Source organism: Trachemys scripta, chromosome 7 (assembly GCF_013100865.1).
Source record: "Trachemys scripta elegans isolate TJP31775 chromosome 7, CAS_Tse_1.0, whole genome shotgun sequence".
Taxonomy (NCBI): Eukaryota; Metazoa; Chordata; order Testudines; family Emydidae; genus Trachemys; species Trachemys scripta.
The window spans coordinates 68,162,146-68,234,234 of record NC_048304.1 but is presented as its reverse complement, the minus strand read 5'-3'; the positions used below and the strand labels follow the sequence as shown (position 1 = coordinate 68,234,234).

The 72,089-nt window shown below is 42.8% G+C and overlaps 3 protein-coding genes across 6 annotated transcripts in view; 1 reads left to right on the top strand and 2 right to left on the bottom strand.

The window, feature by feature from the left end:
* BMS1 (BMS1 ribosome biogenesis factor) overlaps window positions 1-3,999 on the bottom strand; it is a 41,157-nt gene extending 37,158 nt beyond the window's left edge. Inside the window, exons 1-3 of the mRNA XM_034776434.1 lie at window positions 3,932-3,999; window positions 1,859-2,102; window positions 1,243-1,433 (exon numbers count right to left, since the gene is read on the bottom strand). Coding sequence (XP_034632325.1) covers window positions 1,243-1,433; window positions 1,859-2,034 — 367 coding nt within the window. The 5' untranslated portion in view covers window positions 2,035-2,102; window positions 3,932-3,999. The remainder of the gene's footprint in view (window positions 1-1,242; window positions 1,434-1,858; window positions 2,103-3,931) is intronic.
* A 27,885-nt stretch (window positions 4,000-31,884) lies between these two features.
* Window positions 31,885-44,833, top strand: TMEM254 (transmembrane protein 254). Its single transcript, XM_034775622.1, has 4 exons — window positions 31,885-32,361; window positions 33,798-33,901; window positions 38,051-38,110; window positions 43,269-44,833. The coding sequence occupies exons 1-4, from the start codon at window positions 32,269-32,271 to the stop codon at window positions 43,387-43,389; spliced, it is 378 nt and encodes a 125-aa protein (XP_034631513.1). The 5' UTR covers window positions 31,885-32,268; the 3' UTR covers window positions 43,390-44,833.
* Window positions 44,834-57,944: 13,111 nt separating this feature from the next.
* Window positions 57,945-72,089, bottom strand: part of LOC117879994 (L-threonine dehydratase catabolic TdcB-like) — an 89,970-nt gene continuing 75,825 nt past the window's right edge. For all 4 annotated transcript variants that reach the window (XM_034775618.1, XM_034775615.1, XM_034775616.1 and 1 more), the window contains 3 exons: window positions 69,930-70,097; window positions 68,799-68,856; window positions 57,945-61,023 (listed from right to left, as the gene is read on the bottom strand). In XM_034775618.1, coding sequence (XP_034631509.1) covers window positions 60,925-61,023; window positions 68,799-68,856; window positions 69,930-70,097 — 325 coding nt within the window. In that variant the 3' untranslated portion in view covers window positions 57,945-60,924. The remainder of the gene's footprint in view (window positions 61,024-68,798; window positions 68,857-69,929; window positions 70,098-72,089) is intronic.

Here is a 72,089-nt window from a genome sequence, read left to right as displayed (position 1 = left end):
CACAGGACCCTCTGTTGCTTTTTACAGATTCAGACTAACACGGCTACCCCTCTGATACTTAAACCAAACTATTCACAAGTAGTCATTAATTGTGTGTTCCTCACTTTAGGGGACCTGACTGGAGACCAGGGGTTCTGCACTTGCAAAAGTGTGGAGAACTCAGCTGCAACTGAAGACAATGGGTTTAGGATTTTATATATTCAAACCACAATGTACTTCAAAAAATTAGATCAGCCAAACTTCAAATTGGGTACCCAAAATCAATAGACACTTTTGACCTTAATCTGTGCCGTAGACAATACCACCTTGTTCCCGTCACCTCACAGGGGTGTTGTGAAAATAAACTCAATAATATTGTGAAGGCCTCAGATACTATAGTTATGAGTGCCACAGAAATGTCCATGAAGAAATTAAAGGTTCTGTCTTCAGAGCAGAGTTTGAATAGCATGTGGTAAATAAGGCCTGGTACCACACATTGAATGAGAAAACAAAATACTGATTAGCTGATTATTAACTGAGCACCATCTGTGTGCTGAATGAAATGGGGTCCTGTGGAAAAATTAGTATATGATCATATAATTAAAGACTGTATCATAATTTATATGCACAAAGTTGGACAACTTTAATTATGCCATTTCCTAACTTTTGGATGCTTGATTTTGCAACTTTAATTATATCGTAACAGTTTTTGTATGTGTAATGTATAGATGAAATTTGTTAAAAATTTATAACAAGGAAAGTATCTTATTTTCTTAAGGTACAAAAAAGCCAGGTATCTGTTAGAAAATATTTACCTGCTGTTGTTACAAACATTTAAAATTACTGCAATTGAAAAACAAGAGAAAAATATTTGCTTACGTCGTGTATATATCACATCACTTTGTGAATAGTTTGTCAATTTCTCACATTTGCTTGTGTTTTTCCACACAACACCAGAGAGAGAGAAATGTTTTAAAAAGAAATCGGATTATAAAACTACAAAAATGAGTACGGGGAGTGGTACCTTAAATGACTTAACTCATTTTTTTTAAAAGATATTTTCAAATTGAGTTTCCTTAGATTATTGTATCAATATATACTGCCTGTTTGCAATACTTTAAATATGTGAGCTCACAACAAAATGTATTGTGTGTGTGTGAGAACATGCACATGTGCTAAGATCAAGTCACCCTTCTATTTATGACTATTTATCCAAATCCTACATGTTGTGTATCAAACAAAAGTTTTTTTTTTTCTCCTCACCTGATACAATCGTTACAGGACCTCGTATTTCAATCAGTTTTTGCCTCGTGAAGTTCCTAATTAGACATTTTATTAAAGTGCTCTTCCCAACTTTTGGAGGGCCAACTACAACCACCACCACAGGAGGAGGCTCTAAGGGAGTTCGGTCAACTACTGGAATGTGATGTTTTTTCGTCTTCAAATCCTGAGTCCTATTTATGAAGAAATTCATAAAAAAGTTTAATGTGAAGTTATAAAAAAGCAAGAACACTTGTTTTAAGATGCTAAGTGTTTCAGAGACTCATTCACGTAGGTGTAATCATTAAGGATTCAGCTATTCCCATAGAGATGCACAACTCCCATCGACTAAGGAGCTAAACAGATTTCCCCATAATGCAGACAAACACAGTAGTGCAGCATGAGAGACCCAGTTAGGCCCACACTATTGCCTCATTTATAACAGAGAATAAATATATTGCTGTGTGGATGTGGTAAACCATGTTAGCTGATTGAGCATGTCAGAGCCTAATTCACAAAACACAGTTCTATCAGCACCTAAAAATGAGTTTACTGGGGAAAACAAAACAAAACAAAACATCTATCAAGCCCATCCATCAAGCTCTAAAAGACTCCATACCTGTGGAAGGTTCTGGCCATCCGCACAGCAGACTGGACCGCAAAGGCCTTTGGGTTTCTCTTCCGAGCATCCTCATCATCTCCAAGTCCTAGATCATTCAGATGACGTTTCCTTTTTTTGTCAGCCTTTGGCCCACTGTGCTTCTTATGGTGCTTCTTCCTGTCCTTTTCCTCCATCTCTTTTCTCAGGGATCACCTGTCACCAGTGTCAAATGGATTGCTTTTGCCAATGATACAGAGCATAGCTGGCATATGGAAAAAAAACACTTATTACGCAACATACACAGAAAAGAGAAGCAGCATTATTTATAAACCTGTTTTTTACCTAAGACATAAGAGGCTGAATTTTCCTCTAGGAAGGTCATGCCTATCTAAGAGAAAGGAAACTCAAGTGAGTTCTGACAGATGAAGTTGCCACTTGAATATTTCTTTGATGATTGTGGAAGAGGGCCTTGTTCATGGAAGGCTCATCATCTCCACAGAGATCTATGGGTGAGGATGGTATAAATTGATTTTGGGAGAAGTGGGGTTGCCCAGCATTAATTTATCATTGGATGGACTACAATAGCAGTTTTATTTAGGAGTGACTCAAGATTCATTAACTTATATGGAGCAACATTATTCAAGTAAGTATGTGGTGCGGGGAAGGGGTGTAGGGTCCTACACTAATTGAGGGTAGAATTCAATAAGTGGGAGACCAGGCAGGAAGCGGTGAGACTCAAGGCCTGGGGCACTGACAGGCACAGTTAAGTCTGGGAAGTAGGCTTAGTTCTTGGACTAAGTGATGTTGGATAAATGTTTCAGATCCTCCAGATGTGGTTCAAGGGACAAAGTATTTTCAGTAGGAAGACTTCAGCTGTGGAACTCTTTTCATTAAACTGACACTAACCTTAACAGTGTTCAGGTCTAAATGCAAGCCCTACATCCCCTGAGAAACAGCATCCTACTAAGACAACTGAGGAACGGAAAGGAAATGATCAAAACACACACACAAAGCAAGAAGAATTGTCTATTAAGGCCAGTGCTTAGCTACTATGAAAATACATGCCTTTGAAAACAAATCCACAGATTTCATTAGATAACCAGACTCCTAGTCCTGTATTTTAACCTCAAGATCATCAGTGCCCTATAATCAGCATGAATTGTGAAGTGTATCAGGAATAAAGATTTCTTTATGCAGCTTCAACTCCCTGGTTAACATAAAAAGTTGCAATCACTAGGCTCCATTAAAACAGTTAACTAAACGCAGGGCTTTGGAGCTGTGCTCCGGCTCTACTCCAGCTCCAGGCAAAAACCTGCAGCTCCACGGCTCCGCACTCCGCTCCACAGCCTTGCTAAACAGCAGTGGTAACACTCTCTCATTCCAGACATATAGCAAATGTTTAACTTTATTTCTATTAGTCCATATGTTGCAAAATACTGCTGCCAATCTTACAGTTAGTATTGCAATAATCACTGATAAAATGCACGTTTAACAGTTAGGCCCCAATCCTATAACAGGATCTGCAGAGACCCGAGTCTGCTGGGGTGGCCTCCGATACAAGCCCTCTGCCAGTGGGGAGTCCCAACACAGACAACAAGGCCCCACGTGGGCACAAAGTTTCACTGAGCTCATTGCAGGAGCGGGGCTGTCTGGGAGACCAGACCACCCACGCAGAATCAGTGCGGTGGCTGTAAGAAACCCCCGCAGCAGCTCCCGCACGGGCAGAGGAGCTTGGCAAAGGATGGGGGCTGACTGGCCAGGGCTGACAGCGGAGGAGCTGGCGCCTGAGGGTCCCGACAGGGACCCCGCTCTCAGCGCCCTGGGCGCTATTGCCACGCGACCAACAGCTCCCCCTAGTTTGAGGCAGGTTTCTTTACACATAGGAAAAAGAGAGCGGGGGGGGGTGTTGGGGTCAGCCCCAAATCCCCGCCCCCACAGGCGGGAGATTAGCCACTGATTTCCCTCGGAGCAGGATCCGGCCCCGGACACAACGGGGCTGCCCGCCCCAGGCACCCACCAGCCGGAGAAGGGAGACTCGCACCCGGCCCACCCCCCGCGCGGAGGGGCTCAGCGAGTGGCGGTCCCACCTACCCCCGCCGCTCCGCTGCCTCCAGCAACTCCGCATGGGCGCCGCGGCCGGAAGTGCGTCCTACCCAACTCCTCCCGCCCGGAAACAGCCGCTGGCCGGCTCGGCCCGGCGGGGGGCGGGTATTGCGGTGACACCAGGCAGGGAGCAGAGGGAGGCGCCCCTTGACTGAGCTAGGCGAGGAGCTGACCCCGCCCCCTCCTTACCGGAGGGTGTTGCCATTGACTGCGCTGGGAGCAGCTGCAGCCCCCACCCAAACCCGCATGGGACCCGGGACAGCGCCCCCGAACGGCAGCGCCCCGGTGCTGGTGTTTCCCCACCGGCTCCCTGGCTCCGCCTCTGGCAGCTGGGCCGCAGGCTGCTCACGTCCGGACCCGCCTGGGGGTCCGTCAGTGCCAGCCACAGCCAGGGCGTTTGGGATGCGGCCCCGGAGCTCCCCCCGCCCCAGTGACTGCAGGTTTGCATTGTCCTGCCGACAATCTGCCCGCTCGTGGCTGTGTGCACGGCTCCAAGAAACCAGAGATGCACCCGCCTAGGCAGGGGAGCTGAGCGCCCAAAGTTAACACAGCGGCAAAATATAGAATTGTTTGAGGGGTTGTTTTCCAGTTTCTTTCCTTTTTAGCACGTCTGCTATTGTAACCGGACTAACGTAACAACACAGTAGCTGGACATTTTCAGACAAAACGTGACTTGTAAGTTGACTCGTAAAAAGGGCACGTGGCAAATCTCGTTCATGTTACGCTCTGAGATTCAACAGTTAAGGCCCTCGTGCTGCAAATAAATATGCACCTGCTTAACTTTATGCAATGTGAATAGTCCCACTGAGGTAATCACAGCTATTCACGGGGCGGGAAGAGGGAAGGGTAAACAGGTGTTTAAGTCTTCAGGAATGGGACTTAAATTAAGGGACCTGTAAACAAAATGGATTCCCATTTAAATATGGGCTGAAGATTCCCAGAGGGAATGTTTATTACTTTCACAGTAGCTGTTAAAAGTGAGACACAGCAGTCAGAAAAGTGATTCTGTAAAAATGGTATGATTTTCCATATTTATTCTCTTAGTAAATCTATATCAGAGTTCCTTGGCCAAAAGTCAAAAGATTTTTTTTTTCTAGCTAAAAGTCCTGCAAACTCCACTTCGGATTTGGTGATAAAGCTGTAAATGTGGTGTCAGGTGTGAAGATTGTGCAATCAGTTAAGTTGACAATTTTGTTAATGACACTTGAAGCACCATTGAACCCAGCTTTCTTCTGTATTGAATCTGCAGGACTAGCAGGGAAGACTCAGAAAAAGTATGGTGTAGGATAGTCGTGTTTCTCTGTAGTCTGATTATAGCACCATTTTAATCACATTGTGAAGTGCCACATTTTCTATTATAGTAGAACAAGGAAAAGTTTAAAGCCCCATTTCTCTCCAGCTACATACTAGTTATCTGATATGCCCACTACTTCCCTTCCCACCTTTTGTCTGTCCTGTCTATTTAGGCCCCAATCCTGCAGACATTTGCCTGCATGCTTAATTTTTACAATTCTGAGTAGTCCTATTGAAATCAATAGGAATAAAGTTAAGTACATGCTTGTTTGTGGAATCAAGGCCTTATTTGTAAGCTCTTCAGATACAGAACCCAGCACAATGGGTTCCTGATCTTAGTTGGGGCCACTAGATATTAGTGAAATACAAATACATGAAATAATAATTGGAAACTGCCAATTTATATCTAGATCCTGCAGACTTTTGTGTTTGAATGTGTCAATCCCTGAGGAATCTTTTCTGGGTTTCTGCAAATAAATATGAAATCTGCCCAATGCCCCCCTCCCTTATTTTCAAATAATCCTTGCCACAAACATAACTATATATTGTTTGTTTCCAAGGAGTATGGAAAATCTTTATTAATGAAAACCAGCAGGGTTTTTTTTAAAACTATGCACAAATAATTGTGTGTCATATAGGGACAAAATCCAACATATCTTAAATACATGAGAGTAAGATGTGGCATCTGATTTCAAATATCTTGGGAGTAGTAAGAAATAGTTGTTTATCAGAGATCTGAACATTTAGGCTGGGGCCCTGATTTATTAAATGAAGACAGCTGTTCTTTGAAGTAATTTGCAACAAGAAAATGCAGGAATGGCCTTATGCCAAACACTACAGGAAGGAGAGCTGCTAAAAAGGTATGCAGGCCATTAATTTATTTTCCCTGTGATGCTGCTACCAGAAGGAGTGAGCAAGAGGTTGGTTGTGTCCCTCTAGTCCTGCTGCTGAAGCTTAGGGTACATCTACACTACAGGGGGGAGTCGATTTAAGATACGCAAATTCAGCTACGTGAATAGTGTAGCTGAATTCGACGTATCACAGCCGACTTACCCCGCTGTGAGGACAGTGGCAAAATCGACTTCTGCGGCTTTCTGTCGGCGGCGCTTACTCCCACCTCCGCTGGTGGAGTAAGAGCGCCAATTTGGGGATCGATTGTCGCGTCCCAATGGGACGCGATAAATCGATCCCCGAGAGGTCGATTTCTACCTGCCGATTCAGGCGGGTAGTGTAGACCTAGCCTTAGAGTGGGTGGCTCGTATTAGAGATTGCATGGGATAAGGGTCCTCAAGCTTCCAGTTGGTTTCATTGTGCTCAATGACATTTCTGAGAAAACAAGAATGTATGTTAAATGTGGAAAATGACAGACTAATGGCTCAGAAATTTGACAGCAGGTTACAGAATCTTTACCTTTAATTTACCAATTTTAATCCATTCCAAGTTAGTGACTAAAGCTTTTGTTACCATTTAATTCTTTCTCAGTGACCTATGTGAACTGGAGAAGAGCTCTCTGTGGTTCAAAAGCCTGTCTCTCTCACCAACGGAAGTTGGTCCAATAAAAGATATTACCCATCTCTCTATGTGAAATGAGTCAGTCTCAGTCAAGCTTCCAGTAGACAAGACATTCACTACACCAAAATCACTACCAAAATTGGCATTAACTGGCATCTTTCTTGGCAGTCTCAGAATCTACCCACTCTTATTTTGAGCTAGTCCCTGAAGAGCAGAGCTCTGGCACTTTGGGCATACAAACCTGGGGGAAGCTTGTAATGTCAGTACCTGTACTGCACCTGCTCTGTAAATAACAACCATAAGACTTAGTCTCCAAAGCTCTTGAGTTCTGCAAGCAATAAATGTAATTCAATAAAAATCTTCTAAAAAGAGATTGTGGAAAGTCTTTAAAATGGCATAAGAAAGGAGAGAGTTGGTATTAAACAAGTCTGGGCAGATTTCCTTATTGTGAAATTCATGCTAGACATGACAGTTTAAGATAAATGCAATTTGCAACAAAGGGAGAGGACAAATAATTCACACTAGATTATCAGCTCATTTGGATAGAGCACTGAAGTGTGCCACGGATATTTGCTACTAAATGTTCTGTGTGTGGAAAAACATGTATTCTATTTGTCCTTGAGATAATGCATGCCTGTGAGAAGTAACCATAATAGACTCTGCTTTCATATTTAAACTACAGGACTGATCAATGAGAAGAAAGCAATTCCCTGTATAAACTATATACACAGAACACAAGCCCTGCAGCCCCATATTACTGTGCCAGTCACAAAGGGATACTAAATGGGAGCAGTGTGTGTTTCTCCAAGAGAAAAAAAGCTAGTGTAGCTACCTCACATTGGCCATGGAGCAGTTCTGCAGGCTCTACATCTGAGGGGTAGAGGCAGCTGGAAGATCAAAGTAAATAACCAGCTCTGACAAGAGACCAGGGTGCTCTGTGTACTGTCACACACACTCAGTATTAGCCTATGTGTTCTTTTGTAGCACAGGAGAAAATATCATGTGCAGTACTTCTCTTCCTTCCCCCAACTATACCTTCTCCTTATAGAGCAGGGCTACTGCACATTGAGAGTATCAGAGGGGTAGCCCTGTTAGTGTGAATCTGTAAAAAGCAACAGATGATCCTGTGGCACCTTTGAGACTAACAGAAGTATTGGGAGCATAAGCTTTCGTGGGTAAGAACCTCACTTCTTGCATCTGAAGAAGTGAGGTTCTTACCCACGAAAGCTTATGCTCCCAATACTTCTGTTAGTCTCAAAGGTGCCACAGGACCCTCTGTTGCTTTGCACATTGAGAGGTGCACAATGCTGCTTAGGCTTCTATCCACCAACCTCCTACTCAGTGGCCATTTTCACCTATTTCTTTTTGTGCTTTTCATGCCCTCAGTGCATGCAAGGAGAGGGGATGATTTCATCAACCTCTGCCGCTTGAAGAAAAAGAGAAAAAAAAAAAGTCCTTTTTAGAATCTCATCCTAATAATTTGTCTCCCGAAATAGATTCTCTTCAGACGTGGTGGTGTAGCTTTCAGGTAAAGTCTCTCAGAAGTANTCCTGTGGCACCTTTGAGACTAACAGAAGTATTGGGAGCATAAGCTTTCGTGGGTAAGAACCTCACTTCTTCAGATGCAAGAAGTGAGGTTCTTACCCACGAAAGCTTATGCTCCCAATACTTCTGTTAGTCTCAAAGGTGCCACAGGACCCTCTGTTGCTTTGCACATTGAGAGGTGCACAATGCTGCTTAGGCTTCTATCCACCAACCTCCTACTCAGTGGCCATTTTCACCTATTTCTTTTTGTGCTTTTCATGCCCTCAGTGCATGCAAGGAGAGGGGATGATTTCATCAACCTCTGCCGCTTGAAGAAAAAGAGAAAAAAAAAAAGTCCTTTTTAGAATCTCATCCTAATAATTTGTCTCCCGAAATAGATTCTCTTCAGACGTGGTGGTGTAGCTTTCAGGTAAAGTCTCTCAGAAGTAGAGATGCCATTAGTCTTTGAAGGCTGATGCAAAGACTATCAATGGAAAGACTTCTGGAACCAGTGTGCGATAGTCCCAGCATGTCACTTTATGCATGGACGGAAAGATTCAGCCCTTCAAGCTACAGAACCTTTTGCAGGCACAACTCCAACTTTGAAGGCCTGAGGCTGTAGTAGCCCACACTATTGGTGCAATTCCTTTCGCTGCAGACAGTGGCTTTTGCCTAGTTAAGTGTAGACCTACACTAGCTAAGGGTATATTCAAAATGCTACAGCAACGTAAATTCACCACAGCCATACTTCACTGTAGATAACATACACCAACAGGAAGGGCATCTCCTGTGGGCATAGGTAATCCACCTCCCTGAGAGGCAGTAGTTAAGGGAAGAATGCCTCTGTCAATTTACTGCTGCCTACACCAGCGGTTAGGCTGGCTTAACTTCGCTGCTCAAGCATGTGGAGTTTTCACACCCCAGAGCAATGTAGTTAAGCTGACTTAGGCCTAATTTACCCTAGAAAATTAAGTCTTTTCTACTGCTATCCATTCCCCCAAAATCTGTGCTTGCTGGGACACAGCAAGTACTTAGTGCATGTGGAGTTCAGAGTTTCTGCAGGATTCCCCAGTCTTGCTCCCCTTTTCCACAATAGCCCCTCCTTGGCCACAGCAGAGAAGAGTAGTCAGACTAAGGTTCCACTCTTGAAGTCCTTACTAAGCAAAAAACTATCAAAACTAATGGGAGCTCAGCCACAGGAGCCCTTGCCAAACAGCTGTAATGAACCTGATGAGTTTTGGAAACACCACACACAACAACCTGTGCTACTTCTCTCAAATTAAAAAATTCAGAATGTAGTGGTGGATGCTGTTGTGTTTTCTTTAATCATTTTTGTTTTTGAAAATAATTTGTAAGGTCTAGAAAAAATGACCTCTGAAGGCAGATTGAAAAAAAATTGGGTTTGTTTAGTCTGCAAAAGAGAAGACAGAGGGGACATGATTATGTATTTAAACTGTTACTGGGGGGGGGGGAGAGAAGAGGAGGGGAATGTTGTTCTTAACCTCTGAGATAAGACAAGCAGCAAGGGAGGTTTAGGTTGGACATTAGGAAAAAAAACTTCCTAAGTTGTCAGGATGGTTAAGCACTGGAATAAGATTGCTTAGGGAGCTTGTGGAATCTCCATCATTGGAGATTTAAGAGCAGGTTAGACAGACACCCGTCAGGGATGGTCTAGATAGTACTTAGTCCCACCAAGAGGGAAGGGGACTGGACTAGACTAGACGACCTCTCGAGGTCACTTTCACTCCTATGATTCTATTAGCTAAGGTGGCTGTAAGGGGATGCAGCTTCAGTCTCTCCAACCCGCATGGAGCAGGTCCCAAGAGCCCGTTAGTAGCCATTCAGAAGGTGTTACAAAATTATTGGGGACATAGGGTCAGATTCAGTAATAGTTGCCCCACTTAACCCCCATAATAAATACAAATGGAAGGGGCACGGCTCCTGACACAATTACTCTTATCTGCAGTATTGTAGCCCTGTTGGGAGAGGCACAAGACATAAGCTAGTCTAATAAAATATTACCTCATCCATCTTCTCTAAATTTACTCTTATAATTATGTTCCAATGGAACCGTTAGCTCTCTCTTTAAAAAAAAAGCAAAATGATACTTTTGAAGAACAGAAGTACAATTTCCCCTTGACATTTGTTTCATTGAACAAAACTGAAAACTTTGAGAAAATTCCTGCATCTGAAGTTTTAAATCTTGTAATTCACACTGTTGCATAGAAGTGTCTTTAAGACAACACAATTCCCCCCCGAGCCACTTTGAAGACAGGCCCAATTTTCAGAAAGGCCAAGTGCCCCACAGCTGCTCTGACTTCAACTGGAGTTCTGGGTGCTCACTCTGAAAGTCATGGCAAAGATCTTTCGACTGGTTTTTATGAGCACAGACTGCCCACTGCTCTAGAATCAGCGGGGGGATGATTCCAGGTGTTGTGGAACCACTGAAGCTCTGCAGTACAGGGATAGAGTAGAGGCCGGTTCGGGGAATCCAAACAGAAAGCACAAGTGTGATATCCTGGTCCTGTTCAAGTCAATGGCAAAAAAACTCCCATTGACTTCAAAGGAGCCATGATTTCCAGAGCTCAGCTCGAGTGCTATGTGAATTCATTAACTGCAGCCTCAGGACTACTATAAAAGTGGCTCTGAATCTGTTCAGCAGACAAATTTGAGAGGATTCTGTTCCACTTCTAGCCTGACAGAATCCACCTTGTGCCACACTAGGCTACTTAAATAATTAGGGGAATAAAATTTTAGCCTTTAGACCCAATTAACCTTTCATCACATATTTAAGCGTGAGTAATCTATTGCAACCAGTAGGACTGAAAGTGGTTTTAACACATTAGCATCAGAACTCGTGTCCCAAGCCAGCAAAGTTTTTAGAAGATGCTTGAGAGAGGTTTCCCCCCCCCCAGAAGATCAAGAGATTAGAGTGACAAACAAATAACCATTACTGAATACATTTTAGAAACCAAGTTTACTGAGGCAATTCAATCACAAAAATCAGTACATATCATTTGATAATAAATACAATACTTAGCACTCACATGGTGCCTTTTGTGTGCAAAACGCTTATAGATATTAGCCTATTGTTCTTTGTAAGACCCCTATGAGGTAGTTAAGTATTCTTTCCATTTTAAATATAAATATAGGGATGATGAAGGCAGAGAGGCTAAGTGATTTGTCCAAGGCCACAGATGGAATCATTGTAAAAGCCAGGACTACAACTCTGGACTTGTTAATTCTCAATCCATATGCAAGCCACTGGACTACCTCTCTGTAGCTACATCAATGTAAAAAAGAAACACTTAGCTTATATTTGTCTTATTTTATAAAATGAACAATGAAATTGATTTAAAAAAAAATCTTAGTTTGAAGCCAACATTTAAAAAAGAATCCACAGCCATTTTTTTGAGCATTATACAAATATTTATGAAAGACATATTAAGACATCCTGGCCACACTCCTGCAACTGCATGAGCTTGGGCAGAACCCCACTGAGTTCATGGACTTCAGTCAAACTGCATGCAAAAAACAGGGGGATGCCCATTCAGTAGCCTCTAGGCACTTTGAGCTCTAGGCACAGTTTCTTAAAGGTCTTTTGGTGTCTAACACTCATTGATGTCCAAGATCAATGGGAATTAAGCACCTAAATACCTTTGAGGAGCTGGGTCCCAGTCTCTTCAGGATCAAGCCCTACAGTATAGTATTCAGAGTGCAGCTCAAAAGGATGCTTTCCTTCAAGTCCTGTTACAGCCCACTTAATCAGGATATTGTTAATTCATCTTTTTCTTAGAGGATGAGGACTATGAGAAAGAAATGGTAAAGAATGCAAGATATTGAAAAACCCTTTCTTATGGCAGAATTCATGCAATTCAATTAGAATACCACCAATTTTTACAAAACATTGCCTTTTAAGGACTACACATTTTGTTCACTAAAAAAAAAAAAAAAAAAAAATATTACATCAAGTACTTTTGAAAGAGGGGATGCTAGCGACTAACTAAAGGCACATATTAAGTAGGAAAAATACCACCCCACCTCCCTGCAATTTCCACTTAAGTTTTCATTTTAAAAAAAGCTATTTGCTTTTTTTGTGTTTGTGCCTCTTGTGTAAGCTTTCAGTGGAAGAAACAGAGTATACTGAATAGAAAGTGAATTCTAAACATGAGTATGCACACCAGATCTGTAGTACATTCTTCCCATGAAGAAACAGACAATCCCCTAAAACTTTTCCCATAACCCCATACCTCCAGTCAAAGCTAACCAACACAGTATGACTACCAGAGACTAAATAAATAAATACTCAGTGAGCTGTCCGTGACCAGTAAAGTTATCTGGTAGCTAATTATAGACTAATACAAGATCACTGCAAGCAATTTGTTGACAATGCTCAAACAGAAAACACTCAGTGATGAAGTTATTCACTCATTTCTAGCAGCCACCTTCCAACTTCTACATGCTTGCCTCCCCCCCCCCCCCCCGCTTCCCCCTTACTGACTCTCACACAGCTCTCATAACAAACCCTAAACACACTGGCCAGCAACACTCCTCAGCCTCTTCCCTCTTTCACCCTGACAATCATGCAAATTTATAAGGTGTGAACATATCCACCAAGCTCTTTTTCAGGTATGACCTAAGTGGCAGCTTGAACTCTGGTCACCAGAGGTGAAGGGGTAACTTCTACTACCACCACTTTGCTCTACATTTTGTTCACTTTCAAATAGCGAATCTAGACCAGTACCTAAGACTTCATTTCTCATGTATGACCAACGAGGATCAAATTCATCTATCATTTCTCTCAGTTGTTGCCCAAACAAAGGAACCAGAGGAGTCAACATCCTCTGAGATGTTACCTGACAGTTTGCAAATGTTGAAGGGGGAAGAGTAATGCTAGAAGAAACAGGTGAATAAATGTTCCACTCAGCCTGAGCAGGCTCCATTTTTACTTGTGGGTCTCCTCCATCATGACCTAAAACTGGACTCTTACTAAGATGAGAAGTGCTTGCCTTGACATATGAACACTCCTCATTGATCACTCCTTGGCTAGAGTTTAAGTAGTTCACAGTGACAGGCATCCTGTGTATGTTTTCTTTGGCTGCTTGATATTGAGGACCTTGACCACACTGCTGGCCCCCCAGTTTTAAGGGGGAAGTGGCCTGGAATAAATTTGTATCGGAGTAGTAGTTTTCAGGGAAAGATATCTGATAGTACGGATGTTGCTGTAGTGGCTGCACAGGGTGCTGAATCTGGGAAGGACTCCCCGTGGCTCCTAAACTGAACTGGTTTTCTCTTGACACGTAAGCAGAGCTTAAATGAGTTGATGGGGTCTGGATTTGGGTCCCTGTTCTAAAAGTGCTGTCCAAGCCCTTGAAATGACCATCTAACCTAGGAAGTTGTTGCTCTGAATACTGCATGGGCTGACTAGGAACATTTTGATTCCCTCCTGGCAGACATGGCTGTAGATTGAGTTGACTCTGACCAGATGCAAGACTCTGTGTGATTCTTGGCCTGTTTGGAAGATTGACACTGAAGTGGGTCAGCTTCTTGTTGCCATAATCAGGTTTGGGAAAGGTGGGGGCTTCGGTCTTCTTTTGGTTCAGCTGCCTGGCTCTTCTGTTTTGAAACCAAACCTGGGAGGAAATTAACAGAAAATAAGAAGCCATGAGAGGAGTCTTTGCTGGTGAATTTATTGATACAAGCCCACGCACACACAAATCTACAAGGTCAAAGTCTCCTCAGTTACACCAGTGTAAGTCTGGAGTCAATGCACTACTTCAGTGGAGTTCACAGTGTGCAAGAGTGCGGAATTTGGCCCCAGTTTGCCCTGCTCCCCCTTTCCAGTTAAGAGTTGGTTTCTTTAACTATTTGAATTGCCAGGTATTTATGTCCCTCTCACTCTGAAATATTTTGCTAAGGAAAACTAACACCCTTTAGAGGGCAGAAGCCCCATTCAGTTACCATAAGAGTCAATGGAAAGGCTCCCATTCATTTTAGTGGGAGTTTGATCAGATTCTTGCCAGCTGTTTGAGGAATTTGCAATTAAGTCACTACTGGAGCTGGTTGAAGTGAGCGAATCGTGGGGAAGGATTCAATTGTAACTTACCTTGTCAAAGTTTCAAGAGTTAAAAATAACTCTTGTTGACTACAAGCTTTAGTCAACAACAAAATTCAAAGCTTACTTTGTTTCCCTTTTCCACCCAGTTGGAAAATAGGGGTTTGGCCCTGTTACTTGGCAAATAATGGGCTCCACCCATGATCCAATTGAACCCCTCTGCCCTCAATGGGAGTAGCAGAGATCAATCAGGCCTCAATGTTTCTATTTCCCCTGTCTTTGTAAGGAGCTAAGCTCAGAGGGGTTTTTGTTTTAAATTTATTTACAATACAGATTCAAGTTATAGCTCCCTAGTAAGGGCCAGATTGTGCTCTCCCTTATGTTGGCGAGGGCTTGCTCTCCCCAGTAGTCTAACTCAGTAGTCCTCAACCTTTCCAGACTATTGTACCCCTTTCAGGAGTCTGATTTGTCTTGTGTACCCCAAGTTTCACCTCACTTAAAAACTACTTGCTTACAAAAACAGTGTCACAGCATACTAGTACTGTAAAATTGCTTACTTTCTCTTAACATACAATTATAAAATAAACTCAAATATAAATATTGTACTTGCATTTCAATGTATAGTTTATAGAGAAGTATAAAGTAATTGTATGAAATTTTAGTTTGTACTGACTTGGCTGGTGCTTTTTAACATAGTGTGTTGTAAAACTAGGCAAATATCTAGCTGAATTGGATGTACCCCCATAGAAGATATTTGTGTACCCCGGTTGAGAACTACTGGTCTAACTGACATCTGTGGAATTATTTGCCTGAGTGAGGGCTCAGTTTGAATAGTGACTCCACAACTGGACTCTAAATCAAAAGAGTTATTAATTTTGCTGCATCTCTGATGGCCCCACAGCTATGGGAATAAGGTTTGCAAGCAAAAGGCTGCTTGGGGTTGTGTACAACAGTGCGTTTTGGAGGCACCACAGTAGTTTTTTAAACAAGCAAACATTTCCAGTGAGTGGTGGCAGGTATTTCCCACCCCCGAAATAAATACTGGAATCTGGAGATCAGTACTCGGCAGATTGTAACAATTTCAGGGAAGGCCACGCTGGAGCCCCGTGCCCTCTCTCGGGTCCCAACTCCCATGGAGATCAGTGCAGATTCGGGCCACAACGGGACCTTCCTGACAGCGGTTACAATCGCGGGAAGGGAACAGATCTCCGAATTCCGCCAACATCTAGTTGCAGGATCGGGCCCCAAGAGTGCACCAAAGCCATTAACTCAGGAGAGGAGCCAAAATGAAACGGGACATGAGAAGGGGAGCGCTCTCCAGACCGCTCGAGCCTGAGCTATTCTGGGAGGATAGCAGCACGTTGCTCTTGCTGGAAACACTTCTCGATCCAGATCCTCCAGTATCCCTTTACATGGCACAACCGAACGCGTGTTGTTGCCACCGGCCAGCTGAAGAGCTCCAGTCCCTGACCAGTCACCAAAGAGAGGGAAAGCAAGGAGAGGGCAGAGCACCTCCTTTCACGGGGCGCCTCTCTAAACGCTGAGCCAGCAAAGAGGAAAACATATTCCAGGTATTCCCCTTGGGAAAACGTGCCTCCGTCTTTAACCACCACCACCCACCCTCGCACAGCCTCCAATACCAGTTTCCTTGGAGCCGGTATAGCGGGATTCGGATCCCGACGTTACAAGAGCCATATCATGTCACTATTGCAGTGCCAGTCACAACAAGCCAGCACTCCGGGAGCCGTACATCCCGTGGCAGAAGAACCCTACTATGGACCGACGGGATGGCCTTAGTCGTTCGAGGCCAGGGTTTTTGCTCTGAGCTCCGCCACATATCGGGGCCTTGCTTGTTGGGAACGTCCCCGGAAAAGAGCGCCAGGGCCCGTTCTTGGGGCAGAGGCAATCAAGGGGCACCTAAGAGTTAGCTGTGGGGTGGTTTGTTTACAGAGTGGCACGACATCGGTGATCCGAAAAGCCTCGTTAACCAGAAAACAGGGTGTTGAACAGACGTTGTAACAAATGACCAAAGCGCTTACCTGAATCCTAGACTCAGGTATCTCCGTCAGGCTGGATAGCCTCTCCCGCACTGTGATGCCAGGGTAGGGATCCCTTTCAAACGTCTTAACCAAGAGGTCCAGCTGGGTTTTGCTAAATGTGGTCCGTTTCCTCCTGCTTCCTTCTTTCGGCGTATTGGAAATAACGGGGCATTGCGTGACTTGTTCTGTATTTAAAAAAAAATAGGTAAGATAAGAACAGGAGGTATGGAAATAAAGTATTAAAACCTTTAACAAAGCACAATAGCGGCTATAAAGAACCATTGAACTTTTTCCGCTAGTAAAACAAGAAGAGAAAATTCTAATGGCATTGGCCCCAATGTGCCACACGTTTCTCGATTTGAGCCAGCCCTTGAAGTAGCAAAAAAACAACTGATTTTACAGTCTTGACTCAGCCAAAACTAATTTAAGGTAAGATTTGTGGGAAGGGCTTAAGAAGGAGATCTGGATGATCTTCAATTATAAACTTACTTCGTTATAGAAATAAAGCGTTTGAAGTTAACAATAGATAGGATCCACACAGTTGCAAACCAATAACATCCACACTTGAGCCACCATTTAATTTTAATCTAATTTTGGGTACATTTCTGAATATCATAATTACCTGTAACACTGTTTTTCACTTTGGCAGCTTCCATCTTTGGGCTAGGAGCTTGCTAATTTGCAAAAATTGTCAGCTTTGTTTTTAAATCTTCACTCCGGGAGACTGATAAGGCCCCACCCGTTTTAACTTAGCAGCAGGATCCTCGTTTGAGTAACACTGGCTCCTTTAGTTTTATAGTCCCCTTCACCCCAGCAGTTAGCAACCCTCCCCCTGCCTCTGCTGCATCCAATGGGGACAAAGTGCTTTATCATATCCTATTTTGTTACCGATTTAAAAAGAAAACTGAGCTGTAGGTTTGTGTTGGGCTGCCCCCTTTTTTTTTAAGTTAAAGTCTGACTCAGAAAGGTGTCCCACACCTCTATTGTAATCAAATCACCAAAATACACACAATTAGCTCTTGTCCCCTGAGAAGTAGCCAAAGTGTCTCTGACTGGGGCCTTTATAAAGCCAGTGCTGGCAACTGGGAAAAGTTTTTTCAAACATTCAAGGGTACAATTTTCCCCTCTTATATAACATTTTATGGGGGCAGGGGAGAAGGGCACAGAAAAGAAGGCCTTGGAGCTTCTCCAAACAAAATTCCCCTTGCTTCCAGATTCAAGGTGAGCAGAGCAGGTCTCCTGCTCCAACCGAACCAGCATTGTTTGTTTCTGCAAATCCAGATCTCCGTTAAACATTAGTAGAGCTCTAATTATGATGATGGGCTTCCTGCTGTGGATTTATTCCTTTAGAACAAAAACAAATCCCGATTTTACTGTTTTTATAATATAAATACTTGCTTTTCCTGCTTCTCTTTAAAAAAAATTTTTTTTAACTATTTAGAACTATTAGTTCAGTTCTATTTCCATCTGGGGAGTTTTACCATTGACATGAAGAAAATCAGTTAGGTAAAATGCCAGTGGTTCTATCAAACATGTATTAAAATCAAAAACATACAGTGGAACATGAATACTTCAGTCACATTAACGGCCACAGCCTATAGTCCTTACTGTAGCAAAACTCACACAGTGTTGTCTTCTGATTAAGCACTGCCCTACTGAGCCCAAAAAATGGGGTATTGTTATGGCCAAATCCTGCTCATACTCCTCGTTCAACCAAGTAACCTGTGGAACCTGGGGCCTGAGTCTGAAGCACACATGAGTAGTTTAAAGAAAGTCAAGGGACGGTTCCTATTAGTAAGGATTACAGAACTGGGCCTAAGGTGGGATATAAAATCATGACTGAAGTATTAACTCAAAAGAGAAATCAGAATTATTTAAAGTGGTTAATTATAATATATATATGAACTAACAAGGAGCACTAATATGAAATTCAACATTGGGTTATAGAGTAGGAAATAATTATTACTACAGTAGTGGGTCAATTAGTTTGTGTAATAATTTGTCAATAGAGGCCACTGAAGGCTGTCATGGGGGAGGTTTCAAGAGTAACAACATAATTATTGTATATGGCTTTTGTTCCAAACTGTCCCCAAACATTTTGCAAAATCTGGGGTCTGTTTCTGCTTACATTGAAGCCAACGGGTACAGATTTGAAGTCCTTAAGCTGTATACACAGCGCTCACATCACCTACCACTGAAGTGCAACCACCTCTGGGTCACAACTCAACTTAAATACACAGCAATACCATAGTAGTTTAGAAAAGAAGGCAAATGCACTATCCAATAGAATCTGCATATATGATAGTGTAGAAAAAACATTTGTGGATTTTGTGTAGACAACAATTCTGCACTAATGGAATGGACCAATCCCTCCATGATCCACTCCTTACCCCCGTCCCTGTCCTGTGTGATTTTTGTTTTGTTATGTTTGTTTTCTTTTACCCTATCACTTCCATAACTTGGGCGGTTATGGCACACATCAATTCCATGCAATCTTCTTCATGCATGCCATCTTCAATCACCAACTCTCTGGACTGTCTGGAAGACTTTCCTTTCCATTCAAATGATAAATAAATACATTTTAGGTAGGGCTCAGATTGTGGGGGAAGGGGGAAACACAGCAATAATCTCCCAAACTTTGCCCACAAGTCACACTCTCCCCATGTGAGACTGTACTCATGAAATCTTGTGCAGATGTTTAAAATATGATCATCTGTGTTCTTGCTTTGGCTCCCCCTTACTGGGGTGTAGATATGCCCAGGGGCAGGTCTGGATTAAGGCATAGGCACAATAAGCATGTGCATAGAGCTTCAGCTCCCAGTGATGTGAGGATGTCTGAATAGAAACTTTCATTTTTAAGTTATGTTTCTAGCCCTCATAGCTGCCAAGAAATGCTTGACAATGTGATCTCAGCATAGCTGGCCTGATCTATACGGGGACTTAGTTTGGCTTAACTGAGTGACGTAGTCATGTTAACCTAATTTATTAGTACAGACCAGGCCTACATATCTGCTGCTTTGGAAGAGGGGAGAGAAGGGGAAGGGGATTCCTTGTCTACAGTTGGGCCTAGCAACAAAACTGGTGCAGTGACTAGCCATTAACTGAGGATGACTCAGAGCAAGAGAAGGCCTTGGTTAGCACACCATCCAGATGAATAGGGCGGTTCACACTTCCTAGAGCTATTGTTTCAGACACATTGTCAAGCGGACTCTTTACACTTCCATGTTTCCAAGGGTTTCTTTGCAATGCTAATAGCTAGAGATTTAAGTTTTATTTAAAAAACAAAGTGAGATCCCAGAAAGCAAGATGGTAGTTTCAAAGGTCCCTCTCCTCCCTCTCCCACCCCTGCAAAAACACCACAACAGGTCACCACTGATCCAATGTGACTTGGCCTAAAATGAGCCGTGATTTCAGGTATCTGGGACTAAATCAGGGTCTCGCTGAAAACTATTGTAGTTTTGCCATTGATTTCAGGGAGGCCAGTCTGCTGGTATAAAGGAGCCTAAGAGAGGGCAGAAACAGACAGGAAATACCCAGAAAATATTTACAGCACAGGGGCAGCATAGGCTTAGCAACATGCTGGGTGGCAGTAACAGCTAACAAGGAACAGATTAAAAATGTTTATTAAAGCTAATGTTAAAAAAATTATATAATACATAGGTTGAGAAAAGACTGTCTGTACATCTGGATATAGTGCTTAGGTTATCCACAAATACAAACTTTGCTTTTTAAAGTCATAAGATACATATAGTGCATAATCAGCAATAACCCAAATTTAGGTGAATGAATTTAAGAATACAGTTTAGATATTTAGCATCCATTGGGTACATTACTCACGAAAAAAGTTATACAGAATGTTGGTGGCGGAAAGTAAAATATATCATAGTACTGTACAGAGCACCCCATTGGCAGCTGTGGGGAAACAGGGGAGAAGGCTCTGCATCTGCTCTAATTTATGCCATGGGCTGCATCAGCCACCAGAAGAGCTCAGATTCTGGGAGGTGCAAAGGGGAGTCCTGAGTTGTAGAGCACAGAATGTATCTGAGCACCACATTCTGTATACATAACAATATGTAAAAAATCTACTAAAACAAGACATTCCACTGCCCACACTTCTCTCCCTGGGGGGAGGACAAGCGAACCAGTAACAACCAACATGTGTCAGATGTTAGTAAGCAGAATGTTCCATTGCATCCAGTAGGGAGTTGTGTTCAAAAATCAGTGGTACAACTTTGCCCTCAGACATTTACACATCATAAAAGAGTGGCTCATCTCATGCCTGCTTATCTGAAACACCTCGTTATCTTGTTGGTGTAAAATTTTGCAGCCCATTATTTACTAATCAACACCACTTTGATTCTGGGCTTGACACCAATGCAGACAGCAATAGAAGGGAGAGCTTATGCCACTGAAATAAAAATGTCAAAGGACGTCTGAAGTGTTCTAAAAGATTTCACATTCAAGTGTATTGTAATAATGTAGTCTAATATAATGTGCTTGTAATGGGTCCATTCTATTCTATATAGGTTCTTATGCCACACTCATTACCATAGTATCTCAGTGCCTTCAAGAAGTACATTAAGCAGCTTTACTAACATCTGACATGTTGTTTGTTTGCTTGTCCTCCCTCCAGGGAGAAAAGTGTGGGCAGGGGAATGTCTTATTTTAATAGTTTCCCCCCCTTTTTTTGTTATGTACATATGTCAGAGAAGGCCATGACATGTTGGAGAAGTGCACCTTGCTCTTGGAGTGAAAGGTAGTGAGGTTTGTTATGATCCTTAGTTTCTGGGTGAGTACATTCCAGAGTCTTGGACCAACCCTTGCGGAAGATCAGCCTCTTGCACATACGAGTTTTACCTTTAGTGTAGTAGAGAGTGCCATTGTGTCCAAGGAGCGTTCTGTTCCTGCTTCTGAAGTGAATTTTCCAACATCAGATAATTGACAGGCAGCCCAGACTTCCCCCGCATCCATGTCAATAAGAGCAGGATCACATAAAAAAATGTACAGCCCTAAAATTTCAGATGTATTCAATGTTGGACTAATTCTGCTTCCCCTGAGGGAGTTATACAATTGATTTCAATGCACACAGAATTCAGGCAAAATCTCACCCTTAACTGTTATATTTACTGAACCCTTAAAATCCCTCTTTCTATTGCTTGTAAATCCCTGAAACCTGGCTCTGGTCAGCCCTGAAATTAGTTATCTAAAAGAGTGCTGTTTGAAAAACAGCTGGCCTTTTTCTCTTCCCTGCCTGCTGCCGAGTACCTAGGTTCCCAAAGTCATGTGCTGATGTCCAAAGCACAGTTTTCTTAAAAATCTAGCTTTCCTGGTGAAAGAAAGAAAAAAAGAAAGAAAGAAAGGGCAGGAAAACATGACCTGTGTGGAACTGATGCAGTGCCTGAGTCTGCAGACAGCCTGAAACAATAGTTCTGAGAGGTGTAGGCTAGACCATTCATCTCTATGGGTCAGTAACTCTGAAACTCTCTGCTTTGATGAGAAAGGATGCTGACACCATCTCAACAGAGGACTGGCTGCCACTGGACAATTATGACTCTCCTGGGGCAGTGCTAGCAGGCGTCCCAATACACATCCCTCTTTTGGGACAGATCCCACATGAAGACAAGGAGCAATGACCTGGGGATTGGAGATGCTCAGCCTTCCCAACGATGAGGGAGGGTGGCCACCCACCAGTCCAGCAGATGGCTCAAGGTGGAGTAGGGCCCCAGTACAAGAGAGCACCTCAGTGCAGGGGTGGGGCAGGGCCATGAAAGGGGCTCCAACTCGGGTGTACCTGCAGTTCAGGAATGTCAAATCCAGCACTGCCTTCATGTATCAGGGGGTAGCCGTGTTAGTCTGTATCTACAAAAACAACAAGGAGTCTGGTGGCACCTTAAAGACTAACAGATTTATTTGGGCATAAGCTTTCGTGAGTAAAAACCTCGGTTTTTACTCACGAAAGCTTATGCCCAAATAAATCTGTTAGTCTTTAAGGTGCCACCAGACTCCTTGTTGTCACTGCCTTCATGTTGTCTTCCATACAACACCTTTTACCTGAAAGTGAAACCCTCTCTTGGGCACCAACCAACCTCCCTTCCCAAGAAACACTTTGTCTATCAAGCTTTCCCCCGAAATATCCTCCCCACGTGCAGATGGGTCCTTCCCCTATATATATCTGATTCATATTGCATGCGTTTCATTGGCAGCTCAGTTCTACAAGCCCTACACACACACAAGCAGTTCCACTGAAGCCAGTGGGTCTGGTACAGCTGTATTGTATCTGGCCACTAACTTCTGAAATCCCCAGTATGGGCAAGCCTTAATTTGCATTGCTTTATTGTAATCTTTCCCCCCCATCTCCCCTCTCCTTATCACAGATTTTTTGTTGCCATAGATCTTACAACATGATCAATCAACACTTTCAACTCAGACTTACTTCAATGGCACATGAGGGCCCTCAGCAGCACCTTACAATAGCAGGCTGCAAGTGTTGTAGGACTTTCTTTGATTTCTGTAAAATACCACACCCTTACATAATGCTATGGAAATACTAAGGAAGACAACAGCATAGTCTGCCAAACCTGATTACAAACCTTTAGGCCCCTGAAGAGAAGTAAACTTGGCCTCAAGGCTTTTTCCACAGGAATTGGAGACAAATCGTCTGGAGTCTCCTCTCCTCTCTGTCCCCACAGCAGAAGCCCTACCTTTATTTTCACTGTTGTTTTTGCCCTTCTTAAAAGCAATATGCTCTACCACTGCTGGAACATGCTACCCATCCATCTTACTCCACCAATGGCCTCTGTTGCTAGGCCCATGTTGTTGTTTTTCCTCACCTCACTCTGCCTTCTCTCTATGATTCATGTAACACCCACTGGGAAAATGCATTATATTAGAAAAACGTGTTAGTGAACATGATTTTGCCCTTCATGGGCAGTCATGCTTAAAATGTGCCAGCTGGTTGCAGTTAACTCTAGCATACATCTTTCAGTGATCAGAAACCTTTCCTCTTTCACAACACTATACTCTCCAGTGTCCAGCACCATGCTTTTAAAATCTGGACAGTCTCCAACGCGTTAAACATCTTGCCTTAAGGGTTAAAGGCCAGCAAAAAGGAGGGGTGCAAGGTAGCAAGCCAGCATTTAGAAAATGAAAGAAGTGATATCAGGACCAGGAAGTCATTTATTGGGGATACCAATGGTACAGGTAATCAGACTAGTGATTAGAGCAAGAAACTGGCAGTCAGGAAGCTCACCAGTAGTTTTATCACCCACTCATTCCTTTACCTTTTGATTGTTTCATGACTCACTGATTGCACAACGCTGGGCAAGCAACTTCATCTTGATTTGCCATATATCTGGGTGTAATTTATCTTTGTAAAGATCTTGGAGATTGTCAGATGAAAGTTGTTTTATATGTGTGTATATAAAACTGCTTGTTACTATTTTGCTTTTTAAAAAACAAACAAACAAAACCTATGCAATGCATTAAAAAACAATAACAGGATAGACTCAGGGTATGTGTACACTTCAAGCTGGCAGTGAAATTTCCAGCTCAGGTAGATGTGGGTGAGCTAGGTTGGATTAAGCTTGTGCACTACAAATAGAAGTGTAATGCTGTAGGGGCTACCCTGCTATTTTTAGCTTGCTAGCTCAATCAAAGCTAGGGTGTATATGTCTACCCAGGATGGAAATTACAGCTCCAGCTTGAAGTGTAATCAAACCCGGAGTCTATTCTTAGAGACAGAAACACAAAATGTATTCACTAGAAGTGAATCGGCAGCACTAATCAGGTTTCCATCATACACCAGCAAATCCCAATTACAAACCATTTTTAAAATCTTGTCTACACTGCAAACTGGAACCACGTTGTAGCCAGTTCTCCTAAGTCATTCTACTGTAAGCAAGGGCTTAATAATTAATAGAACATGCAAATGTCAGAGGCAATGAATTGTGACTGGGATTCTTTATGTTTATCTTTCTTTTCCTTTCCCTTTTCCTTTTCAAATAAAAAGCCCATGATGATAATTGCATGTCTAGTCAGTGAGATGGTATACAGCATATGTTAAGCATATGGGACTTCGGCACAAATTAAAAGCCAAATGCTGCTCTCCTATGTACATACTCAATTTCTTTTGAAATCAATGGGGTTTCTACATTTATATGCTTAAGGGAAGAATTTAATCCTAAATGTTTGTAAAGATGACATATGACTGAGGCTGATATAGCTAATGAGATCCAAGCCATGAATTGTGCCCCTACAATCATTGTTCAAAATGTGATCCCAAACAACTACAATAGTTTAATTTTCCAGCACATTTTAATACATTAATAATTTATGTATGGCAAATATATAGCTATCATTCTCTTTGTACAAAGAACTTCCATACACTGCAAAAAAAGATGTGTTCTTAACTTGGATTAGCTATTTTGGGTTAAAATGGAAGTAAACACATGGCAATTACCCATTGAACTCAGTCAGGTTAGATAGCTGGAGTTCAACCCTCAAGGTCTCCTGTAGACTTTAGCTTGACTTGCTACAGGGGCACCCGGGAGGGGGCAAGTGGGGCAATTTGCCCCGGGCCCCACAGGGGCCCCCACGAGAGTTTTTCGGCAGCACTAAACTCTCATGGGGCCCGGGCCCCCAGAGCTTCTTCCGCTCCAGGTCTTCGGCAGCAATTCCGCAGTGGGGGGGTCCTTCCACTCCGGGACGCACCGCCAAAGTGCCCTGAAGACCTGCGGTGGAGGGTCCTTCTGCCCGGGACCCGCTGCCGAAGTGCCGGGTCTTTGGCAGCAATTCGGCAGCGGGGGGCCCCCTGAATCCTCTGGGCGGCCCTGACTTGCTAACCAGAGTTCAAAGCTGAATTGCCATATAGTCGTTGCTATTTTAATCCAAGTTTGCTAACTCAAGTTAGTTAGCTAACCTGAGTTAAGAACACACCTTCTTTGCAGTGTAGACATACCCACAAATTGAAGGGAGAAAACACCCTTTAGTTTTTCTATTTATTTCTGTCTAATGTATTTCTCAATACATTTGAAAATTTGACCACATGTTTAATTGCTTAAATATAGATTTAGGAAGGTAACATTGGGCTTCTATTGTTGAAAATCTTGGCCATTATATATAGTATTGTAAATCTTTGTGAAGTTATAAGACAGAAAATTAAAAAGGATAGTGTTTTTGCTTAGTTTGGGTCTCATCTTAGAACTTAAAAGCAATAGTGATAATTTTAAACCAACCATTAATTAAAAGAAAAAAATATTTTTGTAAGAGGAATGAGATTGTGAGGGAGGTTATTTTTAAAAAAATGCATAGTAAATTAGTTTAATAGTACAGAAATGCTTGCAACACTCTCATTACAGCCTTGTTTATTTAACTCTGAGTAGTGGAAATCTTTTGTTAAGTCCATCTCCTTACAGAACTTACATGGAATAAATACATATTCGGTCTCATCTACACTAGCCTTTCAACTCAGTTCAAAATTGGCTGCAGCTAAATAATTTCCTAACATGGGGCCCAATCCTGAAACCCCGGATTAGCCCAAACCATGTTTCAAAATTCTTTAGATGGAATCAAACTCCTAAAACCTAACCTTTCCCCCCCACCTTTTCCTCCCCCCCCCCCCCCCCCAAAAAAAAAAGACACAAAAGAAGAAACCCTGCCTCTTGCTATCTAGTCTCTGGCATCTATCAAGAGCACAAAATACAAGTGACAGACTGCCTGACAAATAGCTTTTGTTCCCAGATAGTCCTAAACCCATGTCTCTAACTTGGAGGGAGAACAAGTTTTCCACTGTACTAGAAACAACACACATGGCTTTAGCATTTAAAATCTGAAAGACTAATTTAATGTTGTAAACAATGTGTGAAATGAGCAGCAGAAATGTAGAAGCAGCATTGCTCCATCTACTGTACTTTAACTGTCTTTCAGCAGGACAAACCCATCAATCAGCTTTTAAACTTGGGCCTGGTCTAAACTTAAAATTTAGGTTGACCAAGCTATGTTGCTCGGGGTATGAAAAATCCATATCACCGAGCAACATAGTTATGTCAGCCTAACCCCAGTGTAGATGCACGTAGGTGTATGGAAGAATGCTTTGGTCTGGGTCCACCTCGCTACCTTCACTAGGGGAAGTGGTGTTCCAGTGACAGAAAAAAATCCTTCTGCTGGTGTAAACTTGTCTACAGTATGGGGTTATGCTGACATAGCTACAGTACCCTAGTTATGCCAGTATAGTCACCATAGTGTAGATATGACCTCAGTCGCTGTGAAAACTGGCACCTGTGAGCCCTGCAATCCCAGAGGCCTCTCAATGGAAGTGGGTTTTAGAGTGGGTGTTCTGTCTTTGCAGTCTTGTTCAGGGTGAGATATACTCTGTGTTGATCTTACCAAATGATCCATTCTAGCCTTAAATTTTATCTACTTCCATAAATATGAACTGCAGATTAAATGTTATTGAAGAACGAAAGATAAAACAGTTACTGTGCATTATATAGCAATGGAGACACATTTCCCCCCCTCTCCAGTCTCTAAAGATTGCTTTCTCCTTTAATTTTCTAAGGCCAACACACATTCAGACTATGTCTTCCCTGCCAAAAAAGGTGATTTTGTTAACGAGATGACTAACACACGTTAGCTATCTTGCTGTAAAAACCTAGTGGAGACAAGGCACATGTAGTTTTTGTGGTAGTTCAGTTCAGTTTTATATCCAGGCAAGGTCATCACTATACCCATAATTGACATCACATAGCTGCATTGCTGTAAGAACTACTGAGGCTGGTCTCTGCTAGAATTCACAGTGGGATAACTAACTCACTTTAATTATCCCGCTGTAAAAACACATCTTTTTGGCCAGCAAAGATAGCCTTAGAACAATCTTTTGGGGAGAATCCAAGGATCTTACACCTCCTAACTATAGAATCATAGAATAGAATATCAGGGTTGGAAGGGACCTCAGGAGATCATCTAGTCTAACCTCTTGCTCAAAGCAGGACCAATCCCCAGACAGATTTTTGCCTCAGATCCCTAAATAGCCTCCTTAAGGATTGAATTCACAACCCTGGGTTTAGCAGGCCAATGCTCAAACCACTGAGCTATAGAAGAGAACTTCAACAAAGGGTAGCCTGTCACAGGGCACACTCCATTCCCTAGTTGATATTTGGAAGTGGAAGGGCTCAAGGGCTGGGCTCAAGGGCTGGCCTCTGCTCCCTAGCTGGAGAAGAGATTTCCCATTTTTGTCAGCTATCATTCCTACAGCTGATTTTCTTCCATGGACTGACACAGATACCAGCAACAGCTAATACAAGCTGTTTTCCTACATGTACCACTGTGTCAGTTTGCAGCAACAGCACACAGTATTTCACACACTTCATCTAGTATTAAGCCAATTCAGTGGTGGGGGGAAATAAATCAAATGGTTATTCAGTAAACTGATCAAATACCTATAGAGATAGATATAAATCCTCTGAATTTCAAAGTCACTTCTAAAGAGATCTGAATGCAGTTCCAGGTTTCTTCCAGACAGCCACCAGCAGAAAGATTTAGATAAACTGGATGAAATAAAGAGAAGGGAAGCAAAAATAATTAAAGGACTGGGTGAATTGATTTGTGAGGCAATTAAAGGAGCTAATGATGACCCCAGTTTTGCAAAGGTCTTTAAGGACTATTTTAGAATATTTGAAAACCCAGAGCTTCAGGTAAACCACTGCCATCTCTGTATTGTTTTTAAAATTTGGATTAGAAAGGAGTAGCTAAATGGCTGCTCATAAGATTGTGGTTAGCTGTATTGCTAGACTAAGGGATGGCTAAAGTGGTAATCCTATACCGGGTATTTGAAGGGTATAAATCTCAAGAATGGGCCCATCTCATTCCCTTTTGTGGAAAAACCTGTAGTAGGAGGCTATGTGGGGAAAAACCTCAATGAGGATTCCCTCACATCTGCTGGTGCTGTGGATTTGCATCTCTCCTCCATCATAGAATGGGCTTTGGGACTCACCCCTTCAAACCTGGTAATCCCCAGGAGGCCTGGCTAAACCCCAGCAGTCCCACCCCACTTCTCTGGTAAAACAGCCCCTTTAGAGTCACACTACCAGGGACTTCCCCAGCTGTGGCTGCCCTACAGAAAAGATATAGCTTGCTGCATTAGCTTGTTTTCAGAATTTCTGCAGTGCCGGGGCTGGGGTGGAATGATGTGTTTGCCTATGTCTGCTTACTCCTCTTGCATGGACCCAAGACCAGTGAAGCATCCGGGGGGAACCCGGGGGTGCGAGCGTGTCCATGATGGGGGTGACTAAGGAGACGATCCCTCTGAGAGTGGATCAGAGGGTGGAGAGGAGGCCATGGAGAGGAACTGCATAGGATTGTACAAAGGGCATAACTAAGAATAATGGGGTAAAATTAAGAAAGGGGAAAATACTGAATAATGGGGAAAGCTCCGGGTAGTGAGATCTATTAGGCTGTAGAATAATCTAATACTAGATTTCTCCCATCTCTAATCCCATGATATAATCAAATGCAAATTCTCTCTGTAAGGAAAGGTAGTACTATGAAGTCAACGGAAACTATAGTCTCTACACCTGTTGCAAAGACAACATGGAGCCTGAATTCCTACCTCAAACTCCTGGACCTGTACACATACAGATTTGAGGTCAGAATCTGGGACATGGTCCTATTAGGAGATTATTAATTGTAATGTCCTCACTAATCATTATTATTTACATGTTCAGAGAACTGTACCAAGTTTAACTAATTAACACAAAGCACTCCTTTGATTGTCCCCATTTCACAAAGGGGGAAATTGAGGTGTGGAAATTAAGTCCCAGATCCAGAAAGGTATTTAGGTTTCTAACTTTCACGGAAATCAATGGAAGTTAGGAGCCTAAGTACATTTATGGATCTGGGCCTAGGTGACTTGCCCAGAGTGAAAGCCAGGCTATCTGCTTACAACTACTTGCTCATTACCCTGGGCTACAATGCCTACTTCAAATCAGATTCACTCTACAATTAGTGACAGGTTTCAGAGTAGCAGCCATGTTAGTCTGTATCCGCAAAAAGAACAGGAGTACTTGTGGCACCTTAGAGACTAACAAATTTATTTGAGCATAAGCTTTTGTGGGCTACAGCCCACTTCATCAGATGCATAGACATGGATTTCCACTCCATATGGCTAAATTCATGCCTTGCATAGTCTATGCATCTGATGAAGTGGGCTGTAGCGCACAAAAGCTTTTGCTCAAATAAATTTATTAGTCTCTAAGGTGCCACAAGTACTCCTGTTCTTTTCACTTTACAATTAATTATCCCAAAAGTGGATTTGTGTTTCTATTCAAAAAATCACCTGCAAAATCCAGCCTAGTGGTCTAACAGCAGCACTAGTTCTTGAATTCCCAAGCAAGCAGGAAGACATGTGGCTCTAACCCCAGAAGCCAGGATGACAGCACGCTGCATCTGCTCAAAGCTCAAGCTGACACAAGTCTTCCCTAGGGAGCTACATGGAATCCATGTCAGAGGGGAGAGAGAACAGCAACAAGAAGCTGTTGATAGAGGGGAGGAGCACAATGTGGGATTCACAGGGAATACCCCTCCCCATTAAAAACCACCTGCCTGAGCAAGTCTGAGTATGCAAGTAGACAGGCCCTTTGCAGAAAACCTGCCTTTGTTAGCAAAGATTTAAGATACCCCCACCCTTGCCCCGACCTGGGGCACCATTTCAGATTTGGGGAGGGGTGGAACTTTAAGCATGATTCTAGTGGCCAAATAAGGACCTGAAAACTCTAGTTTTTTGGCAGATAATTTAATAATTAGCTGACAGGAGCACTGTATCTAATTCCTATATAAAAGAAAGAAAAAATAGACCCACTCAGCTCTAATATTAACATGTTCTGACATCTTGTGGCAAGTCACTTAAGGGACACTGGTTAGGTTTACAATTTTAATGTATATTCTTACTCTGTTACTAACTCTGAGAGAGAGAGAGATCCCAACTGGACTTCCGGGGAGTGGAGTCTAGTGGGTTACAGTGTGTGGGGGGGGTGTCAGATACTTCTGGGTTATATATAAGAACTTAAGAACAGCCATACTGGGTCAGATCAATGGTCCATCTAGCCCAGTATCCAGTCTTCCAACAGTGGCCAATACCAGGTGCTTCAGAGGGAATGGACAGACAGGCAATCATCAAGTGATTCATCCCCTGTCACCCATTCTCAGCTTCTGGCAAACAGAGGCTAGGGACACTTCAGAACATAATGTTGTACCCCTGCCCATCCTGGCTAATAGCCATTGATGGACCTATCCTCCATTAACTTATCCAGTTCTTTTTTGAACCCTATTATAGTTTTGGCCTTCAAAACATCCTCTGGCAATGAGTTCCATGGGTTTACTGTGAAGAAATACTTTCTTTTTTTGTTTGTTTGTTTTAAATCTGCTGCCTATTAATTTCATTGGGTGATGCCTAGTTCTTGTGTTATGTGAAGGAGTAAATAACATTTCCTTATTCAATTTTTCCACACCATTAATGATTTTATAGACCTTATCATATCTCTGTTAGTTGTCTTTTCCAAGCTGAAAAATCCCAGTTTTATTAATATCTCTTCATACTGAAGCTATTCCATACCCCAATCATTTCTGTTGCCCTTCTCTGTACTTTTTCCAATTCTAATATATCTTTTTTAGAGATGGGGTGACAAGATCTGCATGCAGTATTCAAAATGTGGGTGTACCATGGGTTTATATAGAGGCAATGATATTTTGTGTTATTATCTATCCTTTTCCTAATGATTCCCAACATTGTTAGCTTTTTTGATTGCCACTAAACAGTGAGCTGATGTTTTCAGAGAACTATCCAGAATAACTCCAAGATCTCTTTCTTGACAGGTAGAAGCTAATTTAGACCCCATCATTTTGTATATATACTTGGGATTATATCTTGCCATGTGCATTACTTGGCATTTATCAACACTGAATTTCATCTGTTATTTTGTTACCCAGTCAGTCAGTTTTCTGAGGTCCCTTTGTAACTCTTATCTGCTGTGGACTTAACTACCTTGAACAATTTTGTATCATCTGCAAATTTTGCCACCACACTGTTTATTCTTTCCCCACCCCTCAGATCATTTATGAACATGTTGAACAGTACTGGTCCCAGTACAGAGCGCCTTCCCCCCAACCCCCAGGGGACACCACTAATTAGTATTTACGCCGCTGCATTCTAAGAACTGACCACTAGTCTTACCCTTTGTTGCCTATCTTTCAACTGGAGTGTCTGACAATGCTTTCAGGATCATCTAAGGATCCTTAATTTAATGACAAGCCTTTTTTAATCACCATGCCTCTGTTCATAAACAAACTCCCTGCCCCAAGGGCTAAAGCTGGCAGCAGCATGGAACTCATCGCATTCAACACTCAAGCTGTGCTGCCCTTAAAAATCTATCTGAGGCTAGGGCATGTGCAGTAAGCAAACCTCCGACATGAAATGAGGGGGAGGGGGAGGAGCCCCCTCTCTACATGGCGCCCCCATGCGTGTAATTCTCTAGCGAGAGAGTTCTGAGGAGCTCCAGCGCGCTCAGCGTAGCCCTCTCCAGCGAGCCCCGGGAGCTCGAACGCACCCAGCACGTCCCCGTCCAGCTGGGACGCCAACCGTGCCCCGCAGCTGAGCTGAGCTGTCAGCACCAGAGCCAGGGGGGGTCGGAGCTTCTCCATGGACGGGGCGGGGACTCAGGCTGCTTCTCCTTCCTCCCCAGCACAGAGGTTCGAGCTCAGGCCTGATCGTCCCCACTTCCTCCCCCCGCGGCCGGAATGGTCTGGTCCGGGTGCAGTCCGCTTCTCCCCCCTTCACCTCGGGCGACAGTGGCGGCGCGCGGCCCCGCCTCCGTGGGGCGATGCTGTGAGCGGCGCTCGAGGTTAGTGCCAACATGGCGGCGTCCCCCGGGGACCCCGGCGGCTATTTCCGGAGCACCAGCCGCTTCTGGATGGGCGCCATCGCCATCTCCATAGGCTACTTCGCTGTGAGTAGCCGGGCGCCCGGCGCTGGGGGGCTCAGGGCTAGGGTGAATGGGTGGGGGGGGGCATGGATGAGGCTGGGGGTGTCGGGAATAGAGGGCGCTGGGAGCGGATAGGTGCGTGTGGCAGGGGGGAGCGGAGTGCTGGGGGCTAGAAGGTGCTGGGGGCAGGGTGTGTGTATCCGAGCGGGGGGCAGGGCTCGGAGGGGGAGATTGTTGTGGGAGTTCAGTGAGTGAGGTGGTTTCTTGCACTTGTGAGGTGAGGAAAATGAAAACAGCACAATAAGGGCAGTTGTTTTAGGGGTAGCTATTTTCCCCCCACCCCACCTGGTTTGTTTATGCCAGTGGGATATAATGCCCCCTTCTCCAAGAGTTGACAGCAGAAACAAATTTTGCCAGGAGATGCTGAAGTTGGTAACGATACTATAGATCTGCCATTCAGGTACACCTCCTATATAAGGCTTGTCTAGAGTAGGGATTTTTGTATAGCTATAAAAAATATCCCACTCTTGCAAAGAGCAGAGCATCTTCCCCTGATACTAGCACTGCACTCTTCGTGTGCGCACACAGCTCCTGCTACCATGAGAGTTAAACATGCTTAGAGTACATTAAATTGGCATAGTGTCAAACATGGGTGACCTTGGGAGGCTTGTGTACAGTAGCCTTCTGTCCAGTTCTAATAGTGGGAGAGCTGAACCGGTATTACCAACAGTTGGAATTAAAAATAAAATAAAACTGCAGACAGAGGCAACTGTGGCTAGATTTTATACAGAAAAAGAGGTTCATTCTAACTGAGGAATGAAAGACACAGCTTGTGCACTAAGGAGGAGCACGTGCATCAAAGCTTTTTAAAATAAGGGCAATTTAATTGAATTCTGAAGTGAGTGGGGATCCAACAGAGAGTTTGAAGGTGGACTACACATCTTTAAATATAGGAGAAAGTGAAGCATTGCACTCGTAATGCAAATTTTGAATAGGCAGAAGGGGAGACAGGTTTCCAATACTTTAGAATTTCAACATAGTGGAAGCTGAGGCAGAAGTGTGTATTGATAAAAAACACTTCTTAATGTGAGTAGTGACCAAAAGTTACACTTGGCCAATCAGTAAATTGCATGAAAAAAGTGGAGGTGGGTTGAGTTTCATTGAGACAACTGCAGGTACCATTCTGTTTTGGACTTTTGTTGGCAGATTCAGCAAAAGGCTAGTCTACACTTGCAACGTTAAAGCGCTGCCATGGCAGTGCTTTAACGTGGCTTGTGTAGTCACGGCAGAGTGCTGGGAGAGAGCTCTACCAGCGCTCTAAAAAAAACCCACCTCCATGAGGAGCATTGATACCAGCGTGGCTCCCGGCACTAGGGCACTATCTACACTAGCGCTTTACAGCGCTGAAACTTGCTGCGCTTAGAGGTGCGTTTTTTCACTAAAGTGTATGTTTCTCTTAGTGGGCAGTCTTTTTACCTTCAACACTACCCTACGAGAATCTGGGACAATTTGGCCATTTTACTAAATATTTAGTGGACAACCACCCCAAACTGCTATATAATGGGTAAGTTTGATTTGGAAAGCTAATGTTTTTGCTACTTACATTGTTTTGTTTCCCCATCTCCACCCCCTACTTAAGATTCCATAATTTAATTTGATAGTTTGTTACATTTTAATGGCTTGTGTTTCACCTCGGTGGAGGTGGGGGTGGTGAAAGGCTAGGTGAATGAAACTTGTCAAGGCCAGTTCCTGAGATCCAGAAGCTGAATTGGGAATTTGCTGTCTTTAGGGGGAAAAAACATATAGATTAAATCATTCTTGGCAACAGTTAATATCTAAGTTTACAAGGCCTCTTATTAACTTTTCTCAAATGCTTCTGTTACCCTGGAAGCTAAATGGCTGTACAGACACTGCAGGCTGTTTCCAGAGTTCTCCCTTTTTCCTCTTCAGAAGGGAGATGTCTACCTTAATGCTTCAACTTCTTAGGCCTTGTCTACACTAGGAGTTTATTTCGAATTTAGCAGCGTTAAATCAAATTAATCCTGCACCCGTCCACACAATGAAGCCATTTATTTCTAAATAAAGGGCTCTTCAAATCGATTTCTGTACTCCTCCCCGCCAAGTGGAGTAGCGGCAAAATCGATATTGTCATTTCGAATTAGGGTTAGTGTGGCCGCAATTCGATGGTATTGGCCTCCAGAAGCTATCCCACAGTGCCTCATTGCTGTCCAGAGCGGTCACAATCTGAACTCGGATGCACTGGGCAGGTAGACAGGAAAAGCCCCAAGAACATTTGAATTTCATTTCCTGTTTGCCCAGCACAGGAGCGCACAGGTGACCACAGAGAGCTCATCAGCACAGGTAACCATGCAGGCCGATAATTGGGAAAAAAAAAAAAGCACCAGCATGGACCATACGGGAGGTACTGGATCTGATCGCTATATGGGGAGAGGATTCAGTGCTAGCAGAACTTTGAAAAGATGAAATGCCAAAACTTTTGAAAAAGCCTCCATGGGCACGATGGAGAGAGGCCACAATAGGGACTCAGAGCAGTGCCGCGTGAAAAGGCTCCGTGCACCCTCCCACTCCACCCCAGTGGACAGCCCAACCAAAAGGCTGTCATATTGAATTTTTTCAGTGGCCTTTTACTTCCCTCCTATCTTCCTCCCAAACCTCATCCAGGTTACCTTGTCGGTTCTCTCCCTATGTTTATAATCAATTAATAAAGAATACATGATTTTTAAACAATAGTGACTTTATTTCCTTTAAAAGCAAGCTGTGATTTAAGGGTGGGGGAGGGTGGTTTGCTTACAGGGAATGAGTCAATCAAGGGGCGGGTTTTCAACAAACAGAACTTTCACCCCATAGCCTGGCTAGTCATGAAACTGGTTTTCAAAGCTTCTCTGATGCGCAGAACTTCCTGGTGTGATCTTCTAATTGCCCTGGTGTCTGACTGCACATAATCAGCAGCCAGGCAATTTGCCTCAGCCTCCCACCCTGCCGTAAAGATCTCCCCCTTAATCTTACAGAGATTGTGGAGCACACAGCAAGAAGCAATAACAATGGGGATAGTGGTCAGTAACCAGCACCAGTGACCTTTTAAATGGCCAAATGCACATTCTACCACCATTCTGCACTTGCTCAGCCTGTAGTTAAACAGCTCCTCACTCCTGTCCAGGCTGCCTGTGTATGGCTTCATGAGCCATGGCATTAAGGGGTAGGCTGGGTCCCCAAGGATAACTATAGGCATTTCAACATCCCCAACGGTTATTTTCTGGTCTGGGAAGTAAGTCCCTTGCTGCAGCCATTTAAACAGAGTAGTGTTCCTGAAGACACGAGTGTCATGAACCCTTCCCGGCCAGCCCACGTTAATGTTGGGGAAACGTCCTTTGTGATCCACAAGTGCTTGCAGCGGTTTATGTACTGGCTACCCTGGTGCTCCGGTGCCAAGATAGGGATATGGGTTCCATCTATCGCCCCACCACAGTTAGGGAATCCCATTGCAGCAAAGCCATTAACTATGATCTGCACATTTGCCAGAGTCACTACCTTTGGTAGCAACAGCTCAGTGATTGCTTTGGCTACTTGCATCACAGCAGCCTCCACAGTAGATTTGCCCACTCCAAATTGATTCCCGACCGACCGGTAGCTGTCTGGCGTTGCAAGCTTCCACAGGGCTATCTTCCACTCGCTTCTCAACTGTGAGGGCTGCTCTCATCTTGGTATTCTGGTGCTTCAGGGCAGGGGAAAGCAACTCACAAAGTTCCATGAAAGTGCCCTTATGCATGTGAAAGTTTCGCAGCCACTGGGAATCGTCCCACATCTGCAACACTATGCGGTCCCACCATTCTGTGCTTGTTTCCCGGGCCCAGAATCGGCGTTCCATGGTTATAACCTGCCGCATTAACAGCATGATCTCCAAAGCACCGGGGCCCGTGGTTTGATGGAATTCCATGTCCATGTTGTCATCACTCTCGCTGCCGTAGCCTACTCCTTGCCACCTGTTTTTGCAGGTTCTGGTTCAGCATAAACTGCACAATAACGCACGAGGTGTTTACAATGTTCATGACTGCTGTCTTGAGCTGAGCTGGCTCCATGCTTGCCGTGGTATGGCGTCAGCACTGTTCACCCAGGAAAAAGGCGCGAAACTGTTGTCTGCCGTTGCTTCCCTGGAGAGGGGGAAGGATGTATCCAGAACCACCCGTGACAATGTTTTTGGCCCCATCAGGAATTGGGATCTCAACCCAGAATTCCAATGGGCGGAGGAGACTGCGGGAGCTATGGGATAGCTACCCACTGTGCAACGCTCCGGAAATCGACGCTAGCCCCAGTACATGGATGCACACAGTCAAATTAATGTGCTTAGTGTGGGCGCATACATTTGACTTTATACAATCTGTTTCCAAAATTCAAATTATATAAATTCAGATTAATCCCGTAGTGTAGACATACCCTGCGTCTCAGCTTACACTGAAGGACCTCTGTTAAAGGTGTTACAATTTATAGTGTAGACAGGACCAAGGGTTTTTTTGGGTTACATAACTTATGGCTTTATGCCATTTAAGCCTGTCTATATATGGAGTTTTTCAGAAAGAGCTTTTTTAATCAGGCTGTTCCTGAGTAACTATGTGTAGACACATTTTTATTCCAGAGTAAGTGTCCACACGTGGAGTTATTCAGGAACAACTGGATAGAAAGAGCTCTTTCTGAAGAACTATGTTTAGATAAGCCTTTATTGCAGCCAGCTCTCATCACTTGTGTGTAAAGAGAACCTTAGACTGTTTAGGACATTCCAGCTTCACTTTTTGTTCCTTTCACCATGCACTGAATCAGGACTCAATCTCATTGTGATTTCCAATCACCAGAGGAACTTGGAACACTTAGTATCTAGATAAAAGTTACTCAGTGTGCCTTGGTGTGTTGCTTCAGATGCAAGATTGGTATCCACAGCTCCTAACTGGAACAAGGCTATACATTAAAATTGGTGGTGGACAAATACTGCAGTTCAGAAAAGCAGGTATCTGGGCACCAATATACAACAGAAGGGCAATTTACAAGAGCATATTAATATAGATCAAAATGATTTCAGAGACCTGTTTTTAGAAGGGCTTTGTTAAAAGCTTCAAATTGCCCCATCATTACTCCACTTTGAAGACGGACCGCTTTTGACTCATTTGAAAAGCTAGTCTTTTCTTAAATGCCCAATTAGGCATGTATTTGATCTCTTTATACCATCTGTTTATAAACTAAAGCTAATAAAACTTCTAGTAACTATAAATCCAATGAAAAGCTGACCATTTGACTTCTCTGGTACTTAGATTGCACCTCTAATAAGTACAAGGCTAAATTCTGTAGTGAGGCAAGCTTGTATTGACTTCACTGAAAGTTGAGCCTGATATTGGGCCAAATTCTGTAGTACAGTATCTGCTATTTTACAAACATACCATGACAAGTTTTGGATGAATACCAGGTGCTTTAGGTGATGCACTGTACCTGAACTTCATAGCTTGTTCTTAGTCAGAGCACAGTTAAGAGAGACTCTGCCTTTCTTTCAAATACGCCCTTAGACTAAAAAATTCTCTGTCTTCTAGAAAAAGCAGAAAGCTAACTTGTCGGTTTCTTAAATATCGTCTTTCCATCTTTTGCATTATGGAAACAGTGTGGTCCTAATTTTCAGCAACATTAAAACTAATGTGTGTGCTTATCTTACCAGGTTTTGGCTTGCCTGGGGAATTCATATAGCTGAAGCATTGTACAGTATCAAGTTATGCAAGTAAGTTGTGTGGGGTTGTTTTTTTAAATTCCCCTCTATCTTAGATTTTAGGGACAAGATTAAAAAAAAAAAAGCCTAAAAAGGATATGGGTTTAGGAACCTAACTTCAGGCACTGTTACTGAGGGAATTTGGGAGGAAGAGTTCATCCTCACATGTGGTGCTCTGATATTTCAGTTAGCCATTTAAAAAAAAAAAAAAAAATTCTGCCAAGTCTATCAGTTTAAGCATTTTTTCTATTAGATTTAAACTTTTACAACTGAGCAAATCTGTGGGTTTTAAACATTTTTATTATTTTTATCAAATTAAGTTTTCAGTTGTGGGAAATTGAAAAGTCAGAATTTTTTAATGAGAGGCATTGAGATTCAAAAAGTTAAAGCCTTATAACCTTAACACTAGTTGTCAAAATATACAAAGTAAATAAATATCCTTAAACTGGGTTCTCAAGCAGCATTTTTCTTAACTGAAATTTGCAGATATTAAAAGTATTTTTATTTGTCTGTGTGTTTGAAATTGATGTTTACTGACATTTACCGATTAATCTTTCCAAATCTAACTATAGTGCAGAGTGCCATAGAAGAGAGTCATATCAGTAGGTGGAATAAAAACAATTATGGTACTTTTTTTTGGGGGGGGGGGGGAGGGGGGGGGGGGGAGTGGGGAAGAGGGTGGTCAAGGGAGCCCTTGACACCTGATATCATTTATACTCTTTCCCTTATGAGAGAGGAGACTCTGGATGAAAACAGGGTCAAAGATGGCCTGTCTCTCAGGCAGTGTCTTTCTGGATTCAGCTCTATGAGCTTGGTCTATCAGAGTCTATTATCGCCTTAGTGGGGCCTACCTTCTGCCCCTCTAGGGACTTACTGCTTTGCTGCCAATCAGGTCAGTTGAAAAGGCAATGGTCACAAGCTGCACTCTCTGTTGGCAGCAGTCTCTGAAGTGGAATAGCCTTCTTCCTGTTCACTGTCCCTTCCCTTTTTAAGCTTCTTCCCTTCCAGGAAGAACAAGCCTTGCAGGTTTGCTTCATTAGTGCTAAACAGGCCCAGAAGAGCTGGTTGATCTCCCCTACACCAGAGTTAGGGCATGTCCCTTCACATACCTTCAAATATTAAGGCCAAATGAGGGGCTTTTCTTTAAGCAGATCTCAAAGATAAACAGGATTATTGGCCTAGTGTATGGGAGAGAAGCTGTAGATTTCAAATCTTGATTTTAGTAAGGCTTCTTGATACAGACTCACACACCAGCGTCATAAGCACATAGGGAAATGTGGTCAGGATGAAATTACTTTAAGATGGGTGCGCAGCTGTCAAAAATACCATGCTTAAAAACTAATCAATGGTTTGCTGTCAGACTGGGAGGGTAGATCTAGTGGTATTCTGCAGGGATCTGTCCTGGGTTAGATACTATTCAGTAATGACTTGGACAATGGAGTGAAGAGTATGCTTATAAAATTTTCAGATAACACCTGGATTCAAAGGACCTTGACAAATTGGAGAATTGGTCTGAATTCAACAAGATAAAATTAAATAAAGACAACCACACTTAGGACAGGGTTTGGGGACAGGGGAAAAACAAAAACAGAAACAAACAAAAAACCCTCAAATGTACAGTTACAAAATGGGGAATAACTTGCTGGCTTACAGTGTATCACAAATTGAACAAGTCAACAATGTAACGCAGTTGCAAAAAAAGTTAGTACTCTGGAATGTTTTAACAGAACTGTTGTATGCAAGACAAGGGTAGTAATTGTTCCACTCTCCTCAGCACTGGTGAAGCCTCAGCTGGACTACTGAGTCCAATTCTGAGTGCCACACTTTAGGAAAGATGTGGACAAATTGGAGAGAATCCGTAGGAGAGCACTAAAGATGATAAAAGATTTAGAGACTCAGACCTATGAGGAAAGGTTAAAAAAAAAACTGTCCATGTTTAATCTAGAGCAGTGGTTCCCAAACTTGTTCCGCCACTTGTGCGGGCAAAGCCCCTGGCAGTTCGGGCTGGTTTGTTTACTGATCGCGGCTCCCAGACTGCCAAGCGACGGAGCAAGTTTGGGAACCACTGCTCTAGAGGAAAGAAGACTGAGGAGAGAGACCTGATAGTCAAATCTTATAAAAAGAAGACTGTAATCAATTCTTCTTCTTGTCAACTGAAGGTAGAACAAAGCAGTAATGGGCTTAATCCGCAACAAGGGAGACTTGGGTTAGATATTAGGAAATAACTATTCTTATGGTTAGAAAGTAAGATCCGGAATAGGCTTTCAAGGCAGGTTGTGGAATCCCCATCATAGAAGTTTTTTAAAAACAGGTGACCAGACACCTGTCAGGGATGGTCTAGGTTTACTTGGACCTGCCTCAGCACAGGGGGCAGGACTTGAGGACCTTCCAGCCCTACATTTCTGTGATTCTATAAAATAACTTCTCAGCATCTTTGTAATCAATAGAGTTGATACATCTTGTGAAAAATGCGAGTGTGGGGGTAGGCAGGACTGGGCTGCCACCTAGTGGGTCTTTGTGAAATAGAAAGTGTATATAAAGGAATTCTGGAATATAAGGATTCTGTTTGCATCAGTCAGTGTCCGGAAGTCGAGCCCTACTCAAACTAAGATGTATATGGCTCAGGAGTAAAAGATTGTGAAGGCTCTACAGTCAGAGTAATCGTTCTTATGTTTACTCTAAACCCCATGTTGATCAGCAATACTTTCGAAACTTAATACTTTCAACTGACTTTTTAAAAAAATTATGTAGCTCTTCTGCCAACTCGTAAAGTTGCAGCCTTGCTTACATCTTGGTTCATGTGTACTGGGAAGGGGAAGACAGTCTCATGCAGTGTTCTGGAAACCTACACATGCTCCTCTTCCACTTGTCACAGGCTGTCTGGCACTCCTTATTCAGACAAACAAAACAAAGTAAATAGTGCTTTTGTTTGGTCCATGTTTGGTCCATTGCTTAATGTGGTCCTCAGATTATTTGTATTTGGAAAAAAAAAAAAAAGTTGGCCTCAGTTGATTTAATTAAAAGGGGAGTATGAAGTGATGCCTATTTGCAGTTATATAACTTCCCAGTTTTAAAAGGAGAAAGGGCAGACTTCTCTCACAGTTAAAAATACCTAAGATTGTGCACAAATTTACAAGACTTATGCCGGATGTCAGACATAGTAGGTATGACAACCCCTTTCTAGGTTTTGCACCCTGCAGAAAGCACTTAAGTTTATACAGCATTATTAAAATGTGAAGTACTATGAAGAGGCAGAAATAAAGACTGCTTACTTAACACCTTGTTTCTGATAAGCCTCTGTCCAGGCAGCTGCTGTTAATATAATTCCAATGATACGAACATCCACTTTCCAGTAGTACTTTTAGACATTACTAAGGAGACAGGAAATGAAATCGAACAGTTAAATCTCATTGAGGGTAGAAAGTATTTGTTTGCCTAGATATATATATATATATATACACACACACACACGTTTTGCAAGAGTGTAATCTTGCATAAGCAAGTTGCAGTATTTGAAAAACTGCAAAAGAATGCAGGGAAAAAAAATTCAGGAACACTAAAACCCTGTTTGGACTACACTGCCTTTCTTTACAGTAGGTACTAAAAACATGTTCACATGTATTAGCTAACACATTTGCTATCTACTCATCTTCCTCATGTAGACAGGGCCCAACAGTATAAACAGGGTTAGGATATTTTAGTTGAAATTGGTAGAGGGAGCACCAAGTAAGTTGAGACAGTGTGTCTAGTTAAAGCTTCCTGTATTACACATGTTCAATCAGACCTTGAGTCTAGCCCATCAGCTATTTTTATACCTCCAATAATGAGCTTTTCACTTAGTTCCTGACCATTTTGTCAGGAGCTTTTGTGGCATTATCTGTTTACCTTTTCCCCAATATAAGGAAGGGCAGGGAAAAGTTAGAGCTTTACATTTTTGGGGATTGTTTTTTAAATGAATCTAAATGCACTCCCAGTCTTAGTCTACAGTGACTTAAAGCATATGCTAGATCTCTTGATACTATTAGCCATATGCTCTTGGAAATGACTGCAGCACGGGAAGAAGCCATTCTTCTGATGGTTTCACCAGTGAAAGTTATGATTTCCAAAGCAATAGCACCTGACGAGGGAAGGAGAGGGTTGGAGGCTTGTCTCTAACTAGCAGGTGTGCTGCCATCAGTAGCATCTTTTTTCCTCCTTTCTGCACTATGGAGAAATGCCAAAATAGTTAGCCAGCCCTGCACCTGTTGAGGTCACAGATCTTTTAATGAACATTCAAGAGGTTAAGTTAAATTAGTGTTAAATGTGCCTCGTATGTTCATTTTGTTTGAATTTACCTTGGAAATGTATAGTCAGTACAAAAGTTGCAAACTGTATTAATTCAAAGACAGTTGAGAAAACTACTCAAGTGTAATCTCAATGGATCTGGGTTAGTATTGCTCCCACCACACTGTGATGTACTGTTCTTGGGATTGCTAACCATCACTGTGCAGCCCATTTCTTTAACTGATAAAGTAGTCTGAAATCATTACATAAAGCACTGAAGGCCATTAGTCTTTTTAGTGACTAGTGTTTCCACACAATCAACTTTCCACATGCAAATCAGCTGTTCCATATGAAAAAAGTTTCACACTGTTTAAGAAACATGATCCCTGTTATTGCTGCTAAGTCTCATCTGTTCACATAGCAAAAAAGGAAGTCTGAGTGCAACTAACTTGCTGTCTATTCTCCAGGCTGCCACTGTAACTGAAAAGCTCTTACCATAGTGAAAATACATTAATAAACTCTGTATCATGTAGGGATTTGCTTAGCGTACTGTACTTGACTTCATGATTACTTTATACTAGTAATGCCAAATGTCTCATCCCCATGCTTATTTTGCACTTCAAAATGTTAACTGTGCATAACGTTAACATTGACAGCATCAATAACTTGACTTAATGTGTCAAAAACAGGTCTAGTGATCGTGATTAACAAGTCTTCATTAGTGGTACAGACTGCGTTAAATGGAGTGTAAAAGTTGAGCCTCATTACTAAACATTCCTCACATCAAGGTGCTTTGAGCTGTAAACATCAATCAATATGATCAGTGGTATGTTAGATCCATTTCACAGTTCACTTTTATGGAGAGTATATAGTATGTTAAATAAAATCTAACTTTGTTTTACTGCAGGACCAAAGGCATCACTGACAGCTCTGTTCAACGTCGATGGTTCATCCAAACCTTCCTCTTTGGTATAGCTTCTCTCTCCCACCTGCTAGCCTACAAGCCTCCGCCTAAGAAGCAGAGATAAAGGATTGGAAAAGAGGCAAATAAGGCTAATATATTTCAACCTTGTTCTTAGAAAGTGGATTCACCCTATGTGTTTAGTTGCTGTGAATGATCTAAAAGGCATTTCTTGTTATGTGAGCCGGTGCACTCGTGCCAAGGCAATCTTGTGGTATCACTGCTATTATTAAATGCCTGGTTTGAGATATGGGCTCACTTGATAGCTCAAGAAATTAGTATGGGAACATGGAGTATCTCACTTTGTGCTTGCAAAATTCAGTCCAGATTGGGTCAGGGACCAGATATCACTGCCCTCAGTTGGTTGTTTAATGGCCTATATCTAAGGCTACGATTTTGTCACAGAGGTTGCAGAAGTCACAGGTGGCAGGGGGCCAAAGGTGACTCGTGGGAGGGACACAAAGGGGGCACCAGCTAAAGGGGATGTGTCCTCCCCACGTGACTCCTCGCCGCCCCTAGCCTGGGGTCTCTGCACTCTCCCCATCCCACATTACCTCAGGGGGCGGGCTCTGTCCTCCCACTGTACCAGCTCTCCCTGAGATGTTCGGCTGCTCTTCCTGGAAGCCAGGCCCCAGAGCTGTTCCCGGATGCTGCCTGGTGCAACACAGTAGCTGCCTGGGAGAATGCCTGGCTGCCTCCCGCCCAGGCTTGGCTTCTGGGACAGCAGCTGAGCGAGTTGGAGCCCCCCAGACCTCTCAGAATTGGCTCCTGTCCCCAGAAGCTGAGCCTGGGCTGGGGGCAGCCTGCTGCTGCCGCAGCCAGGTGCTCTCCCAGTCAGCCACTACACTGCGCCAGGCAGCATGGCTGGAAGAGGAAAGGTTCTGGCCCAGGCCCGCTGCTGGGGGCACTTGGCCCTCCGTTATCCTACCATGAGTCACCCCTGCAGGGGGCCCCCATGGCTGCCAGCCATGGAGCTCCCAATCAGCCAGGAGATCCTGGAGCTCTGAGCTATAGGCAATGGGGGCCCCTGGAGTGCCGAGCTGGGGATCCCGCAGCTGCCCCATTGCTGTGGGCAGTGGGGGACACCAGAGCCCCAGCAATGATGCGTGCTGGACCCTTATCCATAATAAAATGGGTAGGGAAATTTTTAGTACAAGTCAGGGACAGGTCACAGGCTTCCGTTAATTTTTGTTTATTGCCCATGACCTGTCCCTGACTTGTACTAAAAATATCCGTGACAAAATCTTAGCCTTACCTATATTCTATGTTCAATTTGCTTCAAACTGAAAAGCACAATTCCTCTCTACTCCCACCTAAAGAAAACCCCACCACCCTTGTTGGCAATAGGCATTAAGACAGAACTACCCTTTTTTTGGTAGGTGTTTTTCTTCCACATCAGCAGAGAGACACTTTACTTATGTAGTATAGAGAAGTCTCTGCTTGTTCTAGGCTAGAATGGTTTTCCCAGGCTTTCAATAAATAATTTTCACCAACATTTTTGGTTAAAATTCCACCTACATGTTTTTATCTTGTTCAGTCTTCCCATATCAGAGAGAAATGTCCCTAAAGTTGCAGGAACACTAACAAGTGGCTACATTATACAGGATGATGTTCAATGATCTGAGCCAGAATATGTAGTGAAACAATTCACTCAGTTAATTTAAGGTGACAGAGAACTTGTTGATGTTACCTTGCCTTAAGTCTCGCACAGTGGGAACTTGTCTCTTTGAATGGTGAGTTTAGATTATGGAAGTCAGTGACCAAATATAACTTGAGGGAGAGCAGACTAAGTGCAGCTATTTTCTGAACAACTGATTAACAATACATGTAGAAGTTATAGAAGGTTAATTAGGATTCCTAGATATAACATTTTCTTATCTCAAAACATAAGTCTTATATCTACTGTTACTGTAATGAAATGTAGATTAATTATTCAACTAGATGTTAATGCACTGGTCCAAAAGACTATTATTCAGTTCCCCAAATGTAAGGAGTAAAATTCTGCTCCATGTTTCTTAGACCACTTCTAATAAGCAGTCAATTTGTCTGTGGTTTGACAGGTTTCACTCTACTGTACACTATTGTATTGGTCTATTGTTGGACTTTTCAGGAGGATTAAGAGTGAAAACGTGTTCTGTCATGTTTTAACATTGCTCCGAAGGAGCATGACCACTTAAAATATCTAAGCTGCTATATTCAAGGTATTTTTTGGGGGAAAGATGGTTAAAGTATTACTATTATGATTCATAGCTAAAACTATTATTTAGTCATGGAGGTCACGGAAGTCATGGAATCTGTGACTTCCAGCAACCTCAAGGACTTCAGCCTGTGGTGGTTGGGAGCTGCAGGGTCCCCTGCTGCCCACAGGGGGCAGGGATCTGCAGCATACTCCTGTCGTCTCTGGCAGCACCTGGAGCTCCTAGCTCCCCACAGCTCCCAGCCCCCACAGGCAGTGGGGAGACCCCCAGAGCTGCGTATGGCAGGGATATCCCTCAGCCGCTGCAGGCAGCTCCCAGCCTCTGCGCAGCTGCACTGCTTCAGGCAGTGCATGGACCCGAAGATCCCCATTTTGTCATGGAGATTTTTAGTAAAGTCACGGATAGGTCACAGCTTCCATGAATTTTTCTATTTTGCCCGTGACCTGTCTGTGACTTTTACTAAAAATATCAGTGACAAAAATCTTAGCCTTATTCATAGCCCCTGTGGTGCTAGGCTCCTTTTGGGGTGGAGGGGAGGCTACCTGATGGCTCTTACATAAATGGAGAGAGCAGCTGCCAGTCCTGTTGCTGCAGTAGTGGAGTCACCTTGAGTAATCTTAAATACCTTAGGCAGTGCCTATGTCTGCCTGTGAACCAAGGCTGGCAGATTTCACAGTGCTGGCACTCCCCTTTTTAAGCAGCTAGTAAAGGGGTGCAGAGGCTTCATCCAAGCACTAGAGCATAGGGAGTTAACTTCTTGACAAATTCTGCTCTAAGCATAAAGGTATAAGGCATACCTGAAGAGTTAATTGGCAATTTAACAACAACAGTCCTGTGCTGTTAAGTGTAAGAGCATCTAGGAGGGTATAGTGTCATACCTGGTAATAAAGAACAGGGTGTGAGAGCACAAGCTTTGCTTCATTTCTGTAATCGGCCTGCCCCTTTAGAACTTCCAATCCTTGAAACTTAAAAATAAAGAATAGAAAGAAAAAGCTGCCTTGAGACTTTTACTTTTGTGAACTGGCAAAATAGGTTATCCAGATGAACAAAACAAACAAAAAAACCCACAAACACCTATATACTCAGTATAAATACTCACTGTGAACCACAGCTGTCTGAAATGCCCATTTAACATATACTATTTCTTTCACAGATTTCCACACACTTTCCAAAGAGTAAATCCCACAAGATGCCTGAGAACTAGTTATTAGACTGAAAGACAGAAGTTACAACCTCTCTAAAGCTACAGTTAATCATGGCAGAACTGGGAATAGAACACAGGAATCTTAACTCTTAAGTTCCTTGTTCTAGCCACAGGTCAATATTCCTCATTCTCTCCATTTCTAAAAATGTACACAGTCGTCCAGCATACTGTGTGAATATCTTTATTTTCATGAGTTCCAAGGAAGATTTTTTTAGTTTAAACAATTCTATGGGTCTGTTAAAACTTGTTAAATTATCAACAAAGTATTTATGAGCCATAGAAGAATGGCAGGCAGGGAATTGTCTGCCCATCCTGCATAGTGTTGCTGTCATGAGGATATTAGAGAGATAATAAGTCCTGCCTCAGACAATTAAACTCCTGCTGCACTGTGGTAAAGGCTCCCTGGCAACATGCAGGGATATTCAACACTGCATAATTAGTTAAAGTAGCCCATAACTATAGATAAGGTTATAGATATATAGATGGGTATTTTTAACAATGGCAAGCGAAGCAGGCATCATTACAAATCCATCCAACTACAAGCTTAAAGCACTCGCAGTGCTGTAGCAGAGGTGAGTCAGCAAGGTTGTCACAATAAGGCAGCAATAAGGTAAGCTACATTGGGAGTAGATAACCAGTCTCTCGCCCCTTCCAAGAAACCTGAGAAGTAAAGAAAGGGACACTGAGAGCGCCTCATCACCGGCACCATTTCTTACTGCTAAGAAAAAGGTTTAAAATACAAGAAGGAGAAAATTGACTAGAAAGAGAAATGGAGAAGATAAACAGAGTTAGGCCCAGGATAGAGACAAGAGAGTGGCTCTTCCCTGACTACAAAACAATGTTATGAAGGGTCTTGTATACTTTAGGTCAATATTTAGACAGCACAGACCAATGGCTCATCAGCAGGACCTCTTCATTGTTTTCAAAACACCATGTGTGTGCACATGCAGTGCCACAGAAATAACAATTTGGATAGGATTTTCAAAAATGGCAGGTACTTAGGATATTGGGACTTACCCCGTTTCTCCATACAGTACAGACTAATCTCTCACAGCTAACTACATCCCAGTATTAAGGGTTGCCCCCGGGTCCTTTCAGCAAGATATGGCTGCCAATCCAAGGGGCAAGCCTTCATTTTATTGTTATAATCATTTTGTTTCTTCAAATTCAGCATTGCTAATATATTTATACCTTTACCCCACAGTTGAAAGGAACAATCACTTGTTCATAGTTCTGTTTATACTCAGATTCTGAGCATAAGTCCTGATTCTTAGTTTATCCCTGCACTTGGGGCAGGAACTCACCAATGCAAACCCTGTATTCTATGGCAGCTGGTGAACTTTGCAGCCTCTGATGTAGGTTACAGTTTAGTTAGTTACTGCTCTTAGTGCCCTCTGTCCATGCCTCCTCACCACCTACAACACCCCGTACACCAGTGGGGGTAGGAGTTGGCCAGAATGGAGCCCTTGAGCCAGCTTCTCATGAGCTAGAGGCCTTCAGCACAGAGTGGCATAAAGGTACCTTGGTGCTGCTGCAAATCAAATCCACAGCTTATGCTCATTACAGCTTTTGGCTACCAGTCACAGTGAGGTGGGCATGCTCCCAAGTGCAGCTCTGCACAGCGATCTTTGTAGTGCGGGGAGCTAGAATGCAACCTATTAGGAAGGGCTGGTGGATTTATCCTTTCAAAGGAAAGAAATAAACAGGCAAGAGAAATCTCACCACAGAATAAGAAAACTACTGTGAAAAATATATTCAGGTGATAACTAGCTAAGCCATCTTTGATAATGGGTTTTGTTTTTAAATTTTTTTTTAATATTTTTAGAAGACATTAGCCAGGTATTTTTCATGATTTAAAAAATATTCTCTCCCCATTCCATTGCACATGCATAGCACTTTGGGCTGGTGCCATTGATTTTGTATTAATGGGAAAAAGCCTTGAAATATTTGTTGTTTTAAAAATTACAAATAGTTTACATGACTCATGAACTTTTCAGATTAACAAGAGGGTGGTGGTGAAGATATACGATGGATGTTTGGATCTACCAACAGTGTCCTGCAAGTTTTCCACCACTATAAATATGCCTCAGTATTACTTTATTCACAAAAGATTTTCAAAAAAATATAAGTGATAGATCTGATTCCTAACCCATTAAATCCTGGTAAAACTCCCATGGAGTTAAACAGGCTTTAGATTAAGCCAAGTTTGCATTTCTTTTCTGGGCTAATTAAGCCCCATAAAAGCTAGGAAAAGAGTCACAATTATATTGGCTATGATCTCTGAAAGTCAAATTTTCCAAGGGGTATTGTAGCACAATAATGACAAAAACAATAGTTTGTTTTATACAAGTGAATTCCATTAATCCAAAATGGCATGGATATTTATCGCATAACTGGGTAGTTGGGTAAACTGAAGTGCTATTTTTAGGTGCAGTTTCACATTGCTTCTCAGCCTTATCATGAAGATGAAGTATAAATGCAGTTTTACTGATATGAGGGAAAAACTGAATGTTGATTTTTAGTATTTCTTAAAAAGATTAAAATTCAACTTTAGTGAGTTTTTGTTGCCATTCTGCCAACCTGCTGTTGAAACCGTAACAGCCTTTCAAATAGAAAGCCATTGATTAGTGCCAACAGGCACTAAGAAGCTAATTGACAAGCTAGTACAAATTCATTAAATACATGGGGGGACACATTGTTCATTTGGTAACTAAGTTGGAGGGATAACTGAAATTCAGATATTACTTGCATAGCACTTTCCCCCTCCATAAATTTCAAATCCCTTTACAAAAGAGGATGTAATCATTCCCATTTTACAGGTGGGCAAACTGAGGCATGGAACAGTGACAAGATTTGCTTAAGGTCCACATAGCAGGTGAGTGGCAGAGCAGGCAATAGACCTCAGGTCTCCTGGGTTCCAAATCTGTGTTCTAACCAATGGAAGTATACTCACTGAAGTATGCATTTTGCAAATTAAACTAAAGTACCTGAAAGTGTTTTTAAAGCAGTCCTTTTAAAAATAGGATTAAATGACGACTTTCTCCCACCTGCACAAGGTCTTACACTTCATCACATACAGACTAGAGAATTACAAAGAGAAATCTCACAATTGAATTCAGCTCAGCTTTACCCAGGTTGTGGAGGAGGTCACTGAAAAGAAGAAAAGTTTTATTTTCAAACCCATTTGACACTGAAGTATACGGAGAAATCCTGCTTGCCATCTGGGCTTTCAGTACGCTGCCCAGGGCAAAATACAAAGAGTTGTGTTAATGAAACAGAACCAATATAAAATCTCCTGGGGACAGATGCCAAGAGACTCAGAGATGACTTTGCCTCAGCAGTGGCCTGTTTTGTGTAAGCAGGTCAGACTAAGAAGAGTTAGTTTGTCTGGCTTGCACCAGAGATGAGCAGAAATTAAAGTGATGCAAGTACTTATTACTCACAAACCGCTCTGCATGCTGGGTTTGTTCAGTAATCAAATTATCTTAGAATTAAACAGCAGGGACAGAAACTTTCCAGCTCTTAAAAGTAATGGTCACTTCCAAGTAGCTTTATGCTCACAAGTATATCTCGGAGTAAACCCCACAGCCAGGTCAATGTGCTCAGTAAACAGCTGCTTACATGGCTAGGCTGTAATGCCTTATTTAACTGAATGAGTTTCGTTATGAAGCTAGGCTGAGAAATAGGATGCCATAATCAGAATCCTGGGAAAGAGGAAAGCTCAGAAGGCTTCTTCTGAACCTCTCTTATAAGGTCAGCTAAACATAGATGCAGTAAGAAGCATGCCATCTGCTTCTAGAAGACTTCCTGATGCCTAAAAGATATGGTTGAACCTTGAAAACACTCCTGAATAGCTTCCTGATAGAGACACTAGATCATACCAGATTTTGTCTCTTTTAGGGCCTCATCTAAATCCTACGAAAGACAGCAGGAGTCTTTCTATTGACTCCAGGAGGCTTTGGATCAGTCCCTGAGGGTTCATTCGGTCTTTAGGGACATTTTATTTGTCTTGTGGTTGATGAACGAGTTCCTGATTGATAAATGACATAGACCTCCTTGATGTTCCAGAGCACATCACCAGTCCAACCATTCCTTAATACCCAGGTCATAATGGAGCCTAGGAAGCTTACCTAAGAACTCTTCATGATTTGCTAAGGAAGAGGCTGAAGCTATCAGCAGCTGTTTAATATATTAAGGCACAATTCAGTGAATATATATGGTGGAAAAAGTTCTATAAATATTCCTCAACTACATTTTAAACTCTTACTCTATGACATTTAACTTAGAACCACGCAACCACACCTATTTTCCAGTCAGCATGAGATAAGCTCCGGCTTGACTACATCTGCCAGAATAATGTTCCAATTGATCTTGGATTTGATCTGTCTTTCTTGTTTTTCTTCTTCTTCTCTGCTTATCTTAAAATTTTGGATTTTCTTCCTTCTGGGTTCATGGCTAACATTCAGCACTGTGAGATGTAAGCAATGCTTTACTTCCTCTAAATTGCAGTATGTTTATTCATCTCCTGTTTACATGTAGGATTATTAGCCGTAGTTACAATTATTTGTCAACTAGTGGTATAACAACATGAATTTGGGCAAAGTTTTATTTTTAAAAAGAGGATGTTGAGCTAACGATAATCTCTTACATCGCAAAAGTAAGAACTGTAATCAAACAACACGGTATGTAATGGGAATCAAAGCCTCACAATATTTTGCAAAATAAGACAAGTTTTAGGCTGGTCCTTCACTATAACACTTTTCCAAAAACGTTTTCCATTTGGGTAGAATGCTGATCTCACCCAAATAAGGAGCAATAAGCACATTTGCTTTCATATGACCAGGATTTGGCTTTCTGAGCCAGATCCTCAGCTGGTAAGTGGTTTCACAGAAATCAGTAGAGCCACACCAGATGAGGATCTGGTCCATTTGCATGTAGCTTGCTAGCACCCACAACTCTGGCACTATCCCAGCCATAATTGCAAGAGTGAAATGTCTTTACTGGTCAACTCCCACTGGTATTAGCTCAACAGATACAAAGGTGTTTCAACATTTATGTTTTGTCTTGCAAATAGAAGTGGCCTTAAATAACAGATTGCGTTCCTCTTGTGTTTGTTATGTTGTTGCACACATGGCTGCTTAATGATAGCCTCAGCATATGATTCATGTCCTGTTAGTTTAGCCTGTCTTGTCAGTATTATGTTCCCCCTCACCCCCCAATCTGGAGGTCCAGCCCCAGACAAGGGCTGTGTAAACAGCACAAGTGATTATTTTCTTCCTTCTTTTCACAAATTGAAATGAAGATGAATAAAAAAAATTGAGTTCATTTACCATCCTTATTCAAAATATAAAGTGGTTTGCATATCTGTATGAAGGACTGAACTATGCAGCTCACTTGAGAATACTGCATCTTCAAATAGAGATTTCATTGACTGAAATGTAGTCTTGAGCCAAATTCTACTGTGGAGGTGTGCCTTCCCACAAGACATAAGATCTTATTAGCAAAGAGAAGAGAAACTTCTTTTTGGGTAACCAGAGATCTGGTTATTGTTTATTGAGCCAATGCAAAATGAAGTCTTTTTCTAGAGATCCCTCAAGTTCCTCATGCAAACACATTTAACAATAATTATATAAGCACTCAAAGTACATACCTTTTGCATATTCCTGTAGGCAGTGAAGGAGGAGTCCTCTTACCAACAGCCTGGGACCTTAGAGACAGCCCTCTTTAAGATGCAGGTGTAGCTTATTTAACCCCTTCATCTGAGGGAACTCCCCTGGGTCCTGGCTTCCCTCCGTTCACTAGGGAAACTTGGATGCAGCTGTGCTATGAACATAAGGTCATAAGATGTCTTTTAGATCTTGAAGGCTCTGTACTAACTCTGACCAGGGACAATTTGCATATGCAGCTCTCTGTTGTCTACAAAGGCAGAGCAAACACTGAATACATCAAGCAGTAGAGAAAGTGCTTTTATTTCATCTCCCAAGTGTGGCTGGGAGGTATGTACAGCTGGACGGGGGTGGCAAGGAAAGACCTGAGCAGTGGTGCAGAGGATGGAATGGTAGGCTTGGTAAGACTGAGCCTGAGTTAGAGGTCAGAGTTCTCGTGGAGCAGGTTGAAGGAAAGTGAAGGGTTGCAATAAGAGATCTCAGCATGTGTGGGGAAGGGATAGGGAATCAACTGATTGGGAAGGAGAGAATTGATGGATTGAGGCTAGAGCCATACTAGATGGAGCCAGAGGCTGGGTTGGTGGGAAAAATGGGCTACTCCTCAGCAGATGGTCTGGGGGAACGATTTATTTGGGAGCAGAGGATGGACAGGGATGATTAATTATTTGGAGAAGTTTTTGAGATGAGGAAGGAAGAGACAGATGAATTGGGTAATTGAATAGGTGGAGCTGGGTGAGGCAAAGGACAGATGGAAACAAGTGCTGGATGGATTGAGCATGGGGAGGCAAAACAAATGAGAAATGGAGAGAGGAGGCAAAAGAGCTGCAATCCCAACAAGGGCTGAGAGCAAGACGGCAGAGGTTAAGGGCGCCTTGGGAAATAAAAGACTATGGGAGCAGGAAGACAGAACAGAAAAGGGAATAGAGAGCAGAAGGGGAGCCATGGAAATTAGCTTACATTATATGGAAGGGGGAGGCAAAGAAGCGGGGGGAGGAGGAAGAGTGAATGCAGGGATGTGTCAAACAGAAGAAAGAAGGGTAAGAGGGACAGAAAATTGAGGAGGGTGGAGCTTTAGAGCAGCACAGGGAAAAAGTCAATCTGCAGAAAAAACAGACCCAAGGAAGAGAGGCATAGAGGAACAAAGGTCACAGGAAGAAAGATCAAACAGGGAGACCCAATAAATTTGACATCTGTTTTGACTGATTAATAGAAAGCACTGTGCCAAAATTTGACATCAGGCAGTCTTTTACTTGCATGTTATGAGAAGGCCATGGTAGGACAGACTGCCTTTGGGAACTGGGCATGGGAGCCTAGCTTTCCCATGTGCAGTAAGGGGATAAGCTGGCTTTGGTGACAAGAAACTGATAAATAATTTTTACATTTGATTTTTGTCCAATTGTGTCTAATGCCAGTGACATGGGGCTTTTAGAGCCTGGGCTTTTTAACGGTATGTTTCTTGGCATTTAATAGACCATGATTTGTCCCGGGAAGTTATGCTAGACATCAAAATAAAAAGAGGGTAGGTTTCACCTCCTCCCCCCTTAAAAAGCTTTGTCTTAAAATCTTCTAAAAATGCAGAAAATTGCACTTCATATTTCAGAGTTTAGCAGCCCTCTTGAGCGCCCCATGTAAATGTGCACTGCCTCCCACCCCCACAGCCTCTTCGCCTTGGTTTACTCACCATGAGCTACAGTAAGGAAACTGTGTACGTCCTGGAAGTCTGAACATGAACCTCACCCACTCGGACAACACGGAGGGGCCTGTAGGATGCAGTATGGGTTGCTGTGACTCACTTTAATAGACCTCTGTGGCCTGACCAGAGCCAGTGATCACCAAAAGCTTCAGTAAGATGGCTAATGATGGACAGAAACTGAATATCCAGCCAGGCCACTTTAAAGACCTAGCTACAGAGCAATCTGGGTGGTGCTCAATCCCTTTGGGATTTGCCATGATGATAATAATGTGGCCGGATTAGTGTGTGTGTGTGTGGCGGGGAGGGGAGGGGAGGGGGGAATTGAGAGGTGAATTCTATCAATAGCCCCTGGCATTTTTCAGAATTCTCCATTAGCTCTGGGACATTGGCTTCTTTTACAGTATTATGGCAGCAAAACTTTATCACACAATGGCTCTCTGGGTAGACTTGACCACACCATAGCGTGCCTTGTGGAATGGGCATCAGTGGGCTTTGGCCAGCTGTTACAGCACTGGAACAACTCTCTAGTTCATTAGGACAGTAGCTCTTATGTGAGCCATTTTTCCCTGTAAGGTTGGGGCCAGCTCCCTGCACAGAAAGTAAAAAAATGGCTTTGCCCTCCACAGATTTCAATTAACGGGCCGTCCCGAGAGCCACAAGTTATTTCTCAAGTGGGTGCAGTTAGTCCCAGCCCCAGTCTGGACATCCTGCAATTCAGTTTGGCAATATAGATAGACACAAGGCTCTTCATTCCATGTCATTTGTAGCTACTACCTCAGACTGCTGTCCAAATGCTTCTATCCTGCTCCCTTCCAAGCTGCCAAACAGAGAACTGGGAGAGATTGCAGCACCCTGAGGTGCTGGAAAATGGCTACTGTGCCCCATGGGACAGTGCATTACAGTATTTGCCAAAGAAAGCCTAGAACATTAGGTTTAAAGAGGGCCTTTAAACACCCGCTATCCTTGGGGCTGAGAGCGCCTTGAGCTAGCTGCCAGGAGTGTCTCAGAATCCCCTTTTTAAAATGCACAGACAAAAGGGATTGGTGTGGCTGGGCCTATGTGATTGCAGTGATTCAGTTCCATGTGACCACAAACTGAACTGCAGTACTGCTGACCATGCTGCAACCAGGAGTCACACAGGTGTGCAGAGCTCCAGGGGCTAAAATAGGATGCCAGCAACAAGATTTTGTCTGTCCTTGCAGGCATGAATGAACCAGATTAAAACATAGTAATTTCAGCCACAACCATATTTAAACACGTGTGCTGGAAGTATTTTGCTGTTACATGTTTTTTGCTGCTGTCACCTTAAAAAAGTTTAATTAAAGGGTTTTGGGGTGGGAAGGTAGTTACGGTTGGTAGCTTTTTAAAATGGGTTTTATTTATGGTTGGTAGCTTATTAAAATAGCTTAAAGACATTTATTCAAATGTCACATCACACACACCCCAAAAACAACAAAACAACCATCTGGGCAGAGACAAGCCTTATCAAATGTGAATGTGACAAGGCTTGTAATGGAAACTGGCTGTGCAAATATTAATTGAGCCTGAACGCTCCTAGCTGGCAGATGATATATAAATGAGCAAATGAGGTTGACTCACTTGCCACACAAATCAGTAGCAGAGCCAAGACTCCAACCCAGGAGTCGTACGGTTTCTTGTGCTAACCACTGGGCCTCATCCTTTGCTCTGTGTACCTGGTGGTAGAATTTAGCAGACATGTTCATTTACAGCATAGATAATTTACTAAGTGCATTTTGGAATAGGCGGCCATACCATTACTGTTACTCTCTCTGTAACATTCATCTCCCTTTAACAGAAATAGAAACATATGTCTGCTCACCAGTGGCACTTCTGCTCTCAATTAAAGCTAGCCCCAAATGAGGCAAGCATGGGGTGGTTGTGGGTTTTTTGTTAAATGTCTGTCTGACACATTGCTTTCTTCTCACAACTCATTTTAAAAAGAGGTTCTTTAAAAAGGAATAGCCTAGACAGCAAGAAAGCCATTCAAGGAGGCACAATGCCATTAGTATGGGAAAGTGAACTATTTATGTAACCCAGAGGTGGGCTTCTTTGGTGGTTAACTGTTGTAAGGAGCAATTAAGTCCCTTTTCAAGAAATAAGAAGTCTTTGCTGACAGGCAGAATGCCCTTTCAGATAAATTTGAGATCCAAAGCACTGCTAGGAAGGCTAGACAGCCTGGGTCTTTGTACACAGCTCCCCTTGCTCTCTCCCAACCCAGGACTAGCCTTCTATAAACATGGGCAGCATACTTGCCTTGGTGCCCAATGGCACTCTCACTCATGTCAACAAGTTACCCTTGTTCAGATCACAAGCAAGCATATTGTTTCCTCCTGCATATCATCAATGTAAAAAACCCAGGTGATGGGGCCTGGAAAGGAGCCAATGAAATTATCTCTTGAAGTGCAAACGTGGAATCATGTTTACTGCTGAGGAACTGCATGTTATTTTAATTCATTGATCCAGATTTGCTACTTTCACTGACAAGATCTGAAATGACTATAATTTTTGATCCAGGTTACACTTAAATCAAGACTGGCTACTGATGTGTATAACACTTATGTCATCACCTCATCCCCTCTGGAGGACAGGAGTTAAAACCTTACCCCATGTGCCTGGAGACACTTCCTCCCTATAACATAGACCTCTGAAAACCAGAAATCTGAGGGTAAGATTCCACCACTCCCTGTCCAACAAGGTGGGAACTAGGTGCATGTGCAGGAGGAATGTTTGGGGAGGAGGGGCCAGCCACCATTTTGGTTTGCCTGGCAAAGAGCACTTGGAGGCCTGGTTGTGGTAAGAAGGCCATTAATAAGCTGCAGTTTCAAGGAAAAGTTGCCAACACAAACTTTCAAATCCAGCAATCAGGTTTGATTTTAAAGGCTATCTTGACAACAAGATGGGCCAGAAACCTTTGGTTTGGCTGCTTGGGGTGAAAGCTGAGAGTAGCACTTATTTCTAAATGGTTTAACCAGGGCCTAGAGTCTTCTTCCATAGAATATAAGCAATGTCCATCTAAGTGAATGAGAGTCAGTCCTATCCGGCGCCAAGAGAAGACTACTCCTGAAAGAGAGGCTTGGTCAGGAGTGGAGCTACTGGAGTTTAAAAGATTCCAAGTTTAATAGTGAATGGCTCTAAAGTTAACCACCTGGCTTTTCTAAGAACATGTACAGACCCTAGTTATCATGTGACAAAATTCACTCAGGTGAGGACAGCCAGCCTAGGTCTTCTGCTGCATTTATCTTCAGAGGATTGCTGAGTGGTGCAATGCGTCTGCTACTCGTAAAGCATATCCTGCATCTCCAGTGTGCTGTGAATGGGGTCTTTGTGCTAAGTCAACATGGAGGGTGGCACTGCAGGTGAGGCCATTTACCCAGATCCAGTGGCCCAATCACTTTGTGCAAATGGTAGAAGAGTCCCCTATGTCCATTCCATAGGCCCGAGAAGCAGACCGGGCCCAGCTCTGTGTTTGGGGATGAGGTTAGATGTCCCATCCCCACCATAGTTCACTCACAAGGCTTCTGCAAATGGGCTTTAGGTGGATGAAGCGAATTTCATGTCACCCATTGAGGACATCTGAGTAAAACCAGCCTTGAATTCCTGATCCAAGTGGGTGTTTGAAACTAACAAACTGTTCTAGTATTAACAACACATCAGAGGGTGAATAATCTTTCACTACTAAGATGACATGTTGTGATTTTAACTTAACAAAACAAAACAAAAAAAGGAAATATTACTCTGATGGAATGTTTGCTTGTTTTTACAATTTGTGGAACTAACAAATTTTAATATGTTTTAACCAAAGTTCTCGTAGGGTACTTAAAACAATGCATACTATATATACTCCTTTAAATGAGAATTTAATGTGTTAGACATTGCCTTGACAATCCCATTGTATTTCAGAATACAAAAAACAACTGGTTGCACAGACAGTTTATTATCCTCTCCTGTTGCGTACATTGATTTAAGTATTCAGAATGACTTTTACCTATGTATATATTTCATTTTAGCTTTAAAAGCCAACTGACTTGCAGTGAAAAAGCACTGTAGTAGCATGGAAATCAACTCTGGTAATCATTTCATTAACAGATAAGGAAAACTACCAGGATAGAAGAACTATGAGAAACATGTTAATTATTCATAGCCAATACAACAAGATAAAACCACACCAATGTTATGTGTGACTTATATTCAATAACTTGTAGACACTTGCAGACAACACTTAGACAATTTTATTTTACTTGCAGCCTTCTTCTGGAAGGCTGAGAGTCTGCAATGCCTATTGACTTCCACTGGAGTTATGGGTGCTGAGCACCCCTGAAAATCAGGCCCATGGTGTCTCAGGTTGGCCATCCAAGCATTCAGACACACAGAATCAGTGGTTGCTACTGAAAATTTTAGTTGTAGGGTCAAATTCTCTGCTCAGATATATACATGCAACTTCCACTGAAATCAAGAGGACTTTTGCCAGACTCGTTGAGGTGAAGTTAGGCTCTTATTTATGTTTTACATCCCATGAGCCAAATTCTAGATGTGCACAAACTCTTCAGCTTCCAAGGGAAGTCATATGGGGGCATCTCCAAGGACAGAAACAGGCCTAATGGCTGTCTCTTTAAATGGTCTGAAGTCTTGTGACCAGGGAATATGGAAGTGTAGTTGACAGTTTGTGATTTACAGGATGATGAAAGTGTGTAAGCACTCTGTTGCCATGTATGTATTTCTACAGCCAGCAAAAAGACAGGAACACTCTGGGTTATGTCAGTAATTTTTAGTTTTCATGTGCAAATAAATATGGTTCTAGAAAAATAACAAAACACTGAACTTTCATGTCAAACTCCAGGGGTGAGATCCTCACACCTAGTCCCACTCTTTTAGACTGGATAAAAGAGCCAAAGAAACATAAAGGAGCCCTAAAAGTCCTATATTCCCCAGCACAGACACTGCAAAAACAGCTCTACGTCCGCTCTCCAAGGACCACCTCACCAGCCCTAGAATAGAGAACTTACAGCGGGGCAGGGCAGTACAGTAGTCCATAGGGCATCCCTGATTAGGCTGCTGTAACTTACACAGGTCCCAAAGCTGTCAATTATGCTGTCAGTTTCCAGCTCACAGACTAGCCCACAATCATGAGGGGGCAGAGGTAGCGGTAAGTCACCAGAGCCTTCTCCCCCCAAGCTCTGAGTTCCGTGCTGCGCCTCTTAGAGAGACAGCACAGAATTTTACACCCATAACAGTGTGAGAGGTAAGTGTATGGGCAAGCACAGTGCTCTTCAAACAACTAGAGGGGGATAAAAATTTCAGGTCAGGCGATCCATATTTTAATTGTAATATAGAAATGTATACGGTCATTACAGGGCTTCTATTACTCCCTTCTTCTTCATCCCCTACAAACAAAATTGGACTAATAGTGTATAAGTCCTGGGCATCTGAATAGGGGGAAATGCCCAGTGACTTCAGGGGGCTTTGGATTAGGCCCTAATACTGCACATAAACACAAAATGTCCATTTAACCTATTTAAGCCCTAACTGGAGCAGCTGGAGACAAATGTGCCCCCATTGGAATATTGGGGTAATTCTATTTAATTTTAACCAATGGAATGATTTTGGTTGAAGCCATTATAGGTCAGCTTGACTTGAAACTCATCCAACTACAGAGGCAACTGGAATACCTAGGCTCAGTAATAGACTCCAGCTTTCTCTAACTAAAGTCTCTCCTCATCTCATGGTGCTAATTTATTAATAGCTCTCTGGTGATGGTTATGTAACAATTGGTAATCAGGGACATTCAGTTCAATTTGTTCCTTCTTAATTGCATTAGTGATTTGCTTAAGACTTATGCTTCCTCTTCTCCTGGAGCAGCCTTTGCTTATATATAAGAGAGCTAGTTAATAACTCTTAATGTTATACTTAATCTGTCACGTGAGCTGGATAGATTCTGTTTTGAGCAGATTAAGATGATCATTTGACTTCTAAGCACAAAATTCAAGTGCAGAGGTTATGGAGGGGGAACATATTCTCCTTAGTAAGGTGAAATAAACATTTTATATATTGTTTGTTGTGGTAAATTCCCATAGGATCAAAGAAACCCTTTGTTCCTGTTTGATGCACATTAATCACTGGTCTAATCACATTAAAGCAGCCTTTTATAATCATAACATTTTTAGGAGCCACATCCATATAAACATGATCATCTTCCCCTAGGAAAAATGCAAACTGTTGTTTTCCCTTTCAACAAAGTCTCTTTAATGTGTGTCATTAGCCTTCCCCCTTCCTCCCCCTGCCCATGAAAGTGAAGGTATTTTATGCAGACATAAATTCACCTGTACAACTGCCAAGGCAGACTCAGTAGATGAAGTGCTGCCTCTGGCTTGGAAAACATAAAATGAGCATAGTAGTAACATGTGAAAAGCCAGCAGAAGGAGGGTGCATTACTTACTAAAGCAGTGGGCATCAAAATCTGAAGAGTGATGAGAGAGCTGCATTATGAACTAAAGAAAACCTCTTGCTATTTACTTATTGAACACCACAGGATTCTACATACCAGTCAAAATCCAAACTGCCACTTGATAACTTAGTAATGAATTCCAACACAAGCAGAGGCTATCAAGCTTTCCTGAGCTAATCTAATGCTTCAAATTTTACTTGATTTCAAAAGGACCGTCACTTTATTGTGAGCAAATAAATAAATCAATTGATTCTGTAGCTATTTGCTAACTGTTCAGTTTGGAAAGATTTATGCATATTTTGTTATTAGTGTCTCAAGTTTAGCTTTCCATAATGTGTTGGTTAAAGAACCTCAGCATTTTCCATTGTGCTTTGCTCATCACCGTTCCGTCCACATCATTGTTGGGTAGCGTTCCAGGAGAGCATTTCTGAGTTGCGCCGTGTGGATTTTGTCTCTAGTCTCTATAATACAGGTGACCTGGGAAAAGAATTAGGAACATTCTTGAAAAGATGACAACATTCTCAGACCACAATGGTATTTCCAACTAAACCATAATATGCATCCATAAAGGCTAGATGATCAATCTAAGTTAAAAGCTTCTGGACCCTGCACTCCCTATCTTATAGCAATGCTATGCTTTCTCCAGTCCTCAGAAACAGAATGCTGAAGTCCTCCCTTGGTCCCACCTGTCTCCCCAACCCATCTCCCCTTTACCTCAAAAATTTTTGACTACCGGCTACTCCACTGGCATTGGCTTCCTCTCTTCTGACTCTCTCCTGGATGCCCTATAATATCATTCCGGCCCTTTCCAGTAAACTGCCACGAAATCACCCATTACTACCTTCTGGATGAATCTCTTCTCTGTTCTCATTTCCATGATTTGCCTATCAGCTTGGCTTCTTCCTCGCTCCTCTTCGATGCTTACCTCTCTAAATTTCCATGATTCTGTGCTATCATGGCTCCAATGGCTCCTTCACTATCTCCACTGGACACCTCTTCTCCTCTCTCCTGCTTTTGTCAGCATCCTTTAGGGATCTATCCTCAACCCAATATTCTCTCTAGACTACCCTGGGTGACTTCACCTGCTCACATGGTTTACCACCATGTCTCCAGTCCTCCACTCAGTCCTACATCTCTTAGTATCTCTGCTGGACATTCTGCTACTAATTCAAATTAACATGGCTAAACCAAACTCCACATTTTCCCTCCCACTCTCTCCCCTCTTCCACCAGTATATTGACAATTCTCCTATTTTCCTGGTCACCCAAGCTCACAACTTCAGTGTCATTTTCAACTCCCCTCTCACTCATCTTTTCCAGCCACTCACATCCATGCTGTCCCCAGATCCTGTCAATCCTGTACAAGCATCCTAAAATCTATTATTTCCGCTCTAGTTTAATACTGATTTTAATTCCACCTCCCTCTAAACCTTGTGGAAGGCGAGGCTTGGATTGGAAACTGAAATCAAAACCACCGAATATAGTTCATTCTTTTGTGGCACATGCTGTCATGAAGAGCACCAAATACCTTTTACAATGTACTGTATAGAACTAGCTTGCAAGATGCTGCACAACACTGCACAATTTAATCTAATGGAGAAGTCCTCTCACTGGACTCACATAGCAGTTTAGGGGAAAAATACACTCTGCTACTCCAGAAGAGATGTGGATAACATACGTTACATTTTGGATGTGGCCATTTTTAGAGGAACTCCAGGGGTTTATTGATTACTCTCAGTCACCAGTGACTATGCAAAAAGTATGGCTGATGAGTAGGACTCTCCATTATGCAGTTTATATTACAGCTATAAGGAACAGATACTTTCAAGGAAGCAGACTAAAAACATTATCTTTCAGCCTATCATCTCAAAAATACTCAGTGAAATTCTGAAAATCAGACCCTTGAGAATTTCATACTTCCCCAGCATAAAGTTTAAAATAAAAATAAACACTGAAAAAGCCATTTGAATGGTGAGACACCCCAAAACCCAGCTACAGTCTGTGCCAAGTAGCCCTGAGCTCATTTTTATTGATTATGGTTTCCCACTAGCCAACATGCTCTAGGCAGGGCCGGCTCCAGGCACCAGCCGAGCAAGCTGGTGCTTGGGGCGGCAGATTGAACGAGGTGGCATTCCACCCAATCCTAGTGCAGCTTTTTTTTTTTTTTTTTTTGGTTCCACTCTGGCTGCCCTGTAGGGGGTGGCGGTGTGGAGGACGGGAGCGCCCTGCAGCAAGCCCGGCAGTGCAGTCCTCGTCCTTCCCTCCCTGCCGACCAGAGCGGAGCCCTCCCGGCAGGCGGCAGGGTGCGGTGGGAAGGGCCGCGTGGCAGCGCCCCACTGTAGCCCTGACCGCTCCCCTTCTCTCTCCCTCTCTCCGCCCCCCCGCTAGCCGGTCCCCCTGCATCCGCACTCCGGCCGCGCCACAGGTTTTTTTTGTTTTTTTTTTGCTTTGCCGTTCTGGACGCCCCGTTTTTTCTTTTTTGGCTTGGGACGGCCAAAAAGCCAGAGCCGGCCCTGGCTCTAGGAATTATTTTGGAGAAGTTCTGTGGCCTGTCAGACTAGATGATCACAATGGTCCCTTCTGGCCATGGAATCTATGAAAAGCCATGAAATGAAGCATGATTTATTACCCACAACTATGCGCCTCAGTCTGAAGATGGCTTTATTATTTTTCCCCTTTAGAACATACAACAGGCCTACAAGTAACTGGAGATGTAGGGATTTTTTAGAGCAGTGTTTCTCAAACTGGGGTCCATGAACTTATGGGGGTCCGTGAGGACACTCCAGGGGGTCCACAGGCTCCACCGATCAACTCCTCCCCATCCCTCCCAGCACCTGCTGCATGATGGGGAGCAACAGCTGACTTAAGATTTTGCTGCCAGAAAAACAGAGACTGATTGGCAAAGTAGCATCTATAGTCTATCATTATTATTAGTTTCCATGTTTGGCTGAATTAATTCCCGTGAATGTTGGATGGACAGAAAACTAAACAGCACTCAGGACACTATGAAGAAGTGCTGCTAGAACCCTCTGTGCTAAACTGCCATCAGTATAGACCTTCTACTCCTGGTGCTCTGATGAGTTTGCCAGTCCTGTCAGTTTGTGTTGTGGTTTTTGTGAAAAGGACAAGTGTTCACTAGGAACCAGAAGAGCCCAAACTTTCTTTTTTCTTCCTGGAGCCAAGCAGGATTCTGATCATCCATATGCTGGCAAGCTATGGATCTGTAGCAAAGCCTTGAGTAGTCCGGTAGTAAAAATTACATTTTCCTTCAGCTTTGTATCACTTTGATGATGTTTATTCGTTGCCTTTTTGCTTCAGTACATGGTGTATGAGACTCATGACATATCTATTTGGGAGAAATATGCACCTAGACTAGAGGAGTATTATAGATGTGCATGGAATAGATTTCACTCTCAGTAGTGTCTTCTGTATCATAAAAGTTTAACGATAACATTGTTTACTTGGGTAAGTGGGATCATGCACAGCCTGTTAATTACAGCCACATTTTATAAGTACATAAATCCAATGTCAATTGAAGGAGAATAGGCTGGTGGGGACATTTGTGCCCCTAGTTAGTGGAATTCACCACATGCATTGGATATTGTTAAGCCATCCCTGCCAAGGTCTACTCTTGTACCTGTCCATTATCTTCTTCCCAAGGGGAGAATTGTGTGTGCAGGGCAGTGCTTTGGCTTGGAAGGGTTTTCTTTTATACACGCATGCTGCTCTGTGTTTGTATTGGAGAAGGCAGGTTAGAGAAATGCACTTAGAGTGGAATGTGGGGAGGTTCATGATGGTCCTTAGTTCCTGCGGGAGTTTGTTCCATAGTCTTGGACCAGCTCCTCAGAAAGTCTGTTTCCCACACAGATGAGCTTTACCCTTATGGCAGATTTCATTGTGGCCAAGAAGCCAAGTTGTTGACCACACTCCATCTCAGAACTTTAGGCTGTTTTTTAATATGCTGAGCCCTGGCCATCCAACATTTTGATGGTAAAGAACAAGATCTTGAGCTTGACTCAATCATATTCTCTCTTTAAGACCCCCGCCCCCAACTCCTCTCACCCTTCAGCACATGCTTAGATTTACTGGCAAACTGTTTATCCCCACCACTGTAAATCACTCCCTCTGAACACTGACCCCCTTCTTTGCCCTGACTGATCCATGAAGCAAGCTACTGAGGGAGAGCCACAGCCCCTCTAAAGTTCTTCACGCACTGACTGACTTTCAGTTATGCCAAAGAAGAGAGTCTGCTCCCTGGTTGCTAGGAGATTGGAGAGGAGGAGGAGGAGGAGGAAGCAGCAACTCACCCAAGAAACTGCTCGATGTTGGATACTGGGGGAATAGTTGGGAGGAGAGAAACTCAGGACCAGATTGCAATGCTTACCCAAACTGAATAGTAGCTTGTGCCACAAATAGTCTATTGACTTCCACAGGACTACTCTTGGTGGACAGCAGTATTCAGCCTAAGGGGCTCAGAATCTAGCCATCAGTGAGTTAGCCTGATTTAGAAAAGGGAGCAGCTGTGAAAAGCTGCCACCAGCTGATTAGGGAAGCAATACTTCACCCTCTGACTAGGAGATATCTTCCAAAGCTCAGACACACCCTCCCCCCCCCATCTATAAGCCCACAGTGATGCAGGCCCATTTCTCTCCTGGGTCTGACCCAGACTTTAGCTTGCTATTGCTGATTGTCCATCTTTCTTCAATGTCAACACAAGCAGGAAGGGATTGCTAGATTTTTTAAATGATTTGGTAAGAGTATATTTTTATATACTTAGAGCCTGTAAGATGTTCCCAAACTGCATCTAGTGTGAAGCAGGTCATGCCAGTACGTTAGCACCCAAAGAGATCAAACGCATTCCTTTGGAAACTGGGTGGATATTTGCCTCGTTTAATCATTTCAACAGTTCACCCCACCATATCAAAAATGGAGCAATCAAAACAGCTGGAGGAAGCATGTTAATGGTTTTCACTCCTTGATGTTACTACTTCAATTTTGCTGCCTAGCACAATCGGGAGGCTTTAAGATTTTGCATTTTTCTTACTGTAGTTCTACGTTGGCACTGACCACTCTCTTCTGCTCCAGATCTCCTTTCTCAAGGTGCCACTGAATTGTATAGACCCACAGAGAGACACTTTACTGTCCAATGTGGAACCTAGGCTAGGAACAGTGGGGAAAACATTCCCTTCTCCCTCTCTGAGTCCCAAAGTGGTCACCTGGACCCAGCTCCTCAAAGGCATTTAGGCACCTAACTCCCACTGAAAAAATCAAACTCCCTCTCTGAAATACCCCAGAAGGGAGAGGGACTAGGATTCTCAGCCCTCAGAAGAGATCTGTGGCCTTTGTGCATAGAAGGGAAGGAATGGCAGAGAGGGAAGAGTCTGGGGAAGGGGATAGTCTTTCAAGGTCTAGAACCCATATTTGCAACCAAACTCACAAAAAATGGCTCACTACCATCCTCTATAAACAAATTCTGCAGGGTGTAAACATGAGGTGCACATAAAAACAAATCCTTCAGGGAATTGCCCGTTCCTAGTTGTTTCTAACCTGCCAAGGACTATTAACAGGTGAAAAATCTTGTCTTTCAAAACTACCAACTTCAACATGACCTGGCTCCTGGTGACACTGCTATTGCTGCCAGACCAGTGATCTGTAATCTACTGCAAGACAAAAATCTCACACTAGTAAAGACCGTCTAAATCAGAGGTGCAAAACAGAAGATCTCCAGAAGATACTCTTGCACATTCTAAAAAACACAAGCAGCCAATCCCATTGCATAGGTCACGTCGTTAAGTAATTGCTGAACCTCATGAAGCCACATCAGCAGCAGCAGCGAAGGAGGAAGGAGATTTGTTTTCCCCCTTTTCAATCCTGCTTATTTTCTTCAGCACAAAAGTTCCTGCAGAGATTTTTCCAAAAGCAGAATGTGCAGTTGAACACACAGCTTTTTTTTTAAAGCCATCACCACACAACAACTGGCTAACAACAAAGATCTTTCCACAGATATGCCCCAAATCAGTCAACCCTAGTACATCAAGGCATCCCACCAGTGAGTAAAGTCACTCCATCATCATGATAAACAGTGAGTTAAAGCCAAGTTTCTCTTACTTGGAAATGAAACAGTAAATCCTGGGCAAGATTATGCACTGGAATGATTTAACTCTCTGAATGAGCCACTACATTCATTGTTAACTCCATAGTTCAGGCAGAGAATCCCACCTCTGTATTTACAATAGTGAGTATGTATTTCAGTGCTTGTCTATGCAGGGACACCTGGAAAGTTAGTGTGATTTAACAAAAGGTGTGTATTTAAAGTGGATTAGTTAAACTGCATTAAACCCCTGTGTGGACACTCATTCAGACCTAAAGTGGCCTAATTCAATTTAGCTTAATTCACTTCCAATTTCACAGTACTCACATTGAAAAAAGTTAAATCCTTGTGGGATTGGGGATTTAAGCATATGTTTAGAGTGCTTTGCTGAAGCAGGAGCAACACAGGAAGAAAAGAAATACAAAGTATGTGCAATGTGGGTGAATTAAAGTTGCTATGAAAACCTAACTTTTACTTTTTGACTTCTGAGAATTCAGGAAAAAAATCCAGAACTACTAAATTTGAGGATTAACTTTAATGCATTGGATAAAAAAAAACCCTTGTATCACAAAGGTGTTCCAGCCCCTTCCAGTACTGTTAAAAATCATCATCAGGATCATTCAGTTTGTGAAACACTTCAACCTTTAGATTAGATAGCCATCCAAATCCTGTTGCAGTACAACTGAGAGTCTACTGGAACGGAAAGCCTATGAAAATAGATCATGTTTAAAAGCAGACATGAGCAATGGCACACTTTTTTTGGTCAGAGAGTATATTTGGTTTCAATATTCTGATGCACTAGCCCCATAGAAAAGATTGCAATAGACACGAAAACTCTTGTAGCATTCTCTGCCAAGAAACTAGGAAAGATGATCTAGTACAACTTATTTGGCAACATAAATAAGTGGTAAGCACTATTTCATGAAAAGCTAATTGAGAAACCTCGAGTTCCAAGGGCAGCAAAATCCAGCTTTCAGTTTAAAAAATATAAAAGATAAAACTAGGAGGGGCTTTAAAGATGACTCCATATTGTCCAGTTGAAGAGTAAAAAATTTCAAAAGTACCTAAGGCTCCTAGAGCTCAGATCATCAAACATATCCCATTGATTTCAGCTACATCATTCAATTGTGTGCGACAGTGAATAATGATTGAGGCAAGGAATGAGTAATAATGACGCTACAGCCTGGTGGTGAGAGGACTCATCTAGGATGTGGAATACCTACGGTCAGGTCCCTGCTCCAATAATTCTTTATTTATACAGAGTGGAATAGCTTCAACAGGAGAGATTGAGACTATCCCATAGCCACATGGCTAGGGCGCTTTCCCGCTATGTAGGAGACTCCTTTTCAAAACTCTTCTCCCCATCAAGCAAAGGGGAAAAACTGAACCCCCGTCTCCCACATCCCCTATAACCACTAGGTTAAAAAATAATAATGAGGCCAGTGGCACCATCACCACCACATTCTCTGGCCATTTTGTGCCCTTTAAAAATACCCAGAACAAAACCTTCAGGTCAAATTAAAAGTTTGACTGGAAACGGATTTTTTTTCAATGGGCCAACATTTTTCACCATTTTTGGTTTGTCTAGAACAGACTCTTTCATTGATTTATTTTTCAGAACTTCCAGCAAGCCAAAACCAGAAAAATTAGTGCAGAACTGAGGTCCCACCTCTAATCAAAGATTCCATAACACTTGGCCTAAGAATAGCAGTGTTAGCCATAGAGGGGGTCTTGGCCCAAGTTTGGGTAGTTACACTCAATCTACACAGATTCCTCCTGAAAGTTCAGCTGGATGCTCTTGTTCATCACTTCCAGACCAGAGATGTTATATCCAGCGTAGCGCTGCAGTACCAATAGCTGCAGTATTTCACCCAGAACTGTCTGCATTTCAATGATAGGAGAAGCTACTCATGGATTATTTATACGCCTAAGAACGCAGTGATTAAGTTGTCCTATAACACAGAGTACTGCTGATTATCTAACATCCTGCTTCCAAAGTCTGTATTTTCTGCTGGGTGGCATTACAATGCCTTATCAACCCACATGATTATGTGAAGATATATGAAGGCAGAAGAGTCCTAACTTCTCTATAATTACCATTACAACCAAGTTTGTGAGAGGCCAGCATTGCTGAAGTGACAAACTGCATTTCCCCCCCTTACCTTAATAGTAAAGAGATCAGATATCACAAACATGTGTTCTTGTTTGATGTCCAACACCCTAGAACAAACAAAGCATAAATTAAAGAACAGGGCAAATCCTTGTCATTGTCAAATGCTTTCTGTAAGTGTTTGAGCAATAAACAAATTCATCCAGGTGTCGTCGGAGGAAAGAAGGGTGATATACTTCAAACCGTATTCATATGCTGAAATAAATATGGGGTCATAGCAGAGGCTGTTCACATCCCTAAAATGCTTTTAGTCCCATAGCTACTGGCCCTTCATGACATCTGCTGCACCACTGTCATCCTATTACCATTCCATTTAAATCAATGGATTGTTAGCACATATCTGGGAAATTTATAGCAGCAATCAAATGGATATGTGTAGTTGAACCAAAGTGCAACAGCTAGATGGGAGCAGCCAGGAACAGAAATAATACACTAAAATTAGACAGCATTGAAAGACCTTGTAGAAGTTTAACCCTGAAGAGTTTTTTCAATTGCATTCTCCATTGCATCTCCCAAGTACTCCCCCTTGGAGTCACTTGGCCTGCAAGTTTTGTTAGCACTTCACCAATAGATATGCCTCTGCTTTTAACAACTATGTATTTTATTTATAGGGTTAAGGGCCAAACTTAGCTTTTGTATGTGTGCACAGGACTTGCATTTACATCAGAAGGCAGGATTTGCCCTGTACTCTATACTGTTTCAAGCTTCTGAGAAGCATTTAATATAGAGATTAAAATGACTAGGAGAGAGACAAGCACAATATGCCTTAGAAAGCAATTCAAATTTGTTTTAATAAAAGTAGAGGCCTCGCAATGACTAGAAGCAATGAAATTCTACATTTCAACATTGATGAGCCACCCAGAGCAGGAGAGTTGTAGACATATTGTGGAGGGCACATACCAATGTTCCGCCTGTGACAGGGAAAGGTTTTCGACAGAGGCTACAACAGCGCTATATACATAGATTCCCTGGGTTACTTTAGTCATTTGTGTAAACCACTGGATTACTCCCTTTGCCTTCAGCTGTCACTTATAAGCATGCAATAGTCTTTAAAAACACTGAGTCCATTGTGCTATTTTCTCAACAGTGTAATACTGGTTATAAATACAGGATTCTGAATTACCTCACTTCCTCCCGAGTCAGTATCTCCAGTAGCTTTGAAATATTTCCTGGGCAATCCGAGAGAAGGAGGGAAAATTTGCAGACTCTGTTGTCAAGTGTCAGGGCACGATCTATGCACTGTCTCATCAAAGGTAGCTCCAAGTTACCACTGCATATAGTGATTGCCACTCTGAAAGACAAGAGCAAACAGGACTATTTCCTTCTTGTTTATGCAAAGAAATTCCTATAGAATTGTCATACTAGAGAGTAATGCAGATATGGCTGCATTTCTTTGGTGTGAGAGACGCCATGTACACGCCTTCCAAAGTAGTGCGGGATGCTTCCAGATGAAAGGCATCATGTAAGTGTACATTCATTATATCCCTGCCCTGGAGGGGAGCTCGCTCAGTCTGGAGTTTTTCCACCAGTGATGTTCCACAGGTGCTCCTTTTCCTGCTCCTGTTTAAAGAATGGAGCCCATGCTCCACAGAGTACATGGGAGTAAAAATGTCTGTGCTGTGTCAATATTAGCACTTCCACTGTTACAAGCAGTTGAGCTGCACTGGTGTAAGACCAAGACAGCGAGAGGTGCTGAATATGCTCAGTGGGGATATATTTATTTCCATTTAATTTATATACAATTACACAGAGAAAGACCAAGTGACAAGAATATTATGAGCGTTGCAATGTCAAGCACTCAAAAGTTAGAAAGTGCCAGAATTAAGGTGTTTGTGCAATCTTAATTCAGCCCCTTTAGATGTATGGATTATGCTACCATCTTTAATTACATGGCCACAGACTATTTTTTCTACAAGATCCCTGCCTCATTCAGTGCACAGGATGGACAGTGCTCACTCAGTAAGTAGTGATTCAATATTTTGTTTTCTCCTCATTCAATGTGCAGTCCCCAGGCCCTATTTACTGCACACTATTCAAACCCTTCTCTCAAGACAAAATTACTAATTTCCTCATGGGAGTTTCTATGGTGCTCATCACTATGGTATCACACATCAAGCAGCAGCTCATAGTTAAATACCAATACCCACATTCATCTTGAAATCCTCTCACTGCTCTTCAAAGGTCATGGAGCTGTAGTGTACCCTGAGCATCTATCAGTCCAGAGCTGGGAGGGCATTCCCAGAGCCCCCAGGACCCTTATGAGAACAAACTGTCGGCCACACCCCCTCTATTATATCAGTGCCTCTGTTGACCAGACCTGTGGCAGTGTGTCATAGGGAAAGAGGTGCTCTCTCAGGCTACCTCTACACTATGAGCTAAGGGTGTGATTTCCCTGCTCACATACACATCCTCACATTAGTTCTCATCGAGCTAGCACGAGTATAAATAGCAGTGTGGCCACAGTAGCGTAGGTGGCTGCAGTGTATGCACGGCTGAGCTGGGCTGAGTACGTAATCACCCGTTTGAGGCAGGCTTGTACTAGGCATGGCTTAGCTGTGCCTCCGCTGCCACTACCCCTGCTATTGCACCTACACTGCTATTTATACCCATGCTAGCTCAATGAGAACTGGCATATGTACATCTACACGAGCAGGGGAATCACACACCTACCTCATAGCATAGATGTAGCTTGTGAGGCTCGTCCCGGGCTAGTTAAGGCTTTAGAGGCCTTAATGTTGTTACAGTTTAGAGTTCTGTTTAGTAGAATACTGGGATGATGATTTGTACTGAAGTCGTGCCTAGGAGCCCCAGACACTGTCCAGGGCCTTGTTGTGCTTGGCACTGTTCAAAAAGAGAAGGCCTCTGCTCCAAAGAGCCCTTTGCAATCTAAGGAACAACAAAGATCACAAGGTAACAATGAGACAATACTGGTACTCGTGATAGGCAGTGGTCTCAACACACCAGTTGCCTGACCATTGTCCAGTATTTTCTGTAGGCAATTGTGGGACTGAATATCCAGCCTCCCCAGATATCTGTGGGTACCATCAAAATACCAACCGATGTTGTCAAGTAAGATGAATCAATAACTATTAAGCGACCCCCATCTAGCAATCGCAAAGTAGTATTAAGCCCAGCTCAGTGGAACCGCCCCTCTGAGAATCACTGTGAGGGACTTTAGTAACAGTGAAAAAGCCCATTGAATGTTTGGGTGATGCATTCAAGGTGCTATATAAACATTAAGTCTCATCACAATTCTGCAGACTGACCACAGAGAGGTTAAGAG

What these genes read in the sequence shown, in the direction of transcription:
- TMEM254 (XM_034775622.1), top strand. Translation starts at nt 32,269, where the DNA reads ATGGCGGCGTCCCCCGGGGACCCCGGCGGCTATTTCCGGAGCACCAGC. An exon ending in CCCAAACTGCTATATAATGG is followed by an intron (nt 33,902 to 38,050) that starts GTAAGTTTGATT and finishes TTATCTTACCAG; the next exon opens with GTTTTGGCTTGCCTGGGGAA. An exon ending in TACAGTATCAAGTTATGCAA is followed by an intron (nt 38,111 to 43,268) that starts GTAAGTTGTGTG and finishes GTTTTACTGCAG; the next exon opens with GACCAAAGGCATCACTGACA.